Genomic DNA, 72,089 nt, shown 5'->3' with positions numbered 1-72,089 from the left:
TTAATATAAGATATTTATTCGCGAAGAGAGACTTTTTAAAGATTTCGACGGTAATAATATCTTAATATTCTTTAAGAATATTAAATTATAGATTAAGTTATTACTTAAATATCTAATTTATTAATAGTATTAGAGTCTAAAAAAATATTTATATTAGCGAGTTAAATAAAAGAATTAGATATATTTATCTTATTAAAGCTAAGCTTATTTATATTAATAGCTTCTTTATAGATATTTACTTAAAGATGTTATTATATTAAATTATAAAGTTAATAAGCCTTTAATATAATAGAGATTAATATTCCTCGCGAATTTAAGACGTAATTTAAGCCTCTAAATATTCGAGTATTATTAATATTTATATTATTACGATTAAGCTATAAGACTTACTTTATAATTTATTAAATTATATTAGATTACTAAAATCTCCCTTTTTTATTAAGCTTTATTTTTCTATTATATTAATTAATATAAAGAATAAATAATTAATAATACTCGAATATATATTCTAATATTAGATCTCTATCGTTAACTTTTATATTATTCTATATCTTTCTTTAATTTATAATTTTATTAATCTTAATATTATAAGAGTTAGTTAATCGAAGGATATAATCTTATTTAATTAAGAGCTTTATTAATATAATATCTTTTATTATTAGATACTTCTTCTCTTATAGCGAAAACGCGTTATTACTCTTATAAGTTTTAAGTATAATAACGTTACTTATTAGATTATTAATAGACTTCTTTTATAGAAAATAGCGATAAACTTATAATTAAGAGTTATTCTTATTCGAGCTAATGCTAATAAGTTAAGAATTTATCTTATTTTCTTTATAAATATTAAGTAAGATAGATAATAAGATCGAAGGTCGAGTAATAGTAGAATAGAGAGAAAGTGAAATTTTGATAGAATTAAGTTGAGATAGAGTATTATAAAGATTAAGAGAGATTAAAAATTTCGAGATTTACTTTAGCTTAATAGGAGGAAAAACTAGATACTTAAGTATTTTAGAGAATTATTAAAATTAGAAATATAAGCGTATTAATAAGTCTCGCGAAGTTTTAAAGATATTAGCTTTAATATCTAATATCTCGATTAAAGCTAGAATTAATATTAATACTTATTATTAATATAAAAAAGCGAGATTAATAAATCTTTAATTACGCGCTATAAGAATATTTGTTATTTAAATATATATACTCGCTTTTAATACTTATATATCTCTTATAAGTTATTATTATTATTTATAATTAAGCTTATATTATTTACTTTATAAATTAGATAAAATAGTATTATAGAATTTTTATTAATATCGTCTTAGAATTATTTTAATTAAAGATAAGTAATAAGAGTTTTAAAGTTAAGTTACTTCTAGAATTAAGAAATTATTATTAGATTATCTATTAACTTCTAAATAGAAATAAGTTTACACTCGTTTAAATTGTCGATAATAATAAGTTAAAGAGAGTTAATACTAGAGAGGTTTTCGATTAATAATTTATTAGATTAATAGAGATTTATTAATCTCTTAGTCGTTAAGAGCTTCTAGATCTTCATATATTTATCTTTCTACATTTTCGTTAATTTTCTCTTAAATAATTACTTCTCTTACTTTATAAACGCCTTATTAATTAATAAGATTAATTTATATAAGAATTTAAGAAGAAAGCTAAAGTCTTATATAGCTATATAATTAAGAATAAGTAGTAATTAAATAGTCTCGCTTACGATAATATTAATCTTTTTCTTATACGATTTTATAAGTTTTTTTTAAAGGTCTTTATATCTTAGTTAGCGCGAGAACTCCTCTTCTATCACTTTAAATATAGGCTCTAAAAATCGAAGTTCTTTACGAATATTATTTCAATTCACGACGACGCTTAACTTAGCGATATTAATTTTAAAATAAAAATCGATTTTAATAGACGCTACTATTATAAGTATATCATTTAAAGAAAGTATAGATATCGATATAATAATATATATAATGCGATAGTAAGAAAACGCGCGTTAGATTAAATAAGATATAAGGTGAAAGAAATTTAAATAAAACTATAGGATTCGAGTTAAATATTTAATATTATTTTTCGAAATATATATTATATCTTCGATTAACTTTAATTAATTATAAGTAGATTTTAACTAGCGTTAACTTTGCTAATAGCTATCTTAATAGTCTTAATTAAATATTAATATATTATATTTTTAATTAACTTTAATTAATTATTAATAAAAACTTCGATAGAAGCTTTAATTAGCGTTAAAATTAATAACGCGTATATCGATAATAGAAATACGAATTTCGCTACTATATCTACTAGAGATATAAATTTATTTAATAATAATATAAATTTTCTAAGATTTATTCTCTATTGATAATTTCGAGATTAATAATCTTCGATAGGGTTTAAGTAATAATAATTACTTCGATAATTAGTATTTCGAAAATTAATACTTATTTTAACTCTTCGATATAAGAGGTAATAATAAGGTATAGCGATTAATAAATGCTATATTTATATAATTTTTATTTACTTTTTAACTAATTAGTAGATAGTCGAGTTTCTTTTTTAGTAGATATATTAATCTTCTTTTTTCTTTATATTTATAAAAATCGATTAATTAGATTATCTTCTCTTTGAATATATATAACTCTTAATAATTCGTTTAACTTTAGTTATTTATATTTAAAAGACTTTTATTTTAATATAAAGATATATTAGCTAGCTAAATATAATAAAATAATTATATATTATAGATAACGATAAATAAACTTAGTATATTTCTTTTATAATATTTAAAACTATTTTTAGAGGTACTACTATCTAAATTAAACGGTTTAAATTAAAGTAAAATTAATTTCTTTTATATAAAATATATATTTTTAAATTATATGCTTTATAGGCGGCTTTATTATTTTGAAGTAAATATATAAACGTAGTTTTATATATATGAAAGCGCTTTAATTATATACGCATTAAATATAAAGAAACGTTTAAAAGTAATAAAAGTATTTCTTCTCTAAACAGCTCGTTATAAACTCTTTCTTTTTATAAATATCTATTAATATAAGATATTTTTTATATATAGATTTATAAATATCTTTTATATAACTATAAAGAATATAAAGTTGAAATTAAGCTTCGCGATAAGTAAGGTTAGAGTAGTAGTATACGTTCGCTAAAGCGTTAATATATTATTAGTTATTAAAGAATACGTATCTTGCGATTAATTAATAACAGATAAGAGAATATATATTAAGTATATCGCTTTTATAAAAAATAATGTAAAAATAATAGTGAACTTATTAGATATCTACGAGGTTATAGAAAGCGAAAACTAATCTTTTTATACGCGTTTTTCGATATTATAGATTGCGATATAGTTAATAATATTAATAATCTAATAGCTCTAATTATTATAAGAGAAGGAGATATATATCTACTTGAAGATAATATAACTACAAATTTAATATTATAGTAGTAATTAAATGAGTAAAAGATAGAGGAAGAGAAAATAAATATGGTGTAAATAATGAACCTGGATAATAAGATAATAGTACTCTCTATCTCTGCAATAGACTTAAGTTATAGTATTATAATTTCGTCTTTAATAGTTAACTCTATAGAATTATATTTAAGAGAGCGAGGCGCTAAGAGATCGATGAAATTATAATTTAAATCGAAGTCTCTTAATTAAATAAAATCGATATCTAATTATTAAACTAGATTAGATATCGAGTCGATATCTAATATAAATAATTTTTGAAATTTATTTAAATCCTAGAAAGATTATGCGCTGGCGCTATAGTTTTTTAAGTCGGGATTCTTCGATAGTAATATTAATAAGTTCTTTCGCGATATTTATTTATAGCGATTCTAAAATAGCTGTAACTTTAATAGCGCGAAATTATTAAGGTATAAGATATAGAATATATATAGTAGTAATATCGACGGCGGCTAAACTAGTTAGTCTTTTGAAATTTATAACTTTAAATCTAAATTAAGGTCGAAGATATATTATATTATTTATTTCGATATTATAAGTATTATTAAAGTATTTCTAGTATATAAACCTTTTAGTATAAGCTTATATTATCGATTTATATATTAAAGAAATACTAATAAAGCGAGAGTCTATAGCGAGATATATATCGCGAATTAATAGTAAGAAACGCAGAATAAGCTATCTAATAACTCTACCGTTATTCTTATTATTTTGATATCAAATAAAACTTATCTCTCTCGAATATATAGAGATTAATATGCTTAACTGATTTATATTACGATTAGAAATCTTTAATAAGATACGCGACGCGTATATAGTAGATCGAGTATGGCGATTTTAGAAATAATATCGATTATTGCGAAAAAAGAAGTTAAGGCCTAGATCTATTACTATATCTTAAATTTAATAATTAAAAGTAACTTCTTATACTCTCGCGATATATTATCTATTAACGAAGTATATTTAATAATTAAAGAATACTTTAAATATAATATTAATATATAATACGCGGACGATCTAATTTAAAGATATTATTTAATACTAGTTGCTATAATACTAAATTATGAGAAATAGATAATAATTACTTTAATCTTAAGTAGTAGATATTATTCTATATATATGATCTTACTTATAGAGAGAGAGCGATTATATCTCTTAATCTTATATTCTAAGTGAATACTTAAGTGTATAGTTAAGTAGCTGAGACTATAAAAGAGATATACTAAAAAGATATTAAAATACTTACGGGATATAGTACTCTATAACCGCCATTCTTTTATCGATAGCTACTTTGTTATCGATATATATCGACTATAATACTTCGATATTCTATATTTCTTAATAATTAAGGGACTTATAAGCTATCTATTTAAATAATAAATTAAATATATTAGGGTTACGAAGATAGAGAATGAGATGAATAAGTTTCTCGATACCCGCTTTTAGATAATTTCTAGTTATATTAATTTGAGATATATTAAGTCTCTAAGTAAGAAGATATAATAAATAAAAGAGAATAGTTAAACCCTATAGAGGACGATAATAATTATCTTTATATCGATTTTAATTAAGTTAAATTTAAATGCGCTATATATAGATCGCGCTATTCTTAATCTTATTATACTAGCGAGATATCGTTCTTATAATAATAATACTATTCGATATCTACTCGCGGCCTTAGCTCGAATTAATTTGTTAAAAGAGGTTTTTCGAGTATATAGACCTCTAGATAAAACGACGGGTAAAGATTATTTTAACTTCTTAAAGTTTTATAGTATTAGTTACTTACTCGAAATAATATAATTATTTAACTTACTTAATGGATTAATTATTTAAATAAGAAAAAAGGCGTATATTAAATTCTTTAAAAAGTATTACAAATTAATGAATAAGTATAATAACTATATTAAATAGATTATGCGTTATAATATCGTATATTAGAAGATAATTACGATATATAATCTCGTTAAGTATTAAGATATAGAAGTATTATTATCTATAATTAAGAGATTATAGAAGAAAGAGAAGAAGATTAAAATGAGAATTTCTTTAGATCTTTATATCTAGAGTTAATAGGCGAACGATAAAAAGCGTAATATTATAAGATAGATAAATTATTATAATAGTCGTTATTGGCGACTAATAGAAGTCGTTACTAAATAATTAAAGTTAAATACTTTTCTCGAAGCTTTAGTCGCCTTTATTCGAATAGATTAAATAAAATCGAGGGAATATTATCTATCTAAGAAAGATAATAATATCGATATATGTGAGACGAACTATAGATAAATACGTCGATATCCGATTCGTATTTATTTTAATATTCGATATTAAAAGGCTTTTAAAGAGAATTCTTTAAATATAGCTCGCTTATTTAAAGACGTCATTATCTATAGATCTATCGGTTAATTTATTCGAAAAAGGTGGCATAGAAACTACGCTTGAGTTCACGAATATGATTAATAGACCTTCGATGCTAATAGAGTTTTTTCGAGAAAATTAATAAGGAAAGTATTAGTCGTAATAGAAGTAATAAATCTAGTCTGTAGAGATTTTAGATAAAGACTAACTTATCTATAAAGTGTTTTTATAGAGATATTTAGATATCGATATAATGAATAAATTTAGAAATATTATAATATAATGGAAGTAGAAAGAGCGTAGCTATTAATAGCGCGAAATCTAAGAATTCTTAAAAAATAACGATTCTATAGTCTCGTAAGTATTGAGAGAAGTATATATATCGTGCTCGCGTCGATAAAAGATAAGGAATTTTATTATATTAATAGCTTTATCGACTTTAATTAATATAATAATATCTATAATTTGAATTTTCTAAATAAAAGCTATAGAGTAGTAAAGGAGATTAATATACGCTATACTATAAGATAATAGAGATATTAAAAATCTAGATTTTAGGATATTAGGAATAAAATTAAATATATAACGAGTAAAATCGATTCTAGTTATCCTTCTTAACTCGGATATCTTTCTTAACTTAAATATCTTTCTCGACTCGAATACTCTTCTTAACTCGAATATTCTTCTCAATTTAAATAACTTTCAAATTATCTTTAGAATTTGTCGAGTAAAGAGAAATTTTATAATTATAGAATATATGCGTAGATATCGTAATTAGAAAGAGAAGAGAGGGCGAGCTCTTCTCTAATTAGGAAGATGTTAATACGCTTTAGAAAGTATCTAATCAAGTATTCTAATATCGAAGACTGCTATTAGATTAATTTGTAACTTCTTATAATTTAAAGAATGCTATCGCCTATAATAAGGGCTATTATTTAAAGTTTTTTTAAGTTATTAATAGTCTATACGATAATATCAGAATCGAGGTATATTATTTTAAAAATACGATGAATTAGAAGAAAGCTTTAACGCAAGATATTATAGAGAGAGATTCATATATATTATTACTCGCTATATTCTTATATATATAATTATTTAAAAGCCGAAACTTTTAATTTAAGAAAGTCAGTTTCGATTTTATAAGAAAGATATCTAATATTTTAACGAGCACTAATACGTATAAATCTTAAAGGGATTTAGATATTAAGAGAAGAGGTTAGTAGAGTTAAGGTCGAGTAATAGAGATATAAATATATATTATTAGTCTTTATATATATTATATTAACTTTAACGCGATTATAGCGATAAGAGAGCGTGCTAGCGACGATTTTCCTTTTTAAATAATTAACGCTTATAAGATATATTATAAATAGTAATATTTTTATCTTTAATAGAAAAGATAGATTACTTAGTATAGTAATATAAACTTATATATATAAATCTAATATCTAGCGATAGTATTATTAAGTTAAGTCGAATCGGGCTTATAGTATAATTAAGTTAAGTTAAACTCGACTTATAGAGTTAAGTCGATATCGCGAATTATAGAAATAATAAAATATTAGTATAAGACGATTATTATTTCTAGAAAAATTATTTAAATAGTATATAGTAATTATTAAATTAATAAATGTTATTCGAATAGTATATAGTAATTATTAAATCGGCGGATATTATTTAAATAGTATATAGTAATTACTAAATCGGCGGATAGTATTCTAATAGTAAATAGTAATTATTAAATCGGCGAATAGTGTGTGAAAAGTAGACTATAGTTGCTGATTGGGCGGAATTTGGGCGGATTTTAATTAGATTTACTAATTCGGCGGATTTTGTAATTTCCGCAATTAACGCGCGATCAGCAATTTCAAATTTTGCAGGAACTTTTCAGATTTATAGATGTATAGACTTATTACTCGTCTTATATCTTTAAATATTTATAATTCTTCGAAAGAATTATCGCTCGCTGAAATTTATAAAAATAAAGACTTTTAATATATACTATGCTAGGTTAAATTAATACCTTTCTCCGACGGCGACAGCGATAGCGATATCGCGTTTCGGAGATTCCGCTAGCGCGTCGTTAATAGCACTTTATCATAGCGTTAAGAAGCTTTCAATTTAATAAAGATTTATAAAGAATTAAATAAATAATAATCGAAAAAGAATTTATTATATAATGATTATCTAATATAATAAAGAAGAAATCGATAAAATAATGCAATCTAATTAGTCGATATCTCTCGAACCGAATCGAGCCGTAGAAGTTAAAACTCTAAATTAATATCAGATAATTTCGATATAAGTTTCTTTATAGAACGCTATATAGTCGATATCGATTAAGACTATTAACGACGATAGTAAGATTTATAGATAACGTATTATAGTTTCGAAGAATCTTTAGATATATAATAATAAGGGGAGCTCGCTTAATGAGTTTAATATAAGACTATTATTAAGTAAGATAAGCTCGAGAAATCGATTTACGAATATAAAGAAAATGAGATCGTTTTAAAGATATCGAATGATTTCAATTCGTTTAAAAACGCGATATTCGAGAATTTATCGATATCTATATTAATTTCGACTATATTTGCGAGGCTACTACGTTCTTAACTATATTCGCCTACTACGTTCTTATAACCATATCGTTCGTAGATCTAATACGTTTATATAGTTTATATTTATTATTCGTAGGCCTAATACGTTCGTATAGTTATATCTATCGTCTATATTTCTCTAAATTAAGACGAGAAATAATAGTATATTTATCGCGTAATTTACTTATATCTTCGAGTCTTACTTTCTTATCTATTAGCCGTTTAATATATATTAGATTACGATATTCTAATATAATAAGATATTCCTTTAAGTCTAATAATATTCACTTTCTTTTATATATAGTATATTCGTCTAGAAGACGAAGATTTACTCTATTTCTTAAGTCGATTATAAGATCTAACTAAATAATATTAATCTAATATTCTTTATCGCTATACTTCTATATATACGCGATATATTTTATAAACTCTATATAATACTCGAAAAATAACTAATTATTACGTCTTCTAAAGGTTAAATAATTATAAACATTTCTTTATCGAATAATATCTACTAAAGTCTTATAAAGATCACTTAGTTAATTTAGAAGATCGTCGACTAAGAGATAAGAATTTTTTATAGTCTTTCGACGTCTAAATATCGTATACTTAATAGCGTTTTCTTTAAGGCGCGATATTACGTAGTTTATTTAAAAAGCGTCGATAGAGTAGTAATTCTTATTAAGGCTAAGTTTATTCATAATTCTTATTTTTTAATTCTTAAATTTAGATCTATTAATATTATTAAATATAGATAGATTCGATAATCTCGGGCTAAGTAACTATCTAACTAGCTATAGCGAGATTAATTAATTTACTCTTAATACTTCGAAATCTTATAATTTAAATAAAGGTGAGGATAAGAGTAGAAGAATAGAGATATTAGCCGAGTTTTAGATCTATATCTCTTCCTACTACTCTAATATCTCCTACGAAGAAGAAGAAGCTAAGATATTAAATGAATTTTAACTACGTCTCTTCTTCGAGTAACTTAATATCTCTTAATATCGCTAATAAAGGTTCTTAGTAAATAGAGATCGCTATATACGTAATATACGAAGTTATAGCGAATTTAAAGATAAATATCTCATATATAGATCTTCGTATATAAGATAGTATATAGAATAAGGCTAGCTATAATATATAGAAGATCGTAGTCTAAAGAAAGTATTCTTATATCGACGATATAATAGACGATATTTTGATATTAATATAGGTGAAATTAAGTAAGAATTTAAGAAACTTATAATATATTAAATATAGATAAAAACGAAGCGAAGAAGATAGACGTAAAAATAGCGATTTTAGCTAGGCTTCCCCGTCGAGGATTACTATAAATATCGATAGAATAAAGAGATCTCTAGAACTTCGATACTATAAAGGCGTATACGAGTCGAGAAAGATAGTAGATCTCTATATTAAGCGTTAATATTTAACTATAATATTCGAAATACTCGATTCTTAATTAATAAAGTTATTATAAAGACTATAAGTACTCTAAATAGTATTCTTTCGAATAATAGAAAGTTCGCCGAGGGTCTATTAGCCGATAATAGATTTTTTTGCGAGGAACGAAGCGGAGAAGAATTTCTTATATTCGATATAGAGAACTCGTTTTTTAATAAATTAAGCTATCGTTAATAATGTAGATTATCTAATATAGATTCTTTCGAATAATATAAATAGTTTATGATTTTTATATATAATGGGTCTTCTATATGATAGAAATACCCAGCGTTTTCTTTATTAGACTCGATCGCTTACTTCGAGTAAAAAGTAAAAAACTCGTTAATTTTCTTCGCCGAGGGGATATAAAGGAGTCTTATTATAATATTAGAACTAGTATAAATACGATATTAGTATAGATAAGATAGAATAAGAATAATAAGACTATCGAATTATATATGTGAGTAGAAGAGATAGTATAATAGAGGATATCTTCGTTAAGGCTCGCTAGCTATAGGATTAAGAGTTAAGTAGAATACGCTCGTAATAAAGAGCGTAGTAATTCTAAATTTATAATTAGCTATATATATAAATTTAAGATTTTTAACTTAGCTCTATCTTATTCTATTATATATATTAATATATCTCTTATATAAAATAACTAAGCGAGAATATATTTTAGATATTAATATATTTGCTATATAGTTTATAAAGATATAAATATCTATAATCGACGTCTTATAATTATCTAAAGTCGATCTTACTTTATTAAGAAGTTAGCTATCTTTTATAATATATATATTTCTTAATATTACTACGATCTCGTAATATCTAAATATAACTCTTTATAAGCGAAAAGAGAAGAATCTATATAACTTAAAGTCTTTTTAGAAGAAAAGAAAGAATAATAAGCGAAGTAAAAAAGATAAAGAGAGAGTATATATATCGTTAGCTAGTAATAAGAATAACTTACTATTAATAAATAATCTTAACGCTATAAAGCTATATAATAATTAATCTATATTAATTAACTCTTAATCTCAACTCTATATATTAAAGAAACGCTATTCTAAAAGATTATCTAATTATTATTTTATCTTAGAAAAACGTATAATAAAAGACGATAAGATCTTTCTTATAAATGTTATTTTAAAGTATTAAGCGAGATATAAAGTAAAATCGATACGTATATTTTAGATAAGAATATAAGAAAACTATATAAAGAATATAGAGTTTTCTTTTTATAGTATTAATCGTCGAATAAAGAAATATTTAGAACGAAGACGCTATTAGCTTAAATAGAACGCTAAATTAAGATATAGTTATTAAATATATAAAGATCTATAAACTCGAATAATAGATAATTAAAAACTAATAATATAGAAGTATAAAGTAAAAAAGAATATTAATAAATAAGCGAAGAAAAAGAAGCTATAAGACTTATAAAATTATAATTAAGATTATAAGTATCTAAATATAAGAATAAGTAATAAGAAGAGAAAGAATAATATATTTAGTAATAATAAGATTATAGATTAAAATAATAATAATAATAAGAAGAGTAATATTAACGAGATCTTAAATAACGACTTTTTTATATTATTTAATAATTATTCTATATTACGTAATCGCTTTATATCTAGATATTTATTATTTAACTCGTTAATATTAATACTAAAATAAAAAATTTCTATTCTTAAGAATAATCTTATCTCTAATAATAATTTTTTAAATTTATATATATATACTATAGTTAAGAATCTTAATAATATAAGCGAGCTATTTAATATACTATATAAATAAATTAAAAAGTAGAAAAAGAAGAAAATCTCTAATAAGCTTTATAGAAAAAAGAAGAATTATAGAATTATAGTTATCGAAGAAATTATTAAATTAAAAATAACTTTAATTATATATCTTAAACGTCTAATAAATTAATCTATAATATTTATATATTAATTATTAGTTTTATAATTACTAGCTTAACTTAATTAAACTTAAATATTATTTAATAAAATTTAAATAAATAAATAATTAGATATTATAATTAATAATATTAAAGATTATTAGAATAATATAAAGAATTATTTAATTTATATTAGATATATAGAGAATAAAATAAAATAATTTATTTTTATATTAGCTAATATAAAAAAAGAAGTAATATATTTAATAGAAAATTAAAAGCTTCTAGAGAAAACGTAGAATTTTATATTAAAAATTCTTACTTAAAAATAAGAAACTTAAGTAAGACTTAAAGCGTAAAGAATCTAAAGATTAATAGCTTAAAAAATAATATATAATCTTATATATTAGCTAATTTAAAAAACTTTAATAAAGAAGATATAAAGATTACATCTATATCTCGTTAGCCGAGTATTTTCATTAATAGTATTTATCGAAATTTATACTATACCTCTATTACGAATTACGTAAAGAATATAGAATTAAATAAATAATATTTTAACGTCTCGAATTTTTATAATATTAATAATCGAAATAAGTAAGATAGCTAGCGTTAATATCTTAAAGCGAAGTTTAAATAAAGCGCTATAATCTTCTCTATTAAACTTAAGAAAATTAATTATATATAAGATTATTATAAGTTTACTATATATAACGTTATTAAAACGAGAGTAAACGAAGATATCTTAAATCTATACTAAATCGTCTAGGAAATAATTAATAAATTAGATAATATATTCGAAACGTATAATAAGATTATTAAATCGAATATTAAGATATTCGATTCTAAACTTAATATAGAAGTAATAGATAAAAAGAAATCGTTTAAGAACTTCTACGTATGATTCTTTATCCGATAACCGCCTAACTATAATAAATCCAATTTTGTCTATCACAATATACTATGACACTTTATTACCCTATTATAATATATTAAAAAAGCGCTATATCTACTCTTTAAACTCTATTATAATTCTTCTACTATAAAATCGTTTTATATAATCTTCTTTATAATATAGAAAGATATTATATATAGTATAGCCACCGCTAATTCTAAGAGAACTTTCTCTATTTCTACTTATTTCTCTATTAAAATCTCTATTCTTGATATCTATACGATACTATATATATATTCTACTATCTTTTATATTTTATTAATTATAATTATCTCGTAATAGCTTAGAGAGAGTAATAATTACGAGCGGAGATGGAATTTTTCAATTAGATACTTTATTCTTTATTAAATCTACTATTATTTATTTTAGAAAACTCTAATACTTTTAATACTTCTTTTCTATAGATTTATAGAGTTTAAAAATATTAAAGAAATTCTTATTAAGATACTAAGTGAATAGAGATATTTAAATTTAATTATAAGCTCGCTAAGAAATATATATAATTATTAATATATTAAATCGATTAATCTCTTTTATATATAAGTTATAATAGAAGAATATTCTTAAAATATCGAAATTCTTTTATTAAATATTATTTCTATTTTTTTTAAAAGTAGATAAGATAATATAATTATTAATACTTATTCTATTAAGACACTTTCTCTTTTTAATAATAATATTATTAATCTCTCTAATATCGTAGGTAGTAATAAGGGCTAAAATAAGGTTATTATTCTATTAAGCTACTATAAGAATATCGTCTTAAATTACTATAATAAAAACTTTATATAGAATATTCTTAGTAAAAATCTATTTTATCTCTATAAGTAATTTTGAAAGATTTATTCGATTTAGCTTTATAGTTTTATATATAATAATTCTTAAGATCTTTAGCTTTTTAGTAAGCTTTAATTCGATAAAATTATTATTTATAAAGAGAATAGAGTTAGAGAGTAATATATTAATAGCTAATTTAAATATTATAGCTAATATTTCTTCGAGATATTTAACTTTTAATTTATTCTCGAGATTTTTTATAGGTGAATACTATATATAATTATAGAGGAAACTCTTATTACTAATTACGAAAAGTTTATATTTCTTTTTAATTAGCTTACTTAAAGCTATAATAGAATAATAAATATATTTTATCTTCTTAATTATATATTTATCGATTATATAATAAAAACTTAAGATATATAATTTCTTTTAATTACTTTATATCTTATTAGCGAATAAAAGAAGCTTTCTATATTATATAGACTTCTTATATCTATTCTTTTTAATAATAAAATTATTCTCTATATTGAAATTCGAGTAATAAATATATCTATAAAGAAGAATATAGCGATTTCGAGTTATTTATTTAGTAATAATCGAAGCTATTAAAGTAATATTATTATTTCTCTAATAATTATAAATAGTAAAAAAGTAATAGATTTTTATATAGATAGTAATAGCGATAAAGATTTTTAATTTTAAGATCTTAAAAGGTTTTTAAGTAGAATTAAGAGTACTCTATTAAGAGATATATAAATTAATATTATTATAAAGTATTTTTTATATAATAGTAGTCTATATAAGAGAAAATACTAAATATAAAATAATTTTTAGATCTTTCGAAAGGTGATTAACGATTTTACGATATAGAATTTCTATTAATTAATACTCTAATAATTTAGATATATCTTCAAGAAGCTTATTATATTTCTCGAGCTTTTTCTTCCTTATCTTACTCTAAGCTTCTCTTTTCTAATACTTTAAGGCTTAAGCTATTTTTATCTTATTAGAAGTAAGTAAGATAGCAATGTCAGCTATAGTAGACGTGATATGGTGGAGTTATTAAGAAGAATAGAAAAGAGACGCGTTATTGATATGCGGAGAATTCTCGACTAATTTATTACCTCGGCCTAGACGGTTATCGAATAGCTATCGCTTTCTTAGAATTTATTAATTATCGATAACTTAACACTCGCTTACGCTAGTACTTATTCGACCTAGTTATTAATATATAAAGGCCTTTTCTATATATTATATTCTTCTTCTTTAGATATTATATAGAAATATAAATATTAGTAATTAATCTTATAGTAAGTAACTATAGTATTAAGTACTTATTAATATTAATTAATATACTTTAATTATAGTATATAGATTAGCTAGATTATACTCTAAAGAAAGTTCATCTTAATATCGCCGCGATACTTTATACGATTTTATATTACTTAATCGATTTCGCTTATTATAACGATTCGATCGAATAGAACTATAATTTCTACTTTTATAATTTCTATAACTTCTATCTAGTAGAGAAAATACTTAGAAAACGCTAAATACTACTAAGCTTTACATTATATTAATATATAATATATATTTAAAATGAACTTTAAAGATAAGAAATTTAATTCTTTAGAGATATCGCTAGATATTATAACTAAGCGTAAGTTAGATAAATTATAAAAAGCTAAATTACTAGATATCTAAGAGAAGCTTAAAAAATTCGTTTATTAGAGGGTATAATAATATATAATATATAAATTTAGAATACTCTCTAATATCTTTATTAACGACTTTGCTTAATATATTAAAGAGGACTTCGAGATTCTTAGTAAGAACGTTATTATTAGTCTATAAGATTATCTACGAATTAATAAAGTCTATGTTAAGAAAGGAAGAGAACTCTTAATAATTAAAGAATTAGCGGACGTAATTAAGAAAGAGATTCTATGGCCACTAGACGACGAAGACCGTCCCCTATTAAAATCATCTCTTTACTATTCTTAGTAATAGTTAATATAGTCAATTCAGCCATAGCAGCCTTATCAGCCTTATCGATCGAAGAATACTATTTCTCTCCCCGGTAACCGTCTTATCAATTAGAGAATACTACTTCGATTCTCCCTCTCATCTCAAGTAACGGCCCTCTACGTCGGTTTTAATAATAGTTAATATAGCCAATTCAGCTATAGTAACCCTATCTCTATATTTCTTAATAATCGATTTAATTAATATAGAAATAATAGTCTTATCGACTAAAGAATACTACTTCTCTCTCCTCGTAATCGTCTTATTAACTAGAGAATTCTACTTCGATTCTTCTCTTAACCTTAAATTATAAATCGAATTATCGAGTTCTATACCTACTATCCTCGCTCTATTAAGTTATTTAGAACTTCGAGACTAAATAAAACTATAGTTATAGTAAGAAACTTACTATACTAACTAAATTATATACTAATAAGAAGAAGTACGATAAGACTCTTATTAAGAGTCTTAGCTATAAATTTACGATTTTCGTCTTTTAATATACTTATTTTCTTATCTCTTAACTCGTCTCTTCGCTTAACTATATTTATAATATTAAGAAATAAAAGACTATAGATTAAGAATAGATATATAGAGTATATAAACGATATATTCTTAATATAACTATCTAGGAATTTAATTATAAGAATATAATCTTTCTAATAAAAGATTATCGAGATCTTAGAAATTTAAGAAGATAAGAATTTAATCGATACGATATCGAAGGATAAGAGATATAATATATTATAAAAACTAGTAAATACGAATTAATTAAATCTAGATCTAGAAGGGTAAGTAAAAAGATAAGATATCGATTAATAAGAAATTATCTTTCTCTTATTACTATTAGAAATACGTCTAGTATAATTAAATCTACGTCTACTATAGTAAGAGAAGTAATTATAACTACGAAGAGCATTGCGAAGAAGAATTCGAAGAAGTAATATTTTAATATTATGCGAATAGTCTTATCTTTTTCGATTTTTATTAGTATTAATAACTTAATACTCGCTTACGCTAGTACTTATTCGACCTAGTTATTAATATATAAAGACCTTTTCTATATATAGTATTCTTCTTCTTTAGATATTATATAGAAATATAAATATTAGTAATTAATCTCATAGTAAGTAACTATAGTATCAAGTACTTATTAATATTAATATTTATAAGATATTTAATCTAAAACGACTAATCTTCATACGCCTAAGATATTAGATTTTAGAATAGTCTTTTAATACTTTTCGAGAATTAGTTATTTTTCTACGAGTACTAAATATAAATCTTCGAGCTATTAATAATATATTAGATTTAAAGAGTAAGAAAGAGACTAATAAAATTAATAAGAACTTTACTCCCTCGAATAATTAACGTAATACTTTCTTTATTAAAAGAAATAATAGTATTATTATCGAAAATTCTTATATATAAGAATATAAGTATCTTAAATTATTAATAAATAGAATTCGAAAAGAAGGTAGATATTTTAAGTATTTAAAGATTAGATATCGTTTTAGCGATAATAATATTCTATATAAGAATATAGACTTATTAATAAAAGAATAAGTTAATATAATTCTAAAAGTCGTCGATATTAAGAAGAATATTTCTATCGAATTTTTATAAAAATTAAAAAACTAAATATTTCTAGTTAAATCGCCGCTAGAGATCTAAAAGCCTTATATATAAAGATTAAAGAGTTAGAAATAGGAAAAATACTCGCTTTCATCTCTCTATTCGCGTATATTATTATTATTAAAGTCTTTTTATAGAATAAACGCTAATTAGACTTTCGTAGAAAAATTATTATATTAATAAAATAGATTAAGATTAATTATCTTTTAGATATCGAAGTCTTAATATTAAGCTTTATAGATATATCTTTTATTAAAGTAAATAAGTTACTTAAAGTAATATTAATATAATTTTATAAATTATAACTAGTCGATAATAAACTTATTTTTATTTTTAATATTATATATATAGTCTTAATAAAACTTATCTTAGAAGATTATATAAAAGAATTTTAATACTTAATTATCTTATTAAAACGATTTAATATTATTCTAGAAATATTATAACTAGAATAATATAACTCTTATATATTCTTTAGATCTAGAATTATTATATTTAATTTAGATTATTATATATTTAACTATTTATTATATAATAAATTCGTTATTATCTAGAGTAATAATAAGTTTTTAAAAAAGAATTTAAATTATATAGTAAAGATTATATTTAAAAAAAAATAATATAGTAGAGATCTTCGCCTATATCTTTATTAAGATAATTAAAAAATTAAAAAATTAAGTTATTATTATATAGCTCTAAGATTTTAAATAATTTTCTAATTTTATTAATAAGAAAGTAAAGTTTATTATTAACGTCGTCGCTATTATAATAGAAGATTATAAGAAATTCTTTTATAAGCTAAAAAAGAAATTATTAACTATAAAATAGCTACGAGAATAAATTTTTATAATATATTATAAATAATTAGATATTTAAAATTCTATTAAAGCTAATAAACTTTCCTCTTATCGCTTTATTAATTATAAAATAGATTTTAAAAAAGAAGTTATTTTACTATCGAAAAGAACTTATAAGCTTTTTAGAGATTAGATATTAATTATAAAGAAATATATTGATAAGATATTAGAAAAAGGTTATATTAGATTAAGTACTTCTTTTTATATAGTACTTATTCTAATTATAAAGAAACTTAATAGAGGATTTAAGTTATATATAAATTATAGAGCTTTTAACGCACTTATTATTTCTAACTAAAACGCTTCTTTATTAATTAAAGAGACTCTCGCTAAATTATATATAGCGAGAATATATAGTAAATTTAATATTATAGCCGCTTTTAACGAAATTAGAATAAAAAAGAGTTATAAAGAAAAAATCGTATTTCTTACTCGATATAGCTTATTCGAATATATAATAAGATCTTTCGAGTTATATAATACCTTTATTACTTTCTAAATATTTATTAACGATATCTTACGCGAATATTTAAATATATTCTATACTATTTATTTAGACGATATTCTTATTTATAATAATATTAAAAATAAGTATATTTAGTATATAAGAAAGATATTAGAGAAACTTCGATAAGCTAGTCTCTATCTTAATATTAATAAATATAACTTTTATATTATTAGAATTCAATATCTAAAATTAATTATTATTACGAAAGAAGTAGAAATAAATATAAAGAAAATTAAGGCTATTACTTAATGAAAGAAATTTAAATATATTAAAGATATATAAGTATTTCTAGAATTCGCTAATTTCTATCGAAAGTTTATTGCGAGATATTCTAAAATCGCTATATCTCTAATAAATTTTATTTATATTTAATAGAAAAAGACTTTATCTATCTATAGGCTTAAGAATATTCTAAATAACTCGCTTTCGAAATACTTAAGAAAGCTTTTACTACTATTTTTATACTTATTTATTTTAATTTAAATAAAAAGACTTAGCTAGAAATAGATATATCTAATTTTATAATTATTACTACTCTATTATAAAAAAATAAAAACGAAGTATTTAAATCTATAATATTTTTCTTTAAAAAGATATCTTCTATAGAGTATAATTATAATATCTATAATAAGAAACTTATAGTTATAATATAGATTTTTAAAAAATAATATTCTAAGCTAGCTAATACTTTTATCGAGGATTCTATTAAAGTTATTTTAAATTATAAGAACTTATAATACTTTATATTTTTTTAATAACTTAACTCTCGATAAATAAGATAGACGAAGTTTCTATTCGAATTTAATTTTTATATTATTTATCGCTTAAGAAAATAAAGTATTAAATTTAATAGTTTTATTTAATAAGTAAAAGATTTATCTAAAAATAAAGATAATAATTATACTCGTTATTAATATTATATAATTCTTAAAAATAATAATCTTAATAGAGATATTAAGAATATTATATATTTTATTACTATACTTCTAGATAATATAAGAGAAAATATTATCTCTCTAATTATAATATTATATAAATTTAATAAATAAGATAATATTAATAGTAAGGAGTCTAATAAAGAATTATTATTAAGAGTCTTAATAGAGACTTCTTAAGAGAAGTTCTTAGAAGAATTAAGAGAAGTCTTTACTATTAATACTTCTAAGTTATTATATTAAATAAAAAACGCTTATAATTATAATAATATTATTTAAGAAATTATTTAATTAAAGATATCTAAATAGAGAAAATTATTACTTAAAATAATTAAGAATAATCTTAAGCTAGAATTAAGTAATTATTATCTTTATAATAAATTATTATATACTAATAATAAATTATATATATTAGATATTCTCGAATTACGAATTAAAATTATTAAAGATATTTATAACTTTTTATTTAAAGATTATATTAATAGATTATTAATTTATAATAGAGTAAATAGACTTTACTATTAATTAGAAATAATAGATTTTATTATTCGCTATATTAAGAGTTATTATATTTATAAAAGATTTAAGACTTATAGAGAGAGTAAGTAAGATTTACTTAAATTTCTTCTTATTCTCGAACGATATTAATAAGATATTTTTATTAACTTTATTATATTATTATCTATTTATCTTAGATATAAATATCTTTATTAATATATTATAATAATTATAAATAAACTTAATAAGAAAAAAAAATTATTCTTTTAGATTTTCTAGAAGTAAAGATAGTAGTTTAAGCTTTTATCGAATTTATATAGCGAGAGAAAGAATATTTATTTATTATTATCTTCGATCGAGATATCTAATTTACGATATATTTCTAGAGAAAACTATATAAAAGAATTAGAATTAAATTTAAACTCTTTATTATATTTTATCTCGAAATTAATAAATAAGTAAAGAACGCTAACGCTACTTTAAAGTAATATCTTAAAATTTATATTAATTATAATTAAGATAATTAGATAAACTTATTATTAATAGTAAAGTTCGAAATTAATTTCGATAAGAACGCCTTATTAAGCGTATTATTATTTCTTTTTATTAAAGAATATATTCTCTACTTAAGAATAAAACTCTTAATTCTTTAAGATTAATTCGCTAATTAAAAAGCGAAGAGAAATATTAAATTAGCTAATAAATTTATTAAAGAAATAAATATTATAAGAAATTACTTAAGAAGTTAATTTAAATAATTATAAGCTCTATAGAAGAAATAAGCTAACTATTATTAACTTTCGATATTAAAATTTAGAGTTAAAGATATAATTATATTTAATAGAAAAAATATTAAAATTATATATCTTAGTAAATTACTAGATTATAAAAATTTCGAATTATTTAAAATTACTAAAGCTTTAAATAATTTCGCTTATAAGTTAGAGCTTTCGATTTTTATAAATAATATTTATTTTATCTTTTATTTATAGCTATTATATCTTAATAATAATAACTTATTATTAGAATAGATTAAGTCTTTATTATTATCTATCGATATTAATAAAAAAATAAAATCTATAATATTAAAGAAATAGTTTAATTTAAATTAAATAAATAAAAGAATAATCTTTTAACTAGTAAGAGAAGATATCTAATATATAAAATTAGATATATTAACTCTAAGATCGAGGAAAATTTATTTTAATAACTATTTACGAATATAGTAGAATATTTAAATCTAATAGCAAACTTTTATTATTACTATTTCGAGGTCGTTAGCCTCTATTTATTATTTAAAAGACCTTAAGAATAATTTTTTTTTATTAACGTTATTAATCTATAGTAGCTATATTAACTTATAAAAAGACTTCGATATCGTAATAAAATATTAAGTTAATATATCTAAGAATATTACTTCGTATATATCTAGATATACTTTTTATAAGATCGATATCTACTATATAGTAGTCGTCGCCGAAGCTTTAAATTAAAGAGAGAGGTAATATTACGATTTTAATAATCTTACTTACTTATATTATAACCCAATTAAGCTTAGCGTATTAAGATCTTTTAATCTTTCTATTTTACTATAAAGTCTATACTTATAATAATTCTATATAGATAGTATTCTCTTTATACTATAATATAGAGTTATTATATATATTATTAAGTCTCTAATATTAATTATACTCTTATTTATAGATATAAAAAAATCTCTTACTATAGATTTAATCTCTCTTAATCTTATTATAAAAAAGTTATATATTATTAATCTCTCTACTTCTAATTCGTCTTAAATTATATCTTTTAAACTTTCGTCTATATCTTTATATTTTAATATCTTATTATATCTCTTATTTATTCTATCTTAATTATTATATTAATAATATTATACTATTAAGTCTTAATCTTCTTTATTAATTATTTTTATCGCTTAATAAAAGTATTTTTATAATTACTTTTATAGGCTTTTTTCGCTTTTTCTTTATCTTTATAATAAGAATTTTAAAATAAGAGATTATTAATATACGCGTGATAAGATTATTCGCTATAGATATATTAGAAATAATCTTTAATTAAATTAATTGAATATTCTTCGATTATTATATATTCTTTAATTACTTAAATTCTTTTAACGCTTTTTTAAAGTCTAAATTTAAAAAATTATTATTTAGAGAAATCTTCTAAATATCTTTAATTAATAACTTATCTTACTTAATTAATATATTATCTTTATTATTATCTATTATAATATTCTTCTCTTTATTAATAAGCTTCGAATTTATATAATTAAATTATTTAGATTTATTTAAAAAGAGCGTTATAATATTAGAATTAATATTAAAGAGAGCTTTAAAGTAGTAATATTATATATAATACTTAAAAAGAATTAACTTAATAGTCTTAGTTCTAAGACTATTTATTAAATCGTTATATTTATTTAAATCTATACTCTAATCTATTAATTTCGCTTTATTTCTTTATCTTATATAGATAATATATATAATATATAGTTTATTAAATATCGTAGTTATAATTACTCTAGACTTTATAATTAATATAATAATTTTATAAAGAAAAGTATAAGTAATCTTAGTACGATATCTTTTCTAATATTTAATATTAAGAAATAATCTATTAATATCGCGAATCGATAATTAATTAATAAATATATCTATCTTATTTAAATATTATTTAATATAATTAATAATTTAAATAGTCTAAGAGATTTAAAAGATAATAATTTAAAGATTTTAAATAATTTAATTTATAGTTAATAGACGAGATAATAATAATAATATATAGAATAGCTAGAATATCTAAATATTTTTAAGAGATCTTTTAAATTATAGATTTTATTAGCGTAATTTAATATATATATATCTCTTAATATATCTAGATATTCTCGAAGACTTATATTAGTAATTTAATATAGATAGTAAATTAGCTATTTAACGACTTTAAAATATATAAAGTTTATCGCTAAATTAGAGTCTTAAGATAGCTAATTTAATATATATAGATATAGATTCTCTAGTCTAAAACTCTCTAATAACGACGCTATACTATTTAGTTATCGAAGATAAAATAAACTTATTAAATCTCTTATAATTCGAGTATCGTATTCGATAACCTCCCATATATAACAAATTTATTTTTTCTACTATTATCTCTACTACTACTTTACTCTTATTATATAATCTATTATAAATAACTTATATCTAGTCTAGAGACTATATAGCAACTATTCTATTACAAAATCGCTTTATATACTTTCCTTTATAATATAAGAAGACTTTATATATACTATACTCTCTCTTAATTCTTAGAGAAATATTACTATTATTACTAATCTCTCTATTAAAATCTCTCCTCTTAAGACTAGTTCGATAATTATATATTTTAAAAATAACCTCTACTTATTTTTAACTTAGCGTTATATATATATAGAGTATTATTTAATTATTATATTTTTAGAATATATTTTTAAAATATTTAAAAATAAGTTTTAAGTCTTATTTTTTAGTAAAATAAGGCTAAGTACGCTAAAATAATAAATATTTATAATTAATATATATATAGATATTAGAGTTACTCTAATTCTAATCTTATTAATAGAGATACTAGTAGATTATTTTTTTTTTTTTTTTTTTTTTTTTTTTTTTTAATTTATTTTATTAGTTTTTTTTTTTTTTTTTTTTTTTTTTTTTTTTTTTTTTTTTTTTTTTTTTTTTTTTTTTTTTTTTTTTTTTTATTTTTTTATTTTTTTTTTTTTTATTTAAATTTTTTTTTTTTTTTTTTTTTTTTTTTTTTTTTTTTAATTTTATTAAAAGGTTTTTTTTTTGGAAGTTTTTTTTTTTTTTTTTTTTTTTTTTTTTTATTTTTTTTTTTTTTTTTTTTTTTTTTTTTTTTTTTTTGAGGGGGGTTTTTTTTTTTGAATAAAAAGGGGGGGTTTTTTTTAAAATTTGTGGTTTCCGAACTGACCCTTAATGTCTATGCGACATTGAACACACGTACGACTACCCTTCAAGTCCTGCCAGTTATGATTACCTCGTAAATGCCTTAATAGTATAATAACAGGGGGTGGAGGTAGATTTGTTACATTAGATCCGGGAGGTTATCGGGTATCTTAAGATGAGCCCAGAGACCGAGAGAAGTATTCTCAAGTACGAGTACCGCGGATGCTAAAAATTGCACGACGATGTGGCGAAAGCAAGGTACCGGGCTAAGGTACATACTCGTATTCACTAGGATTTGCAATCTCTAAAACTTAATCCAAATTCAAAAAACTCCTAGAATTCTAATAATTATCTTTTACGCTCTTTTAATTTTTTTCTAGTCTTTGATTTCGATTTTAGAGATTGCAAATCCTAGTGAATACGAGTATTCTAAGTAACCTCACCGCCGCCCACCCCTATCTTCTCACCCGAGGGGCCTAGGCCGGGGCGAATCCAATATGTTGCTCTATTCGAAACCGCCCTCCCGCATTGTTAACAACATCGTTATTATTATTATATTATTGGGTACTACAATCGGCATCGATTGGTGAGTACCACATACTTCCGTGCCAAGAGCTACACAAGAATTTTCGACTGCACGAGTCTGCACAGAATGACGACGAGTTGGATGCCTCCAAGCGCACAGGAAACCAGAGAAGCAGAGAAGCAGAGAACGTTTTGTAATGACAGCAAGTGGAGTTTCCTTATACTTTGGAGAGAAGTGCTAGCCCGAACTTTTGGTCCACCCCTGTGCCGCCGTCACCGCAATGCTGTCATCCTCTCATTTCACAAATACGAAAAGGCGCGTGACTGTATGGTAAATTAGCAAATATGTGCCCTTACTGATTTGGTTGTGTTGGTATTCACTATGTAAAATGTATACCTTCTTGCATTTCTACCATTTCCTTCTCTATTCAATTACATTTGCAGCCAGTCGTTCTTTACAGTATTTTCAGCTTTTTGCGTCTGTCAGGGTGTGCATCACATTCATTTACCCTTATAGTCGTATAGTCGCGGAGCGTAACTACACGTTCTTTACCTTTTACGGTAAATCTTGACATCCTTTTTACCCTTCTACGGTATGTTTATTCAAAGGATTGTCGGCGTCCTCTCGGCGAGCGTCATCTTCTTCCACACTTCCTCTGCCCTCGTGGCACGAAAAGCATCGGCATCAGCCTCATCGTCGTCCCTTGCAATTGCGGCAACCGTCTACGCTGGAAACGCTACCGCGAAAGGCTTTCCAGGTGTTACCAGAGACAACGGAGGCGGCGGAAAGGTTAACGGGCACAATGTCATTGTCTTTGGCGATACTCAGACGCCAATTGACGGGCCGACGAATTCCAGTTGGTACGCACCTTTGTGGAGCAAATGCTTCCTATGACGGACCATCCTGCGACTTGCGAGATATATTCTGCGAACAAGAGGCTCTCAATACCACTTCGGGTTGTCCCATTGCTCGGCTTTTTGCCTTGAAGGAATGCTGACACTGAAGTCTTTCTAGGCAATCCAATACATACACTTACGTTCCCGATACCTCAAACCCTCTGGCAGTCCAAGACTTTGGAAGCAACGGCCACCCGGAACTGATGGTGCCGTGGGGCGAAGGCGAGGGCAATGCCACTGACCCGACGGATCATAGCAACTGGTTCATTTGGCCCGACAGTACGTTTGATAAACACGATGGTCTAAACTGTAAGCCAATGTACACTAATAATGTTACAAGATCCCCTTGCCACGCAATTTAACAATGGATCCGACTTAGAGGCGTACGCTGTCTATGGGGTTGGTTTACGTACACCCCGAACTTGGTATTACAACACGCTATGCAAAATCACGGCCAACGATACTGGCCTTACTGTCACGCGCCCTGTTCAGAAATACATCACTCCGGACTTCCAGTATAAGTGGGGTTGGGCCGTCGCTTCCCATACTGACGGAGAGATCCGACTCTTCGCCGTCCAAGACGAAAACCTGTATATTGCCAAGGTCCCTTGGGACGAGATGGAAGATACTTCAAAGGTAAGCGCATGAGGATGCGATCACGCGTTCTACTTGATAAGAGTTCCTGCGGCTCCTTTAACTCCTCCTCTGCACAATGCTGACATCTACACCCAAGTTAACTTACTGGGATGGCACAAGCTGGTCGAAGAAAGAGGCCTCGGCAGCTTCCATCGCCACCGGCAGCTTCGCTTCTGGCGACGTTTTCTGGTCACCACACCACCAAAACTGGGTCGCCATGTTCATGGGTGAAGCGACAACCGGCTCGACCTTCTATGTTAGCATCTCTACAAGCGGAAACGAGTGGGGGCCTTACACGGAAGCGCAGAAGATCTTTGATCCCCCATGGGACCAGGGGATCTTTAATTACGGGGGACACGCTTATTCGCAATTCTTCGACACCGACGCAAAGGATGTTTTGGTGAGTTGGACAGTCAGCGGTGCTTATACCCAAATGGCCAAGGTGACGTTCGATCCCTGATATCGAGTTGATTCTGTGGGTGGACCAATGAGGTTTGGCTGCTATCTTTTGAATGCTGAAAGAGGAAATCTATTCTGTTTCCGGCTGGCTTTGTCTAGATGAGATATTTGAGTTGATACTTTCTATATCTATATAAATACGCATTTTTCCACAACGCGCGGAGTGGTCGGTTCAATTACGGTCCCATCGCCTAAATCGACAGCTTTCCATGTACTTCAGGGCTTCCATCATCAGCATATGGCATTGAAAGGGGAAAGTAGTCAGGCACAGAGGTAGGTTTATCTTCGGGAGAGAGTTTCTCGCAGCGCCGCTCTTTAGCTAACTCATAATCCCGAACGCCAATGCGAATTTTTTGGAGATCTGTAACCCTCGCAAGTACGAGTCCATGTATTCTGGAAGCCCTTTGGTGGGTCGAAATCATACCCAGACCGGTTTATCTGATTTGCTATGTGACTTGAACGGTGTAGAGTTAGGGCTTATCTACTTCAGGACGCAGTTGGGATGACAAGGAGACTCCCTTGGGCCAAGGGTTTAGTGGAGCGCACATGCACCTTTCGATTGGTGTTGATGGATTTCGATGGCCGACGAATCAGCAAATGAATGCGGAGAGTCGTTCGTCAGGCTGCGTCATTGGATCTACAAGATCGGCGTCAGGCGGCTGCGGGTATGCATTCTTTCCACGGTCCGTCGGCCAACCGGCGACCGCTCGCTCATGCACGTGGGTCTCTCGCTGGCACCTTACCTTTTCGATAAGAGGAAGGTGTGTAAGTATACATACAACGGCCATATCATCGATTCGGAAGGCGCAAGCTAGAATCCCCTTCCTTTCAATAAGTACACAGCAGTAGAACAACATTCATCCTCATTCTCCAAAAGAATTGCCCCCATCTTGTTTAATAATATGCATTTCTTCACCCTATCTTTTGCGCTGCTTCCATTGACCACAAGAGCCACAAATGTCGTTCTCTCAAATGATGATGGCTGGGCCGAGATAAATATCCGGACGTTTTACAACACCCTAACAGCAGCCGGCGACTCCGTTGTCCTGAGTGCTCCTGCTGAAAACGAGTCAGGGACAGGTATGCACTTGCCCTCCGCATCTTCAGGAGAACCGTTGTTTTGATGGAGAATTTTCAGGTTCATCAGACGCGCCAGCAACGCCGCTCACAGAGCCCTGCGAGTATAATTCTTGTCCTACTGGATCTCCGGCCGAGGGCAACAATGCATCCAACACACGCCTCAATTACGTCAACTCTTACCCAGTCACATCGATGCGCTACGGCATCCAGACGTTGTCTCCCAAATTCTTCGGTGGTGCGCCAGATATTGCGGTGGCGGGTTTTAACGTGGGAGGTAAGGAGTCTTATTCTGTTGGGTTGGAGGGTTCATCTGACAACCTCCGTTTAAGCAAACCTTGGTAGCACTGTTCTCATATCTGGAACTGTTGGAGCAGCGACGGAGGCTTCAAAAGAAGGAATCCCCGCCATTGCCTTCAGCGGCACCACAGGGTCGCAGACCGGATACACTGCGCCAGTGCAGACATATATGACCGTATACGCAGACCTATCGACCAATGTCACTCAGAGCCTCGTGGCGTCTGGCAAGCCGTACCTTCCATCCGATATCTGGCTCAACGTTAATTTCCCCGCCGTGAACTGCAGTACTTGTTCATCGCCTGCCGACTTCAAGTTCGTCTTGTCCAGGATCAATAGCGCAACGAGCAGTACCGCAAAGGATGTCAACACATGTGGATCGACCAGGCTTCCGACTGAGACCACGGTTGTTGATACGGCGGGGTGTTATGCCAGTATCAGTGTGGGAAACGCTGTCGCTAAGACAGATGCGAATGCGACTGAGCAGGCAGTCGTGTTGGAGAAATTGCGGAGCATACTCTCCTGTCTGCCTTGAGGAGTATTGGTCGTATAGTATGGATATAAATGGATACGTCATCATACCACTTCATAAAATGGTCAACAGACTCCTATTAAATGCAATTCAGCGTGGACGTGGTGTCATTGAGCTACTCATTCAAGACTTTACAGTCAGCGACTGTAGCGCCTTCAGCCTTCGTCTTTTTATTGGAGCTCAGAAATATCGTCTTAAGTACATTTCGAAATGAAGATGTCGTCTTTGTTCCAACTGTGGCCTGCGAGGAGAAGACGAGTCCTTCCATCCGACTTCTCAAGGACGGTGTGTAAGAGAATCAGCAAGTGTCATGCATAGGGCGAAAATCTCATGGCAGAAAGCAGCTTTCGTAATTTGGAAGGATCGCGGTGCTTTGGCTACAACCCCGTGATATTTTACCAAACAGACTTCTGTGGGGTCAGGAGCCGTCTCAAACTTACTTCTTCAAGCCTATTATCTCTACCTACCGCACTACAGGCTTTGAAGCTCCGACACCTCGGTGGTGTCGACCCTAAAGTTCACACCTTTATATCGTCGTACTCCTTCAAAGGCGCGAGGGTACGAGGCCGAATTCCGGGGTTCTCAGCGTACCCCTTTGGAGCCGACAATCGATCACTTAATACAAAACGGTGGGCAAAATACTACCTGCTTGCATGACTTGTGATCCAGGCTTGTAGCCAGCAATCGAGATGTTATTGCTGTGTAAGTTGCTTCGAATCAACTCTACTACCTGCTCGATAGCAAATACCTGAAGCATATGGCTTTGATTCTGCAGACTAGCCTTGTGAGTTGTTGGGGATGGAGCCACACTTCTCCGCTGCAGGAGACTATCAGGCCTAACCCCTTCTCTTCTAGCTCTTTGTTGCCCATATGCCGCACTCTTTGAAGCTTTGCAGGAACACGGCTCATCTCGACTCACCATCCGTTCTCCACCCTCTTACACTTCCGCTGGTCTCAAAATTGAAGCAGCGGCGCAAGCACTACTCTACTCTCTTCCATGCTTAGATCTACAGAACGGGTTAACGGAAGGCCTCGCTCAGTATAGGATGAAGTATCCAAGTATCGTGCGGGTACTTATTTGGAAACGTTCGCCCTTATCTCAATCATTACCTGTCAGCTTCTATGCCAACATCGCCAGATATTGGAGATATTTCTCTTGTATTCAAGGCGATGCCAGCCATTACATCTGTTATTGCTTCACTCCATCATCTATCAGCAACGATACATCTCCACTATATTCTTTTCAGCATCTCCTTAATAAATTCTACCAGTCTCATTATTGCAATTGAGGGGCCTCTTCCCATTCTGTCTTTATAGAGTGAAGCTTAAACGTCAGGATGGGGAATCATCAAGCCATTGTTACCCCTAAGGCAGCGCCCACAACTCTAGGAGAACAACCACGAACCAGGCTGCCTCCTCAATATCTTGAAGCGCAAGGAAGACTATGAGTACGCTTGTACTGCGCTCACTGTCTCTTTGAATCTCACGTGCGGTATTTCCACTGTCAAATGCAATGGTTCCTACGTCGCCATCTGCAATCTCAAGGAGAAAGAGAAGAAAAAGAAGAAGACGGCGAAGAGAAATCCCAGCGTCGCTCTCAAGTTTTGGAGCACCCCCTGAGAGATCATGAAGAGAGGACCCACTCGTCGGATCCCTTCCTTCTACCACCGAGGGAAGATCTTGAAAATACGAACACAAACGTAAACACAGCGATGACCCTAGCATCTCTGACGACACGCTCCTCGTAGGACTAGCCCGAATAGGAGTCTCCAACGCAAACCGCTGAAGCGCGAGGATGCATATACTTGTCGTTATATGTCCACATCTTCGGTCAGTGCAGAATCATTCGTGGAGTTGGCGGCCATACGAGTGGCGGCAAGGAGAGAAGAGGTGAGTCATTGACCGACTGAATCTGAAAAGAGTTAGGATTTCATGAAGAATTGTGCTGGCTCTATCGTGCAGCCGAGATTGATGCTCCTACCCGAGAAGTGGCAAGTGACCAACTTGAAGAGATGCTATCAAACAAGAAGATGGCTCTGCTTGTGGGACACGTGAGGAGATGCTGAAGGCGACCTTTTTGAGGAGCAGCAACAGTCAAGCTGCGTACTTTATCGCTGGCTACGTTTGGTTTCATTCTGATTCTGAAGTCTCGTACCTCTCAGTCTCATCCTATTTTGTGGTTTCGCTATCCCAGACATACAATACACATATTCCGTGATGCGGTTATCTTACGATGCCAAGCTGGTCAATCGGTCTCACGTTGTGACGTACAGTACTCAATATGATCTCGTTAGATTAGAAAGGTGTGATTGAAAGGCGGAAACCACGCTCTTGGGAAACGTGAGCTTTGAGAAGAAAGTGTTCTTCTTTGGTATGACATAGGACCCAAGAGACAGAATCAAGGCGCCCCATTTATATGACGACTCCTAATGTGTAAAATCTCAGCCTTGTAGGAAGGCATAGCGACTACATGCGAGGGTTTTGATTCGTATCTCTCGGATATCCAATCGGAGAATTTGCTCGTATAGCAGCTCGCGTTCCATGACTCCCCTATTCCAGCTTCAATCCTTTCGTTGATGCCATCTCATTGACAGGCCAATAAAGCACATCCCCAGACCCCATCTTCCCCAAACTCGCATCTATAATCTGAAAGCTCACCGAGTTGAAATGACTCGTCTGACGTAGAAAGTCTCTTAACCCATACATCACAATACACAGCAAAGCCCAAGAGAACTGTTTGCCAATATAAGGAATGATTAGGATTTCCGTCTTAAATTGATGAGGCCGTTTCCCAGAAGTGGCGGTGAAAGAAAAAGGTGGGTTGGCGGGCATTGGAGAGTCGATGTCGGTGTGGTCTAAGATTACCTCTGTATAGGCTGACTCGATGGTGGTGAGCATGGTATCTTGCGGAATGGGAAGGCCGAGGGCGGTGATATTGAGGTCGAGGTTCGTTCTGGGGATGTGGAATGTGATGGGTAGGGCGACAGTACCGAGTGACGAGATGTTTGCGTGCGGTAATTGAAGAAGGGTTGTGGTGACCAAAGTGCGCTTCGCCACGGCTCTCGCTCCAGGCGCAAACTCCACCACACCATGCGCCACCTCAATTCCAGCCCTTAATTGTACGTAAAATTCAAGCTGCTGGTAGTGCGTATGCGGATGACCAGGCCCCCGCCCACGCATGTACCCCTCGAGGATCACCAGCACTTGGCTTAGCTGCAGCCACGACAGACCAAAGCCGTAGGCGTAAACGGAAATGCAGACGCTGTTTCCGGTCTCAGGGAATGAAATATTTGTTTTGAAAAAGCTGTCAGAGATTGGCTCATTGGCGTAGCGAGGAAGGTAAGCTTGGACACTGGCCCTGGCGACGGAGAGGGTATGGCGTAATTCGGCAGCTGGGATGGGATCTCCCGGGTTGCCGAAGAAGACGGATGTGTTGTTGCTGGGGTTAGTAAGGGAAATGCTGGCATGGTTGGCTATCGTCAATTTCGTCGTTTCCGTGAGTGTGATGGGTTCGCTTTGGGATGGTAGCGGTAGCGAAGCAGCTTGCGCCAGAGGGAAGACGTAAAATTGTAAGAACAACAGGAGTAGCCAGATGCCAAACATGGTGGAGTAGAAGGAGGATCAAATGGAAGGGGCTCGGCAGGAATGAAGGTCTTTTTGTGATTATGAGGGCATTTTGTCGAAACTGTCGCGTGCAGCGGCTTCTTCTTTCGCGACTTGCGCTGCAAGCAACCCAACCAGAGTCTTGAATCGGGTTATGTATCGGATGGCGAGATCCCGTTACCAAACCTAAGGTTCATAAATCTTTTGAACCACGCTTAGATTTGGCCGTGAGCTAGTGCTAGACGGAGCCCAGTTGCTCTTCGCACTCGTTGTCACCATTGTTGAGGTACTTTAGACATACATTCTAGAAGTACCCGAGTCCTTGCTCCCCCTACCTTTAGTAGATAACATAGCTATACTCAAACTCATTCCCATCCTTGCATCTATTCCAGGAGTTGTATAGAAGGACGATGCCCTCTTGCGTCAAGCTCGTAGAGGCATCTGACGGTGCAAGAGACTCTTTGGCGACTGTTGCCTTGCAAATGATCTTCTCAATGTACTATCTTCAACAGGGAAACAAAAATGAAGCAAGATGAAATTCTTCATAGAAATAATTCAAGGTCAGGCCAGAAGCAAATGCCCAGTACAACCCATCGCTAGCGTCATGGCAGCATTAAGCGAGACTCATTGATCCTTTCTTCTATCAACTGCAACGTCGAAAAAGCGAACAAACCGCCCCGGACATTTGACGCGACAGGCCTCTCTGTCATCAGCGTACACGTATCCCATCGTGCTCATCCCCTCGCACTGCAGCCCAAGCACACGGTAATCACCTCCCATCCCTTTCCTCACCGCGATCACAGCACTGACAATAAGCAAATTTTCTCCCTTTTCCCCCTTGTCCAGACCAATACTGTTGTTTAGACCCTGTTCATCCAGCTGCTGGACAGATCTTAAGCCGTTCCACAAGACCTTATCGAGCCTGATCCGATCTGTATGACACAACGGTAAGCCAACGGATGTCGGCCATGGCCAGCCGCAAAATGTGAGGTTAAAGCGGCCACGATCACAGTGTAATTGCAGCCCTTTTTTTGCATCGTAGAAGAACCCCTGGATGCGCAGTCCAATGAGTATACTCGGGTGAAGACCTTTACCGTCGTAGAGGCTCTGATGCGTTAGCGTGCGATGGTAGAAGCTAGCGGTGTGATCTTCCTCTTCTTCGTCGTCGGACTCGCTGTAGCCTGAGTCGGAACCATCCCAGTCGTAATCTCTGAGCCGTTTGACCAAGTCCTCTTGATCGCCATGGACGGAAAGTGCACGCTCGTGCAGGTGGTAGACAAGTTGGGCAATACTGATGCTCTCGTAATAGGAGGTATGGTTCTGTCGTGGATAGCATAAGCTTGGGCCCTGTCCTGGATCCGGGTCTGACGATGGCTTCACGACGGCAGGGTGCTGCCAAAGAGCCCTTAGAGCTGCCAATCTCTCATTGTTATTGTCGTCCTGGAACAGACGCATGGTCAAGTCGGCTTTCTTGCCTGTAGTTGGAAGGACGCGTAGGGCAAGAAGACCTCGGAGGATGTCGACTTTGAGCTTGTCGTATTTGGTTCGGATCGGCTTGGTGACTGGCTGATGGCGGAACGGCATCTTGTGAAGTTGATTTCAATGATGGGAATTGTGGGTATGGTGGAGAGAGTGGAGTGTTGGGAGGAAGAGATGGATGACAGAATTGGGTAGAGATCGTTGAACACTTTGTTTACAGTTGCTCAATGTCCTTCGTCAAAACTGAACAGGAAGGAGCCAGGATGACACAAGCGCTGCTTGACCCAGAATCCGGCACCCAACACAGTTAGTAACCTGCCGCACTGAGTGTCACTCAAAGGAACATGCACCGTGGCCTACACTAGGCGTATCGTGGTCACTGGGCGCTGATTCATGCGTTCCAACCTCAAGAAAGACTCCACCCTTCAATACCTGTTCTAGTAAGTGCAAAGAACACATCATTCATCACTCGATAGGCTGAAAGTGAAGCGATGATCATGCGAACGCTCTAAGCAACACTCATGAGATACTTAGATCTTGCCCAGAGTCATTAGTACTGTGCATCTCCAATTGAGGCATCAAGCAATCTGCGGAGGTTTTGATCTCCTGCCGTCTTTCTTGCCATCTTCCTTGCCCTCCTTCAAGCCGCTGCAAAGTTCCTTGACAAGTAGTGCTGGTATACAATATCCATGTACCGCTAAAGAAGAGCGACTTGATTGAATCAGGTCAGACTTGAGCAGTGTCTGAACAGTGAACCACCTACATTCTGCGGCGTCTGGAAAGTAAAGTAGGGACGAAGAAGCTACTCAATTCTCCGGCCTGCTCCGACTTTTCAATTACTAATCTAACCACGGCATCCCTTGACCAATCAGCGTCAGGCTTGGCAATCAACCACCTTTTTTTCTTCTCTCATCCCCCCATTCTTTAGCAAGCCTCTTCTTCCGGTAGGCGAAGCAATACAGTATTGTCCACGGAAGCTATATTAAAAGTCGCCTACTAGCTTTACGGTCCCGACTGATATGCTTGGATCGCTACCTTGATGCGACTGGAGTGAGATCAAGATCTGGTACTACAGGTAGTAGCTTGAGTAGAAATCAACGTATTACTTACTGGGCTTTGGGCTTTCATTCCGTCATCTGGCCAGGCCGAGACAAACCAATCATTGCGACTGTAACCAAGAGCCAGACTGAGAAGGTTCAAAAATCTACATGAACGTTTTGTGCTCACATTCTCTTCCCATGAATGACTACTGGCATTCGACTTGACTGCCGCACACCTAAAGAAAAGAAAGTGTGGTGGACTCCACAATTGAACTTACATTTAGTTGAGCAAGTCGTCTGTCAGGGTTTTATGATCCTATACTACCTATGGAGCTGTCAATAGCAAATCATCTTGTAATGCTGTCTCGAAAGGCCAAGCTGTCGAATTCTACTACAAATTCAATGCACCCTCCAACCAAGGCCGCATTGCCAGTCCAGCCAGTGAGTGTTCGTGACCGCGCGACTGGAGCTGCATCACGCTCACTTGGCCATCCGAGAGCGTAGTCCTCCTCGGGTTTGACGAGGTCTATGCATCTGACCATACTCTTGTTAAGCATTAAATTCCTATATATTGGAAAGCTGCCGATCCTTGTCATCCTATCGGCGGATTCAATGGCGCCGTCCACTGCCTCAAGACTTAGGTCCTTCATATCTCCCCTCTTTCCTTCTGTCCTATACCGACGAGAAGAAGTACTCTTCCATCTAAGACACATAGTTCTTCTCTACCACACTAGACAGTGTTACCCATCATCTCTCCAGTCAAGACCCCAACTCAATAAAGCTACTGATAACGTTCCTCTAACCTCACCGTACACGATGGGGGACAGTTCGGCAAATCATTGCAGCCACGATCACGACTTTCATCTCTTGCATGTCACTTCCTACCCTGACGCACCCCCATCTGCCATCTGGGACAGTTCAGGTATCACAACCCCCCTCAGACCGCCTCTTCTCCTCCAACACCTGAACGGTTACCGAGTCTGCAAACTTTTCAGTCAACATTCCCTATATCCAGACCCCCATAATCCGCAAGTGGAAATGCTGCTGCTGTACCGCGCCCTACAAGACCACTCTAAACCCCAGATGCTCCTGTGGGCACAATCGCTGCTCCTCGTATGCGGTTGCTGAGTAGGTTCGACAATGTCAGGAAGGCCCTGATAACGACAGCGTGGTAGTGGGTATTCCTGGTCTCAGCATCACAGAGCATGTACCAGATCACGAGGTAGCCTTGCCTATAACTGTCCCAAACACCACCTCTAGTGTACGAGATCCACCTGTACGTGGTGCCGGCTACGAACCCTCTGACAAAGATTCCTATGCCTTCGGGAGTCTGCTCTGCACCTGTTTAGCAGCTACTACGCGTTGATTGGGTCCCAACTCGTCAGCTACAGTGGGCGTAAACTTACGGTTTGGCACGTCAGAGGAGCCAAGAGATCTCAAGGGAGCGTACATTTACATATGGGTGTACGATCGGATTCTTCGATTACGATAACGGTCAACTACGTACGAGCGAAAATCGGACAACGAGACGCGTTAGATCGAGGGTTAACGCGTCCCCCTCGAAGAATTCGGTATTATCGACATGACGGCGAGCCCCACCCCTCTCGGTCGGATGATATCTCCCTCCCTCGCTGATCGGTAACTCTTTTCTAAATATTATAAGTACCCAACTCCGGCCACAGACGAGTTATGCTCGTTTACGAGAATTATATAGAGGTTTTCTATAGGAAAGAGATTAGACAAGAGAGCTGAATCTAATGTGCTTAAAAAATACCCCCTTGATAGCGGAGTCAGTGAGCAATAAGTGATGGCCGTACACCTCCCAGCCAGCTATCGACGTGTGAATAGGCCTAATTAGGTCTCGTATCTCTACGGGAATCGAAGGAGAGCTCAATTTGGGTATTCCCGGCTTCGATTTGACAAATGTTACTATTCTCTCTCTTACGTGACGATATATAATGGAGTACTAGGTGTCTGAGGGTATATAGAACAGATAGATTAGAGCTCGGCCTGGAGAAATGAGGAAAAAGCTTTGGGGTACATTGTAGAGTGTAATGGTGTCTGGTTGTAATGGAGGCTTTGGAATTCTTAATATAATGTATATAGCCGTGGTTCTACGGGACCACGATTATCTGCCGTATCTCAAATGGGGTACGGATGCCGGATATGGTCGTAAGGTCGAGTGGGTAAAAACGGTTGCACTCTGGGCTACGCCTTTCAATGGGAAGGGGTACGAACAGAGGCACGGCCCTCCGATGTAGGAATTACACACACACACACACACACCTCTAGTGAGTCTCTCTCCTTCATAGCAAGGCCAGGCTCGTGTGAGACGGAAATGGGCAATCCATCATCTCCCACGTCCGCCCTCTACTTCAACTCAATTCGACTCAATTCAACCCCCAGCTTGTCTCCCTTCTCTCATCGCAGGCACTTCTCCTCTTACCTCTCAAGAGCCTGCAACCCACCCCAACGGCAACAGCAAACGCTGGGTCTGCCGCACCTGCTCTGCTCGCAGGCCAACGTACGACGATGAGACCGTTCCCGCATGCCAGAATTACCAGCATTTCCCTGGCGGGGCGTGCAGCGTGTTTGGGGAGGACCCTGGGTGGGTTGCGTTGAGATATGTAGGACAGAGTGACTGAGATGGGGAACATTTCATTGCTTGTATCGTACGTAGGCTGCGGAAGTTGATAGGATGATGGTGGCAATGTCGATGCGGTCACTTCGTGCTGTGATGCCATGCCACGTATGTACCCAAGAACGTGGACCCAATGTGCCATTACTAGCAGTGTCGCTCCGAAAGGAGCGAGGGTTTGCGCATTGCGATGATCCGTTGTTCGTTGAAGCGGTACAGTAATCAGCCTGGTGTGTACTGGAAGAGGGTCCACGAAGTGTGCAGTGTGCTTCCTCTGCAGCTTCTCTGCGACCATCCAGGGTTACTGTGTCAGTTCCTTCTATGGAGTCACCATACAAGCTCAAAGAAACAATTTGCCACCTCTTAGGATACCTAAAAGTGCTCATGAGCATGAGTCTTGCGCTGCCAGAGAACGCGGCGATCACCTTGGACACTGTACTCTTCCAGTACAGATTCCCATATTCCCCCAAGCTCAGCCGAAGACTCTTGTCATCCAAAGTCCTATAACAACTCCGCAGGAGGATACGTGTCTAGCAGACATCGATCATCCCATCTGATTATTCTCTGTCACTATCTTCACAACAATCAGCACATCTCTCCCATCACAGCTGCCATATATATCTTGGAGACCAAAATACCTCGCAGCATTGAGTCCCAGACACGGCAACTGTTCGTGGTCTGAAAGTCGCCACGGGGAGGACAGCCCGCAGGGATGCAAGAGGGCGATGATACAGCATCCATTTCATCCAGCACAGGTTCATTCGTTTGCATACACGAAGTCCATATTCGCTCTCAAGCAGAGCGTTCGATTCGAGAAGACAGCCATCGAGCACGGTTCATCATGGCTGGGGTGATGCTTACAGCTAGCTGGTCCGCGCACTTCGAACTCTGCTGTTTCTCTTGACAGACTGCTCCCATGCGTTGCAGCTGTAAGTAATGTCTGAGGTCCAGGCGTGGGGTGTACCAGAGGCGGCGGGATAGTCCCAGGTCCAATATCTAATCAAGCATGCGTGGTTTCACGATGTCTGATTGTTCAGGTCAACAAGTGATGCATTGATTCTCACTATGGACTGCGACAGACTGCTATATTTCCAATCCATAGTGATATGCGCAAAGGCCGTGAACTTCTCGCATCACAAGTATTCACACCCAAAGGCTCCACTCTCCGTCACCAGCTCGCACCCCTTCCGTTCATCATCAAACGCCTTAAAGGGCCTCCTGTTCATTCTTCATCTTTGCAAGTCTTTTGTGCACATAGCTGCTGTCCCTGTTCCCCATACCCGGTGCCGCAGGCTTCGAATGGGCATAACTAGGCTGCCTGCTTCCCATCCTGCTGTTCGCTGCACTGTGTCCCCTCGACCCAGGCTGGGATCCGTAACCAGGACCAGGGATCACCGAGACCCTCCTGCCACCATTCTCTTCTCTCCCTTGTTGAAGCTGCTGCGCGAATGGCGAGCGTGATCTCAGGGTGGGACCGTACCAGTAGATAGCGTAGACGGCGAGGACGAGCACGAAGGAGATGGCGAAGAGGATTGTAGAGGCGATTTGTAGATGTTGCTTTCCACCGATGTTCGTAAAGAAGGGCGTCGCGGGGATCGTGAGTACACCAGCAAGGAAATCACGAGACCAGCCATTTCCACCAGTAGCGGATGCGGAGTAAGGACCGTAAGCGCAAATCATGTAATCAATGGTTGCCATGTAAATGCTGTAGTTTGCGATACCCACGACGGCGGCGAAGATGCTAGATGCAATCCATGGTATAGGTGGACCTCCGGAGCACCATGCGAATCCGATGAGGCCGATTGGGAGGCAGGGTGCTGTGAAGAGGAGCCACCAAAGTCGGGACTCGTACTGAGATTTTTCATCATCAGGGTGTTGTTCGCGGTCTTTCTTGTTTCGCCGGATGGCTGGGATGAACATAAGGTAAGCGAGCAGGTAGCCGACTAAGATTGGGATGAAGGAGAGACCCTGGGCGATGGTACCCCAATTATATTGGGTGTAGACGAGGGAGAAGGATTGGATGAACATGAAGATGAGGGCATCGCTGAATCCGGAGAGGAGGGAGAGGGTGAGGACGATGGGTTCGGTGAGAAACATTTTGAAGGGACGGATCCAGGTGATGATGACCTCTTTGAAAGAGAATCGCTCCTTGAAGGGCGTAATTTCATTGGGCCCGTAGAGGTTGGGGTTTGTGCCGTCCTTGCGTCGCTTCTTGGCGATCCTGTCCATCATGATGGTAACTCTGGTCTCGGGGACGAAGATCAGGTGAGCGAGTTGAACGGCGCCGCCGAAGATCAGCTACATCCAGGTTAGTAAGGCTCAGTGACAAGGCGGAGGAAGATGGATTAGCATACTTGGATCCAAATACTCCAGCGCCAGTCGAGGAATTTCTCGGAGAATCCACCCACGACGGGGCCGAGGACTGAACCACCAACAGATGAGAAGACGACAAAGGCGACAGCATACTGCTGGTTGTCCGATTCCCACATATCTGCAATCATTCCTAAGGTGACGGAACCTCCGGCGGAAGAAAGACCGCCAAGAGCTCGACCGACCATGACGGAGGTAAAGTTGGGTGCCAGAGCGACAGGTAGCTGCCAAATATTGACCAAGAGCAAACTGAGTTGTAAAATCGGCTTGCGTCCGAACTCTTCGGACCACGGTGCCCAGAGCTCACAACCGAAAGCGTATAGAACGAGGAAAATCATGGCACCGCATCGAGCGCCCTGTACGCTGACGTCGAACTCTTTCGAGATACCCTTGATGGCATTGGAGTATAGACTGGTGTTGAAGTTCATAGATACTTGGACGGCAAAAATGATGGATAGGATGGTCCACTTCTTCCATGATGGAAAGCTGAAGCCGAGCTCGTCGTAACAATCCTCCTCGGTGATTTCGATTCTGCCATCGTCCAGTACTCGACCCTGCGTTGAAGGGATTGGCGCTTGCTTTTCGTTGATGTTGCTCCGCGCGACATGTTCATCGCCATAGGCTTCAGCCTTGGCGTTGGATGAGTCTGAGGAAGTATCGCCGGCACGGTCAGTGGCCGTGTGGGCCAGCTGGCTGTCATTGGTGGGGAAGTGAGCGACTTGAGGCATGGTGAAATGCGCCGGCTACTGCCGTGTTGAGGTATGTGATAAGATTGCCAGGGTATAAGGATGCGTTTGATGGCGTAGATGCTGGCAAACGGTTGGAAGGGTTGTGGGATTGTCTGCAGCTTTCAAAAGGCGGGGGTCACCGAGCTCAATAAATGACCGACCGTAAGATCACTAGAGCAAGGACGACTACTCACCCACACCGCAGTGACCGCAGTGATGGCTAAGTACCTTGATCTTTGAAGAGCAAAGGAGGGAGACAAAGATAAAGAAATGGAAAGGCGGGGAAGGGTGTGATTTATTATAACTGACACGCCTGCGTGTTGGTGTCAGCCTGAGCGGGAAGGATTGGAGAGAATTGCGAGGATTGTCGAAGGTAAATGGCCATTTCCCTAATTGTCTTGGCACTACTAATTGTGTGTGGCACGTGCTTTTTATTGGTCACAATGTCACTACGTCACCCAAGGCGACTTTCTGGCAGCCTCTGATTGTGCCTCAGAACGGTATTCGGCAAGCGTTTTCATAGGCGGATGATGATACTAGGTATTATTGCACTCCTGTATCGATTCACCCACTCAAACTGCGGGCTGAATTACCGCATTAGCCATTGGGGGCCTAATCATACCCCAACAAGGCCAACATGACGGTAAGTTTACGGCCAGCTCTTCAAGCAAGTTTCGTATTCTATCCCCAATACTGACCATGATACTCACCATGTGCGGCACGGACTTTGTAGGGGCGAACTTGGGCGGTTTTCACAGATCCTGCAGCTTTATGTGTGAAACTGAAAGCTCTACCTTAGCCTCGACTTGCAACACGAAATGACGTCTCCAACAAGCCTTTCGAGCTGCCTTTCCTCTGCTACACTTGTTGGTCAAGGGGGTTGGCACGGTTGGCTGGGACACGGATAGGTAGCTGAAACAGCTGGGGCTCTCATGGGATTAATTTTGAAATAATGCGGAGGCGGACCAGGCTGATCCATACCATTGGTTTGACTATACAATTTATACTCCTCGAAATCTGGGGTTATGTACATTACTGTAGACGATCGGCGTCGCTGATAAGATTACTTTAAATATACTTTACTCAGAGTCCGAGGGTCCCAGACCCTGCTGGCGGGCATTGCGAAAAGACGTTGGTGGTTGGTGGTCGAATCCCGAGTTGATGGAGACGACAAATTGGTTGGAAAGTTGGGGCCAGCTTTGCTTGACAAATCGTGCGGTACACCGATAATTCGAGGCTCGACTCGCTCATGAAGTCCCAACACGACATCAACTAACAGTGCCGCTCTCTAAAAAGCCTCTTCAGGCACTTTACAAGTCTCCGAAGTCGCCAGGTCTTGTCGCTCGAACACCCAATCATCTGGGAGAGTCGTATTATTATTGCCTCGTGAGTACAACAGATCGAACGCGTTGTCATTTGTGGGGGTTTCTAAGCGAAGCTTTCCTTATAACAGCTCGTGTTGCGAGACTTTAGTCGAGGGGACTCAGTTGATCAGCGCCAGCTCTTCCCGCGACGCAAAGGGGTCTAGCTCTACTCCATTGATCAAAAGCCTCCCAAAGGCCATGCTCTCCAATGTCCCAAGCATCAACAGGCCTCGGCATAGGCGTGATACCAATGCGGTATCGTCAGTGTATTGCATAGCATCGCGTCGCATCGCCTCACCATGTTGGCGCTGTCAATGAACGAAGATTGAGACTTGTTACAAAGGGGGGTATGAAAGGGGAGATGGAGTTACAAGCAAATTTGTGTCAAAGAGCAGTCAGCGTTTTCGTCTTTGTCAAAGATTTATCGTCATCTCAAGATGCGGAAGCGGTCATCTATTGCCGCAGCAACTTTCTAGTGTAATTGCTGGCTTCATCCTTACTGGAGGGTCTTTCACAACGCAATTTGCGTATTGAGGTTCCTGATACTGTTCAGTATCAGTGGCCGACAATACACAAGTATTGCTACATTATCAAGTACAAGTTTCCCACCTTTCCAACCAACACCTCTCCACTCACTGCCTCACAAAATGATCCGCGCTCCACCCAAAAGCCCGCACAAAACGCCGTACCGCCTTGCCATCCAAAAAGGGGTAATGCTGCAAGGACGTGGTTCTTGAAAGACGATACTACGCCTAAATCCGTCGTCTCTGGGAGCAAGCACCCATGCTAAGCCATGCAATTTCTCGACTGAAAGGCACACGGAGAACATTGCATGGAGGAAGTCCAGCCACGGACTCTCCGCGGCTACTCTATCCTCTCTGGTTGAGCGAGAGAGGGTGGCAAAGACCTTGTACGCCAGCTTGCTCACTAGGATTTCTGGCGTCTTATCGAGGTCGGAATTGTTGACACGGCGCGCGATAATTAGCTTCCGGCTTTGCAGGACACATTGATAGCCATTCAAATTCAGCTTCACTAGGTGCAAGACTACGAGGTGATGGTGGATCGGGAGTACCTGGATCGTCTATAGTAAATCGTGAAGAGTAAGACTAGTAAGGTGATCGAGAATCGAAGCAGCTTCTCCTGGACCTCCCACACTAAAAGACCTTCGCCTGGAGCGATGCCAATGGCACGGTTCAGCTCGGGGGCTTCCTTCTGTCTAATTTCATCGAGAGACAGCACTTCGCCATACGTTTTGAGAGTCTTTTGTCCAATTCAAAAACTCGATGTAACGGGGCATCAGACCGTCTTGAAATGATCCGCTTGAAACCCCAGAACGCATGGATTCGAAATCAACGTCGGCGGACCCTCCCGGCAAATGGTGCCTACGAGAATGGAGAATGAGGAGCAACGCTTGGGCGGTGCCCACATCTTCGACGTTGAGATAAGGAAAAAAAGACACATTGTATGCGGATCTGTCAGAGTGGGTTAATGGCGCTCTTAGGGTGCGGACACTACTTTTCTCTGTTTAAGGTCTATCCAAACTGCCTCGTATCGGGAATACCACGGAATCATCCCGCGAAGACTTGGCGGGATTTCTAAGTGATTCTCATTTACTGCGAAGCGGGGGAAGTAAAGTTTCGGTGCGACACGTATCTTACTCATGACATCCCAAGCCATGATCCCTTCGGGGCCTCTTCCTGCACTAAAAGATTTGTGGACCTGATATCCGACAATTACAAACCTCCATGCCTCCCCTAACCCAAGACCTTTTTTTGTGTAGCAGGCAATTTTTTTTGGATAGAGGCCGAGCCGAGAGATAAAATTTGACAAAGGGCTGTCGGTGGTGCAGGCTCCATAGTGATAGCCAAGCATTAGCCAAGCTGGCCTATAAATCCTGCAGACAATATCGTCTGGCAAGTGCAGAGGCAAAATGCTAGGCGCTTTTCAGACTCCCTGGCGCGTCAGAAGTGAATTATTCATTCGGCAACACTCTATACTATTTGCTGATGTAAAGACAATGGCTTGTAGGTCGATGTCATTGTGAATTGCTGCTAGCAGTAGAGAATTGGCGACGCACAGTATAGCTCACAATTCAGAAATAGCAAATTTCAGACCGAGGCTTTATTGTGGACTGACTAGGGAGCCGCAGTCGGAGGCCATTAACTATACTTCCCCATTGTAAAGCTGCCTAGTGGTCATCTCGCTCAAGCCAAGCTTTTGAAGCATCGTAAAGCGTCAAGAAGGCTGGTTCTATGGTTTTCAGCCGCTGAAACACTTCATCGTCACCGAGCATTGTAGAAAAGTGCAATGCACCAACAACAATCATGTCTGCATATGACACTGTCATGGTGGTCAGCACTCATGGTCCAAGCTCTCTGGAAGGTAAGAAGGCTTCCGATGTGCATACCTGTCTTGCCCATGAAGAAAGGCCCTCCCTCAGCCTTCAACAAAGTTCCCAGCTCCTTCCACTTCGGCTCCGCGATCTTCCATGCGCTCTCGCCGCCCTTCTCATTCTCCAATTGTGATAGAGGCATGCCAAACCTTGCCGCCCGCGTACGATCAAAGTACTCCGCGGACGGAGGGTTGAGCACGTATCGTGGAGCTCTAGGAATGTAGACTGGTACAAGTGCCGTGATGCACTGTGGTGCAAGCTCTTCCACTTTCTTCAGTATGGGCGAATCTAGATGTAGCGAGGGGGAGGGATATTCCTTCTCCAGCACGTCGGCAATCTTCCGAGAGTCCATAACATACTTGTCTGAGATACGTATGGTGGGGCTAGTATAGGCTGTACAAGGTGGCTCGCTGGGAGGAATTCCGAATGACTTGAGAGTCGGCGCAATGTCAGGATACTCGAGCCATTCGGTCTTGTAGGGTATGCCTTTGAAATTGAGAATGAGCCGGGCTGTCACACTGGTCAGTATTCTTCAGATTTTTTATAGCGATGAGAGTCATGGCATGTAACGAACTTTTCCAAGGATTCAATGACCAGCAATGGCGGGGATCTTTGCTCGGAATGTCATAGAGAATAACTTCTGACATGGCGGTTTCAGGATATATGGGTCAAGTTGGTGATGAAGGATAGATTGGCTTGATGACAGCCTTGAGACTGATCGAATAATTTTATAGAGCCGAGGAGAAAGAGCGGTCAAGTCATGTATGGAAGGCGGTTGGGATCCTCGGGGACGGATTTTGCTGTTTCAACCCGAGTCCGAGAGACAACGAGACAATGTGCTCGCTCTGCATCACACTTTGGCAAATGATGCATGGTGAAGTCATAATCCGTCAGGCTATTAAAACGATAGGTATTGGCTATTCACCGAAGAGGAGTGGTACTTATGCACCCAAGGTCAACCGGTGACGGCAGATATTGGTATTGGCTGTAGCCTGTCGGGTATGTAGCTTACCTGATTAGTCATCATGGAAGTAATTCGTAGGAGACTGCCACTGGAATCAGATAAAAGTAAGGATGGGCGAGGATGAAAAGGGTGATGAGAACAAACGTGCCGAGACTGACAGTTATATATCAAGGTGCCACGGTGCCTATATCTATCAATACGAACGAATCAAAATCATTTGGTGCAGGGCTGGCAAAGTAGGGTTAGGGTTAATTCTTAGTCTCAACATTGCTTTTTGAGCTTACATCGTTACCGTCACTGTTGCTCACAGGTATAGCTGATGCTTGCATCTCAATTAATGGCATCGTCTTTTGCAATGGAGCCTATGTTGACTTTAAAAGCTCAACAATAGGCCTACATTGGCCCCTGCTTCATCAGAACCCGTCCATGAGACACACCTCTCCAGAGAAGACTATATCAAGGCTTCGTCCTACCCGAGACTTCTTGCATCTTTAATCCTGCGTCAAGTCCGCTACTTGCATGAATCTTGCCATCAGTCTCCTTGCTCACGACCACAATCCCATCTATGAACGTGTCGGAGCCTAACCATCAGTCGCATTGCCTTGCCCTGGCAGGCTTCCAGACTACACTGATTGACATATCAGGGAACCTCGAGCAAAGCCCAGATTCGATGCATGCCCATGCTTAAGGTAAGGCGCCTTTAATTTGACCTTCATCTTCACTCCAATGGTGCCGCACATGCACTGACATCACGCAACTTGCAGTCTTCCCATGGACGCCCATCATCTACCTCTAGCCTCAACGCACGGCATACGACTAGAAGACTGTAACAAAGAGTGGCACACATGGCCACTTCATTATGTGGATTTTAATAGGTGTCATACAAGATTGCGAAATTTACCTGGACAGAAGAGTTGGGCGTTCTCTCTTAGGAATGTAACCCATTCCGTCAATCCTCTTTCTGCCTACGTCGTCCAAAAACATAGAACATCAATATCCTAGGTGGACGTTCCAAGATAGCCACTGTTTGAGGCTTCAAGAGTCTCTAGCTTTCCCCATAGCTAGCACTAACGTCAAGCGTGATTTAAACATTTGATATCACCACCAGTTGAAAACAGTGCATGTTTCCGGGATTCTCTTGAGAACGACTATGGGAGATCGGTGTCCTTGCGTCGCGCGGCATGTAATGGATCAGGCTGAGACTGTTTCTCGGCTGAGCTGTCGAGCGGCTGATCCACCTGAGAATGTTTACTTCATCTGTTGGCTCAGTCATATCTCAAGAATTTCGGAACCTGTTTGGGCTTCCTCTCAACCCAATATCTCCATTTTCCCTCACCTTCCACGTCCACAGCAGCATAGTTGTGCGCCCTTCAACTTCAGCCAAATCAGAATGCACGTACATATCAAGTATACGTCCTATAAAATTGTTTTCAAATCCTATGCGAGGCATCGTTATCTTTCACCAGTCCGTCGAACCGATATGGGAATGCACACCCTCAATTTTATTCACGGTTGCGAACGACCTTCTCTCAGTGACCTTATTTCTCAAGATGCCCTTCAGCATTGACATTGATCGCTTGTGAATGGTTCTTCGCAAGTAATGATCTCAGCATCCGAGGGTACTCTTGCCTTAAAGAAGCTATTGCGGACCCCACGTTTTCCGCCTCTGCTTATGCTTCTGCTTCTGCTACCTTTCACGGACCCGTCCAATCGTCTACTCTCTTGTTCCTCCATAAATGTAATCAGGCATCTGCGAAATCGTCGTTCAAGTGCTTCCTTACAAATATGTCTCTTAGAGTGCTGCTCCTCGAGATCGGCCCGGGATTTTCCTCCGCTGTGCAGCAGTGGTAAACATTTGACGTAATTCAGCAAGGATGTTGTTTGTATAGATGCAACCGATGATGACGAATTCGCTGAAATCTTCAGCAACAGAGACGACCATGGTTACGAAGTCTAGAAGCAAGTCAGCAATGAGGGTATGTGAATCTCAATCAGCATCGTGCGTTGCATTAACCGCGGCAGATCGAACGGCTCTAGGAAATACATGCCAATCTAAATACCAAAAAGGTGAAGAGCTCAGCGTCTGTTACGATTGGGAGAGGCAGGAGACCCGATCACGGGTCTGGAAAGCACGCACTGTTGTTGCAAGGCACCGAGTTGCAGCGATCAGCTCTATGGAAAGAGTCGTCATCTGCTGGGATCGCCCGTGACGAACCAGAACGTTGGATTCCATTGGCATTCGGCTGGGTTCATTGGACCTGATAGTCCTTATGCAGGGGGTCTTAGAATCCGTATGCTATCACCTCGGCGCCAATGATACGCAAAGGACCTTCTACGGCCACACTTTCCTCCTACCAAAACATCATCCTACATCAAGTAGGCTGCCTTAGACCTCTTATACATCATTCCACCGGGCTTTCACCCCTCTAACACACGGATCTGTCGTTTCATCACTTACAACATCCACCGTACCTCCTCATCGTTCCTTCGAGTACATGTATAAGGGACTGTTGCTGGCGACGATAGTCCTACAGCTGGTGAATGTACCTTCCAGATTGCTCGGTCCTACCGCTCCAGCGCTCAGCATGTGCACTGGATTCGTTATCATCGAGGCCTCTCTAAACCAAAACCGTACCAGCTTCCCTTCACAAATCTTCGTCCTCCCCCTTTCTTCGATAATCTCTATCTTTGGTGATGAGCTGCTTGAAACGACGAGAAAAGGTTCTCTTCTACTCTCACCTCTTGGACAAAGCGCGCTACAATAGCAGGATAGCAGAATAGTTGAAGGTTTTGGGGTGGCACTTTCGCGTCCTGGAGCCCTTTGAATCCACTCTGGAGGCTCTGGCGAATGAAGACTCACTCAAGCTAAAGAATTTATATTCTCCTATCACTTTGAACGAGACCTCGAAAGAGCTTGAAATGATTTCTCTTGTTCGGGAAAGTATTGAATTGATTCAGCGATGCGTCAAGATGCACGCGGATCTCGAGGGCTCCTTCAAAGCTTCTGCGATGTGATTTGCGGTTCGATCCACCGCTACCACACGGTCATCAACAAGACTCTCGCTTATCTCATCACGGCGCGGATCTTGGGGGAATTTGACGAGTCTCAAGCCAACGAGGCTGCCTCGGGGGTCAGATACTACAGCGATCATGAGACTTACGGACTCCTAGTAGTGAAACCAGCAGAGAAGCTTCCAGGCTTTGAAATCGGACCCCCACGAACTTTCAACGTGGACATAAGTGGGATTACCGGAAGCTGAGATCGGAGACATTTTCACATGCTGCTGGTCTATGAGGGTTGTTTCAATGTAGGATCTTGGGGCAACTGCGCTGACATCAAAGCTGAGCAACCTTTCCCTGAATCTAGACGAAGAGGGCACGCAGGAATGATGGCTTAGCTTAGCTTAACAGGACGGAGAAGAAGGTCAAATGAAAAGCCCACCTACCTAGTACATGGGCATGCATCGTATCTGGGCTTTTGCTCGCCAGCATGACAAGACTGGTAGGAAACTCCCCGCAGAGCCCATTTCCTCTCACAGAGTATTCTCTCAAAAGACCCCGAACCGACCCTAAAATCACAGGATCAAACCCCGTGCTTCTCAGCTCGATCACGATCTCTAGAATCCCACAATCAACAACTCCAAATACCGGACTGCTTTCAGCCCAGGCACCAAAGCCGGCGCCACAGCGAATAAACGTCAGTCGGATTGAACCGTAGCCCCAGCTCACCGCATGGTGCTCCGCACGCAAACCGGGATACGTGCCACCGTCCGTGCGCAGCCCCATTCTGCAAAACGATCGGTCAACTCCACACTCTTACCTCGGGGCTGAACGAGCCTTGCAGTCCTCGACCGGCCAAGCGCAACACACCTCTCTTCCAGCCCGCGGTGAGCCAGCTCCGGATCTCAACGGGACGGCATCCGGGGACACGATCTCGGTTGTGCGTCCTGCTCGTCGAAAGGTGGTCTTTCAGACACGGTCTGTCCATTGCTCGTTCAAAGAGACGATCGCGATCCCACTGCTGTAGGTAGGTAAGTAACTAAGTAAATAAATAAATAACTAACTAACAAAGTAAGAAAAATCCTCATTCCCCCCCCCCCATCCCCCACAACCAACACCACCCAACACCTAACACCAACACCCCCACCCCACCCTCCCCCCCCAACCCCCAACAACCACACTCCCACTCCCTCCCCCCCTCCCTCCCTCCCCCTCCCTCCCTCCCTCCCCCTCCCTCCCCCCTCCCTCCCCCCCCCCCCCCTCCCTCCCTCCCCCCTCCCTCCCTCCCCCCCCCCCCACCGACCCAAACCACATCCCGCCCCAAATCCCACTCCCCGCCCCTAAACCCGGCCCCAACACCATCCCGCAACCGTCGTTCGAGGGTGTAACCCCGGAGAGAACCAAAAAAAATCGCACCTGCCCTCGACTCGTCCGTTCGGTTCGCGTACTACACAAACTCGCCCGTGGGAAAGAAAGAAAAGAACAGAACAGAACAGACGTCCGGTTCCGGCGCGGATGTGGTTCGGGCGGGACACGGGTGGGCGGGAATAAGGCTGGGTGGGTGGGTGGGTGGGTGCTAGGGAGAGGGTTGTTGGTCGTTTGGGGTGATGGGTTGGGTGGGATTGGGAGGGAGGGGGAGGGGGAGGGGAGGGGGGGGAGGGCTGAGCGGCGGTGTAGCGATGGGGATGGGGATGGGGATGGGGTCGGGTCTGGGGTCGGGGTCGTGGCTTCGGTCGTCGGTGTCTCCACCTTATGGAGGCTGTGGGTCGAGACGGGACAGGTGCGAGATGATGATGATGATGGGGCGAGGAGTGGGTTCTGGTGCGAGGGGGGCGCTGGTCTGGATTAATGACGGATTGGCGGGGATGGGTGGAAGGCGGGCGGGCAGGCAGGCATGTTCGAGATGTGCGCTTTTTGTTTACACTTCCGACGGGGCCATTCGTTTTTGTTTCGGATGGATGGTGTCGATGATGGACGTAGGATAGTGGAAGTGTATATATAGGAGTCGCGGCTGAAGACGCGTCCGTGACGCGGATTCGGTAGAGGAAGCATGGGTTGGAGTGAAATGATTGATACGAGAAGACGGCGGTTCAAAGACCTCTCGACACGTGAAGAACCTTACCTTCCGGAGTGATATTAATCCAGACGCTCTATCTGCGACAAGTATCGCACATGTCGTCCAAATCCTCAAAGACCTTCCTGATGGCTCCTAGCGTTCTGATCCCCCCTTCAACATCGGCATCCCCACCCGTTCCCGGCACAGCCCCCCGCAAACCGCCTCGACCTCCCCGTCCGACGTCCCACTGCGCCCCTGCCCGCCCTTCCGCGTCAAACCCCTCTCCTGGGCGTTCCAGATGATACTGTCACTCACGCCCAAGAAGCCCCGATCATCCAGCGACATGCACCAGTGATCCTTCTCCACAACCCCAGCGTCCCTCTCCCCGAGCGCACGCGCTCGGGGCCAGGAGGTACAGAGCATGTTGCCCTCGCAATCGCCGTCGACGGCGAGGTCGCAGTGCACGTGTTTGGAGTTGACGCACGTCCTCGTCTCCGCGTGGTTGGCTTGACAGCGGCGGTGCATGACGAAGGTGGCGTTTTGGTGGTAGTTGTAGTATTCCCATTGGAAGAAGGAGCCCTCGTCGAAGGCGGGCGCCTGCAGATGGTGCGGTTGGGAGCAGTAGCAGTATGTCGTTGTCAACCAGTCGCTGGTCGGTGGTGTGGGCATGTATCCGACGTAGCCATCTATCTTGTTGTCTTGGGGTATTGCCACCGGTGTGACTGCTAGGCCAAGGTGGGCAAACAGTGTCAAGATCGCGAACGCGGTGTGCTGGTAAGGCATCATGACCGTTGTGGAGTACGCTTTGGATAACGTATGCGAGTGGAGAATGATTGTCCAAGGGGAAAGTATCAGGTAGAAAGTAATTGCAAGGACCCATGCATAGCCATGAAAGATGAACAAAGGCATTATTTCGTATAGAGTCATGTCATCGAGCAATGTTCAAACCGCTGCGCAAGTTTGAGTTCTAATGCGGATAACTGAGGAAAAACCATCTGTGCAAGAGGGTTTCTCAGAAGCTTCAAATAAGTACTTGCTTTCTACGCTCACCTTGTCGCTTTCTGTATCCAGAAAGCCTGCGGCCTGAATGTCGAGTTGTCGATCGGAGTCATGTTGTGAGCGTTTTCTACGTCGTAAGCAGCACAGGAAGTTAGCTCAGCTTCGCCGTTTCCACGCTCTCCCTCTCTGCTCTTCCCTTCCGTTGTTCGCCCGTATGATTGCGCTGCGGACTATAAATTATAACGACATCCATTCATTCCGACCTCTGGTGTATGGTTTTGGCTCAAGGAACCATAAGCAGCTGTGGTGTAATCTGCGATAGAACCGGACCGAGAAGCCGAAGTGGCTTGCGGACAAAGCGGATGATTCTCCACGCAGACAGAGTTCGGGATTGCACGTTGTGATTGCCATATCTAATAAAGCGCCGTTACTGTCAGTGATTTTGTTGTGCTTGATCTAGGCCCGATAAAGACCAAGCCACAAAAGTCTGAGAAAGTGTAGCAATAGACGGATGACAAGCTTGAAGGGATCTGTCTTGTGATGATGCTTGAGCTCTACAAAGTCTCGAAAGTGTTAATTTGTAGAATGGAGGAAATATAGAAGTGGAAGCGATACATAGAATCTAGACTCCTTCCTCATCCTAGTCGAAGGAGGCCGCTTTCTAAGATTCCAGTATCCCCTTCCGCCACAGCCGGATGTAGATAGGAGCGACGAACAATCAAGCTTTCACAATCGCATGGGAAGAGTTGTGCAGATCATCTGACACTTTCGGATGATCTTCCTTGCACTTGATCCACCGTGCAGCCACATGCAGCGTTGAGCCGCACTACTATCAGCGGCCAGGACCGCATTCCCCACTGGACGTCCTCGGCCTCGCGAGATCTTCCTCCTCCTCCTCCATCTGCAGCCCCGAAATTGAAATCTTGTACCACGCCCAGCCAGCTGCACGTGGGATGTTGAACGGGGAATACGCCATCCGCGTGAAATGCCATCATGACAACACTCTTGCAGGAATAGGCGTTCGCATTGCGTCCTGCAAGCCGCAACGTCGTCGACGGTTCCTATCGGCCAGTGGAGAAGAGCTAAGGTACTACGGTAGATGTTCCAAGTCTTCCCACGGGGGCATCTCCGATCTTGCTCTCTCTCGAGCGAGAAGATGGCAGATCATTACCAGAAGAACGACGGAACGAAGCCGAAGGGCCGACACCGGGAAGGACCCAGTGCGGTTATGAGGGAGAGCTGGCTAAGTTATTTTAAGTGGCGCATACGTAAAGTATAGTAAAGTAAAGTAAAAATGTGTTCATCGGATGATCAATACTTCACGCAGGCACCACACCCGTGGGCAACAGGCCCACACATGGGCAAGATGATCCACAAAACAATCCCGAGGGCGCGGATCGGTCTTCCCAAGAGAGCCTAGCCGCATGGCGCCCATGGCACAGGCTCACAGCCCGCATGACCACTGCCTTATTTATCAAAAAAGTACTTTTCTACTCGGTACGTTCAAACCTTTCTCTTAAATTTCCGTTAAACTTTCCATGATGCATTACTTTTATGCATTACGACAGAGATGGAATTATGGATCTTTTTTCAATCATGACATTGCATTTGCCTCGCATACCTTCGTACACCGCATTACATGATTTCCTTCCTACCTTCCTTCCTTCCTTCCTTCCTTCCTTCCTTCTTAGTCAAGGAAAGGCGGGTTAGACTGCGCGTTTAATTTCCGATTAAAAATGACTTATATATTTAAGTCGCTGGAAAAAAAAAAACAAAACAAATGGCAAAACACTTCTTACCCTTCTCAATCAATAAAATTAAATAAGTTATTGGGATCTTCAGATCAAGGTAGCCTGTAGGACTGATCGTCAGAATCTCAAACCCAAACCATTAAGTCGGTAGATAAAAGACAGTAAGAGATAGATCCAAGGCCAAATAAGAGACTGGAGGAAATGTCATGCCACGCAGAGGCACCACGTTTTCCAGCAGGCGAAACCAACCTCAACCGGTTGAAGGCCCCAAAAGATAAAGATCACGAAGCTGAAAACCGGTTTTCGGCCTCAGCATGCAATCGGCTCGGTGAGGCCTAGAGGGAAGATGTTTCGGAGCTTCACTGGTGATGCTAATGACTTGTTCTAGGTACCTACCGTAGGGACCTCAATAATCGGTGACCTAAAGTACTTACTTACTCTAAAATGCCAAGAAGCTTTAATGCATCTAGTAGAGGCTCCTTCGTCAAAAATTAGACGAGGGTCCAGCCCAGTCATGCCCCCCCACGTGAACCCGGCTCATGCATGTCATCCCGCTACCATCCGCACTAGGCAATGACCTGTACCTAAGCTAAGGTAAGATACTTTAGCTTCGCTAAAAGGCGACCTTTGGCTTTTAGACCCTTCCATTTGTTGAGCTGGGAAACCCCGGCTGCAGAATAAGCGGCGGGAGAGGGTCAATCATGGCATTATTTAGCTATCGGGAATTACAATTATCACAATTATCAGCTGGCTCTCGTAACGAGCAGTGCAGCGTTCATGTCATCCCGCATCCCACATCCCTCATCTCGCCGAAGTCGACCCTCCCATCCATCCCGTGCTGCACGCTACGTCAGTGTGACCTGCAGCTGCTTGCTCACCGCAGGGACTCCACCCGCCAGCGCAAACACCATCCAGTGCCCCGGCACCGCCACCCCCGGATCCTTGGGCACCGTAAACGTGTACGTGGTCCCGGCCGTCGTCCCCGCCGTCAAGGCAATCCTCCTCTGGTCCGTGTTGACCGTATGCGTCGTACTGGTCATGCGGATCATACTGAACGCGGAGCATGCCACGTTGGTCGTGATGGAGAAAGTCTTGCCGACGGCGACGCTGGCCGCCGAAATGCTGTTGATCACGGGACGGGTGGCGAGGCCGCCGGAGCTGGTGTAGAGGTATGGCGGATTCCAAATCTGCATGTCGAAGTGATTCGTGGCGCAGGTGCCGCAGAGACCGCCCCCCCCGTTGCCCACGGTCCCGTCGAAGAGAAGAATCGCAACGGAGTGGTAGTTGCGGGGGATGGAGGCAGGCGCCATTTGGGTGAAGGTGTTGCTGGCCGGATTGAAGAGTTCGGGGATATACTGGGACGTGGCGTCCGAGAAGGGAACAGCCGAGACTTGGCCACCGGTGACAAAGACGGTGCCGTCGGGGAGGATGACAGAATTGGCAAAGGCACGCGCGTAGGCCATGGAGCCGATGGTTTGAACGGTGGGAGTCGCGGGCGGGGTGCCGAGCGTGATGACGTGGGCGTTGCCGGTGGAGTTGGAATCTTGGTAGTCCGGTGATCCACCAACGGTGAGGATTTTCCCGGCAACCGCATCATACATGACGGCGTTGCCACACATGGAGTCGGTATCCGATGCTCGGGTCCCAACTCCAGTTTGGGACCCCGTTCCGGTGGTGAGAAACCAGTTCATGGCCTGTGAGGGACCAGCTTGGAAGACATAGGCGGAACTCCAGGCGAAAAGCCAGGCATGGTTATCAGCGCGATAGACGCCTAGAAATCAAGCGTCAGCATGCTTACATCGTCGTCGGCCATCGCTAGGACCAGACGAAGGAAAGTTATGCATACCTTGCGCGTCGGCTGTGAGGATAGGCGCAACCGGGCAACCAGAAAGTTCGGTCCAGGTGTTGGCACTAGTGCTGTAGAGCTCGCCGTTCTTGCCACCCTGGCCTCCACTCCATGATGCTCCTATCGTGAACAGTGTGCCGGTGGAGGTAGTCACTTGGGCTTGATAGCCGCGGGGAATGTTCAGGGCCTGGAGACATTAGAACTTAGCGAGGGTTTCCCATTTGTAACGTCTGTAACCCTATAGGCCTTAGCCGGGGAGCAAAAACTTACTGCTTGAGCAGTCCAATCACTGGCCGTAGGGTCATAAGAACTCGTGGCCGCATCAGTGTTTCCCCCCAGTAGCAATAATCCGTCCAGTGAAGTCCAACGACAGTCCTTCGCAAAACATGTCATGATCCACGTTGGTGATTACGGCTTGTGTAACAAGATCTGTAGCAGGATTGAAGGTTGCAGTGTAGGTGGTTGTGCCTGGGGAGCCCCCGAAGGAGCTGGGAGTATATGACGACCAAGCGAGCAGCGAACCAGTGGACCATTCATGAGCTATGGAGACAGGCACGAGGGGGAAATCAACCGTCATGACCCACTTGCCCTTCCCAACAGGCGACGGAGGCGCGGAACCGGCGGCAGTGTAAACGTTGATTTCTGCGGCGGAGGACCAGGGCCCTCTATTTCCGGCCTCCGAAAGGGCGATGATACGTAGATACCGAGCGGTGAAGGGGGTGAAGGTCGTCGTCTTGAGGGTGGCGTCATCGATCCATGTCCCGAAGGCTACTGTTGTATAGGTGACGCCGTCGGGACTGCATACGCGCGAGCGACATAAGCGTTGATCTACGAAATAATTCAAGGGTTCCGGCTTACCTGAGCTCAATAATGTGTTCACCAATCCTGCCGTTGCTTTGACCATCTTGTCTTGGGAGGTAAGTGATGCTGCCGACGAGGCTGGCAGTCTTCATATCAATGGTGGCATTGTGGGGCAATTGTACAAGTACTGGTGAGTACTCGGAGTGCCAGAACGTGGAGGTGTTGCCGTCGATGGCGTTAGTCCCTAAGTAACCATTGGCACTTTGCTGACTGTCGACAACGATAGTCCAGCCGGCTTGGGAGATAGCGGCGGCAATGACATCTGAGACCGCAGGGGCCGCCTCAATCCCAGCGAGCGCGACGCCATCGTAGGTTGTAGAGCCCTCGGTTGAGAGTTTTCCTTGGCTGGCCGCTGAGTTGGACGCAGCTCCAGCGTTGGCAGCCTCAGCGGTAATGGGTTTGGAATGAGAAAGGGAGGAGAGAGAGGAGAGGGAGAGGATCAGGGCAAGGCGTCGAAGCATCTTGAAAAGCGGGGTGTAATGGCGAGTCGACAATTAGAATAGTATTAAGAAGGTATTCGAAGTGCACATGTGCGCTGTCAATTACAAGAAAACAACGCGAAAGAAAGCCTAAAAGTGAAGGCACTCGAGAGGCATATGAGAGAAGAGGTAAACAAGTCACGCCAAGCAAGAGAGTCGCGGTAGAGACGGCATGGTGGTCATAGGACGAGAAGGATGAAGAAGACAAGGACCAGGCTGACAGCTCGTATCTGCAAGACTATCGAAACCTTAGAACGAATAATGACCGCCTTGTTTACAGGAATCGTGCGGTGAGCTGGGTGACAACCTAGCCGGAGATGTAGGCGAATTCAAGATGGGCCGTCTGCGGTCGAGCATCTCCTTACGTACGGGTAAAGTGTGTACGTGCGGCTTTTTTTTTCTCTTCTTTCTTTCTCTCCAATGCTGACAGGGTCGTAGTATGCATGATGACCTAGTCCTTGGCGGGAAGGATAGAGATTCCGAGTCCGAGAATAGAACAGATGCATTGTGGGGTCGGGCGACTTTGCCCATTCGGTTTAGATAAGGCGAGTTGTAAGCGCACCATGAATTATGTCTTCCAGCGAATCGTACAATGAGCATCTTGGAAGTAGCGAGAAGAGCTATGGTGATGGTGCTGAATGGTGGCTTTGTTGGCGCTGGGAAATCAATGTCATGCAGCCTGCAGCAAGCGCGGGGTGCAAGACTCGAGAGTGGGTTGCACCGCATCAACTCTGGACGCAATTTGTCGCTTGAGGAAAAGCCACTTCCTAAAGTAGCTCCCTGCCCAGTTAAAAAAGGTTGCGATATGCAGCATAATATGCAAGTCTTCTGTAAAGATCAGTCGGTCCCGAATTCAGAGGGATCAACAGTGCATGTGAGAGGAAAGACTGTCGGTAAAAGGTGTGAACGGGTAGCGAATCGTTCGGCGAATGAGTGGGCCGAGGCATATCATCATTGGCCGCCTTGAGGCGCTGTAAGTAAGCTGGAGACAAGACAGCGTTGATTGACATGACTGCAGCAATCAATCAATCCATCGTTCCATCAATTCAACAATTCACCATCAATCCATCCGACCTATTCTTGTAGAGGAAGGAACTCAGGAATTGGAAAAAGATGCATGTTCTTTGACTGGGCTGGACGCGCTGCCGGTACCCTGTAGATCTTTTATTGCCCCTAATGCACCTCGTGGACCCACCCTATACGTTCAAAAAAGCCAAGCAGCTGGTGCGAGGCATGCATCATCCGCTCATGGGATTGACATCGTGAGCTTGCCAAATGTTCTTAGCTATGTTTATAATGCGGTCAGCACGCCGTGGTAAGATCGCACGTGCATTCTCTTGCTTGGAGATCGGCGGTAGTGTTTTGCCAGCCAAACCATATTGTAAGATCTTTGGCCGGCATGTTATTCCTCCTTCTATGTCGGACGAACGAATCGAGTAAACGCGACGAAAAAGAAAGTACCTAGATTGGAAGAGCCATCGGAGAAATAGTGCAAGTCATAAATCCCGCTATCGATAACGGTAGGAGAGGGTCTCACTGCCCACCCGCGCTTGTCCTCGGTAGGAATAAGGAAAACACAAAGATACTGTAGCATCGGAGATCGGGCCACTGCCACACAGGCTTCCATTGGTTGTCGTGTAGCGAGGTGCTGGCAAGTCCAATGTAGCGCATGATCGCTCGCGTCGGAGGAATCCGTCTTTACTCCCCTAGATTTCGCTGCATGGTAAGCAAGCAGAGGAGCTAGAAATGCAACTAAGGAGCAGCCTGTAGCCAAAGAGCCATCCTATCATTGTTTCGAGGCCTGACCTCGATGGATTCACCAGGATTCTGGCGGTGTGTCGATGAAATGGCCAAGTGGACAAGATGTCGTAGCATTTACCTATTGATGAGACTTTTCACCACGAAGCTCCCTCGGAAGATCTTCCGCTTCTCAACGGGCGCCAGAGTCTGACTACCACGCCACGCTTTCCGAGGACGCCTATGGGCGGGGATGGCAGGTGGCGCAAATTACAGTGTGACCAAGCCGTGGTCTCTGATGGTCTTCAAAGACGATTTGTGATGGTGACTTTGTGCGCCTCTGTGCTTTGCCTCACAATTTGTGGGAGCCTTCTCTCGACATCCCACAGGCTTCCTTATTGGTTGAGAAGCAATGTCACCACACCGTCAAGGTGGTGTCGCTGTCTAGCCGCAGTACGTAGACTCTGCCCCGCTTCGGCAACGACTCCGGCGGACTCGTATCATGAGATCGTACAGGATCCCCCATCCAGCACCCTGCATCCTCCACGGATGTCTTCTGGCGATGTGAGATACCAGATGCCCGCTCGATTCATTGCCATCAGCACGTGCCCGCATCCACAACCGATCCGTCTGACCCAGGGAAGAGCGCAACCTGTTGGTAAGAGCCGTGTCTGATTCTGCGGCTGCCGGCTTGATCCCACACTGGGTTATGTTGTTGGGACGTTACCATCTTCGTTCGGGTACCCTCCTCGTTCTGCCAATGGCAACCATTATCTTTCCTGTTTGGTGCCCCGTGCATAGCCTGCTGGATATTGGGACGGAGTTCGAAGACGGAGGATGCAAGAAAGCAATTTGTAGCTAGCACATTCGAGGCAGGCAGTCTGCAGTCATTGAAGGCGACGTTGCATTTGTTGTGACATTATTGGACCAAACGAGGCCATGTATCGAGGAAGCAGAGGGTCAACTTGTACGATTGACGTTGCTGGGAGAAGTAAGCACGGCAGGCTTTGCGTAAGGACATGCTCGGACGAGCTGTCAGCGCTGGTGGCGCAGCTAGCACAATTTTTGTATACGTTTTTAGCAGGTCGAACGGCTTGTGGCATACCTAGGTCGTGGTTCCCAGACGCTGAGACATGCATTGGGTCTGCCGCCTGTTCCTAATCCCTTACCAACGTACAGTGGGCTTGAGGGCATAGAGAATGCCAAGCCGTTAGCGCCTCGCGTCGCGTATGGGATTGTGTTAGCAGACTTCTGTTTGACCGTGTACTGAAGCATAGTCCCATCAGCACCTGCAATTGTAAAGCCTGGGGCATTGCACCAATTGAGGTGTTTCGGCAGCCTGCCATCCTCAATGCGAAATGGGACTGGAGGATGGCGCCATGTTCGACCAGCATCTAGGTATGGCATCACCCTCGAAACCCCGGCTGGTACGAAGTGCCAATTTTTTGTGTTTAACCTGATGAGCTGTTAACGTTATTGACCGATTGGCCCAACTCAAATACTGACCGCGGTCTACAGAGATCCGCTCACAAGTATACCGCTATCTCTTCAATCCCACCGCTTCTTGAAATCACACTCCTCATACAACTGTAGGGAGAAAAGCTGTAAGCGAGGGTTACAGAGACAACGACGAAAGAGAGCTGGAAAAGAAGGCCGAGGGGCGTGAGCACGAGTGGGAATGGAATACCCAGGGGCAGGGACGCGTGTATCCTACGATCCTACGGACAAGTCGCGCCATAGATTTCGAGGCCGCGCCCGTTCTTATATACAAAAACGATCAGTGGCATGGAAACTTGCCATGTCGTCTGCTTCTCGGACACGTCTAGTGTACATGGTATCATACATGGGGGATCGAATGTATGGCGACGCAATTTCTACGCGGAATGGGCTCTCGTGATGCAAGAGGTGTACAGGTCTATGCCTCCGACGGATGATTGGCCATATGGAGTCCCACGTCTTTGCCAGATTTCAGAAGCTCTCGTTCGAAGCATGGTTCGACGATGAAGAAGCTCTCCTCTGAGGATTGACGGCAATTGTCATTTCGCCGTTGAAGACGAAGTTCAATTTGGTGCAACCATGCGTCAATCGAACGTGATTCGGAACCTCGTCAGCCTCCTATCGAATTCGCCAATCATCAGTTGTTTAGAAGTGGAACTATATTTCACTCTGACTCCAGGATTTGAGACAGGGCTGGAAGCTTTAACGGACGATGCTAAACTCCTAAAGTATACATATAAAAATGGCAGGAGAAATCCTTTAAAAGTGACCAGGTAGAAAGATCTCTCAATCACGTAAGACTCTGTTTACGCGTTCTGGGCATTGGCTGTGACTCATCAATAGTAGCAATATTTGTGTCTTGATCTTTTCAGCACCTAACTGTAAGACAAGACACAAATCACCGATCAACAACACCGGAGCAACAACAGGCCTCACTTCCAGCTAAAACTCTTCTTTTCATTTGATTGAAATTCGGCATACAATTACATCCACGAGGTTCCTCACAATTACGGATATGGCAACAAACATTCCATCCGTCACCCTTTACTCCAAGTTCCTCGCTCTTTTTCTCGAGCTACGCCTACAGGTGTACGAAGAATATTTTCCCAAGTGCGTCATGTCCAGACGTCAAGCGGATACACGAGGATATCCTCCCTAGCGAGTATAGCAACTTCACACTTCCCCTCCTACTAGTCAGTAAACAAACATCTGAAGAGGTCTTGGACCTCTTGAGACGGCGGAAGCACTATGTCTACAGAATCACGTGGCAAGAGGCCGGCTTTGACGGCTTAGCCAAATCATCCGTTCGAGCTCGCCAGATCCAGCGCAACGACTACGCCAACATCCCACATCTGAGGTTTGAGATCTAGCCCCCACATCCGGACCGCCCCACTGATATGATGAACACCCTCAGAAATATCCAAGACCTTTGCAAGGCTCTGCGAGCTATCACGCGGCTCCAGCATGTCTCTATCGTCTTCATCGAAAATGAGATTGCGACTTGGTCCACTGGTGGGAAGCCTCGGATGTCAATGGGTCCCTGGCACGAGCACGCTGACGGTCTTGACATCCAGTTCGTGCTTTACCTCTTCGCAACTTTGTCAAACCTTACCAGAGCCACCATTCAACTCCCTGGCTCGATCCCAGACAATTTGTTTCTACAAAAAGAAAGCAAATCCACCCTCCAAGACATGAAAGCAAGGCACGAGCAGTCTATGATGAACCACAAACTACTAGACGAAGAATATGTCAAGTGGTTCGTAGTAGTCCTCGAGGAAGACTTGGATGAGGAGGAAATGTGTATGCGACAGGCCACAGGGAGCATTTCATTGGCGAAATTTAGTGCGCAAGGCTACGGAGACGAGTACACGATTGAAAGAGGGCATTTCAATCATTCCAAAAAGATTTGGCTTCACATTGACAGCTTGAGCAGCGTCGAATACGAAGGTGATAGGAAGTACTTATGCTTCTGCCCTGGTCAAATTTTCCATAGTCCAGAATGCAGAGTTGACGATTAAAGCTGGAGGTACCCTTTTACTTTACTCAAGAAAGCAGCATCAGAACAACAGGTAGCTATCTGAGCCGCTCCCGAAAATAAACACCTGCTGACAAACTCACCAGCCGTGTCTCGATGACCCTAGCAAACGTTTCATTGGACTATCTGAAACCGGGTGAACGCAGAGGAGAGGTTATGAAGGTTGTGGCGCCATTTGGACTTGAAGGATCAACTGAAGGCTCACCGGTGGAACGCGTCTCTTCCAGCGGAGTAAGATGTTTGAAGTGTCTCAAGGGCGGCGAGGAGAATAGTCACGACCGCTATGGTATCGTAGGCGCGATCGCCTGAACAGGAGGAAGGCTGTCATCTGGTGGCGTTGAGGTATAGTATTTGCGGGCCAAAGATGGGAGCGTTAAGAAAGAAACCCTGATGGCCTGGAAGGATTAGAAAGTGTGGCAACAGACGCACTTTTGGACAGACACTTGGAGGCTTATTCTGAAAGTTTTGGTTCAATTTTGCAACATGTGAGGAAGAGTGCGCTCTGTACAGTTGTAGCTCGATTGCGATTACACAATAGACAACGCATCTGTTGCACCTCAACGGTGCAGTATTATAATCCTTGAACAAGACATATACACCAATGAATAAAAGATTTATCTGTGAAGAGTACACATTACTTATAGTGCTGTATCATTCACCTCATGGTCAAGCTTCCATCAATGGCGAAAAGAATTAGAACAATACATCTGACTGTTCAAGCATCCCATTAATAATTATGTAAACTAAACGAGACTGGGGCGTAAATAATTAAAAAGACCGCGAGACCAAGCGATGGTGACGTGGTTTTGTAGAACAAAGAGCTATCAGCGAGAGCAATGATTTGATAGATGATAGTACGGCAGTACCAGTAGCAAGGGGGACAAGAAAGGTAGTAGATAGCAGTGGTAATTGATCTTCTGTTCTCCTGAGCAGGACGATCTATTCAAGGGCAGAATCTATAATCTACGAGAAGGTATATGCTACTGATGGAGATTTGTCTTTGAGATGGGTGATACGGTATTACGTTCTCTATCCATAACCGTATCCTCCACCGTGACCGTACTACCACCCATGGATAGAGGATAGCCACCAGTAAAGTGCAACACATGCTTATTGTTGCGACTCTCGTTCCGCTAGGTCTCAGCCCGCGAAGAACTCCTACTTGTTCCCAACCCTCGGGTGATCTCAGTCGAAGGGGCTCAGTGAAATGATAAATGCGCCCATCATGCTGCCGGTCTTGAACGCTAGGTTTTGTCACATCAGTACCGGGCCGATGTCGGCACTGTTACCGCCATCGAAGCCATTCATTCTGGGGTAATGCATGAAGACAAAGTCTTTGATTGAGACAGTGGTCGGATCGTAGCATTCAAAGCTTCTTCGCGTGCAAAGGCGCATCAGAAAAAGGACTTAACGACCCAAACAGATGGTCTGATCTATGCCCATGGTCTATGGAGGTAATATGAAAAGTCCCATTTTGTCATGCCATCACCTACAGCTTGCTCTGCGCCTCCCACTCCTTGCTGAAAGGATAGTCGACATATCCATCGGGGCTTCCGGTCTTATAGAACGTGTCACGGTCATACTTCGTCAGCTCTATGCCCTTCTCAATCCTAAATGGCAAGTCCGGGTTCGAGATGAAGTGTCTGCCAAACACAATCATGACGTCCTGTCCGGTATACTCTTTCTCAACCGCGCGCTTTGCACTGTCCGGCTGGAACCCACCAGCCAGAAGCACCGGACTCGTCTTGCCCCAAATCTTCAGCAAAGGCTCAACTCTTTCTGTGGTCTCAACATCTGCGTTGCCTGAAATGCGCGACTCCACCAAGTGTAGATAGCCCAGCTTCAGCTCCTTGAGTCCCTCAACCAGATGGCTGAACTGCGGTACCGGATGTGCCATCTTCATCCCCTGGTATGTGCTGAAGGGGCTCAACCGGATCCCCACCTTCTCACTCCCGACAGCCTCAACGACCGCCTTGGCAACCTCAAGGGCAAATCTAGATCTCTTTTCCACACTTCCACCCCACGCATCCGTCCTCTTGTTGACCACATCCTGTATAAATTGATCGATTAAATATCCATTGGCGCCATGGATCTCCACGCCATCGAACCCAGCCTCAATCGCATTCTTCGCAGCTTGCACGTAGTCTCCTACTAAGCCCCGGATGTCTTCCTCGTCTAGGGCTCTCGGTTCCTCGGTCCCAGCCTCCATAGGGACGCTGCTGCTGCTGGCGAACCATTTCTCGCCGGCTTCCTTCCTCACAATCTCCGGCTTCGCCGTCCGTCCCAATGCCCACAGCTGACAGAATATATAGCTGCCCTCCTTGTGAACCGCATCCGTGACATTCTTCCACGCCGCAATCTGATCCTTGTTGTATATACCAGGCACGTTCGCGTAGCCAGAGGCGCGGGGAGAGATGAAGGTGGCTTCAGTGATGAGGAGGGTTCCAGAGACGGAGGCCCGCTGACCATAGTATTCTGTAGCGAGAGAGGTGTGCACGTGGGCATCGTTGGCGCGGTAGCGGGTTAGAGGTGCCATGGCGACGCGGTGGGAGAGGGGGATGGAGCCGATGTGGATGGGGTCGAAAAGGCTGGGCGACATGATGGGCGATTGTGATGTTGGCTGGTTCTGGCTATAGAGGGAGGAGGAAGATGATGACGATGGGAAGAGTAGAGAGAGTCAAGGGAAAGAAGGAGGAATATATACTTTGTCGCCATTGTGCTGACTATTACAGACTGTTGTTAGAAGCTGCAGGATGCTTTTTAATCAACAATTTGTCGTAACGGCAGATGGATTTGTCAGAAGCCGATTGCGGCAACCCATTTGGAGGGCAACCACCGAAAATCCATTTCGGGTTACAGCTCAGGGTGAAAAAAAGTTCGGGAGGGGTGAAGCTTTAGTCATATGCTTACCCACCTTATAGTTTACCTCGAATGAACTTATAGCATATATTAAATATATTAATTTTATTTTAAATAAATATAAATTAAGTTAATAAAATTATAGTTACTTTAAATTAAAAAAAAAATAAATTTTTTTTTTATATTTTTTTTTTTTTTTTTTTTTTTTTTTTTTTATTTTTTTTTTTATTTTTTTTTTTTTTTTTTTTTTTTTTTTTTTTTTTTTTTTTTTTTTTTTTTAATTAAATTTTTATTTTTATTTTTTTTTTTTTTTTTTTTTTTTTTTTTTTTTTTTTTTTTTTTTTTTTTTTTTATTATTTTTTTTTTTTTTTTAATTTTTAAAAAAATTTTTTTTTTTTTTTTTAATTTTTTTTTTTTTTTTTTAAATTTTAAAAAAAATTTTTTTTTTTTTTTTTTTTTTATATTTAAAAAATTATAAATTTTTTTTTTTTTTTTTTTAAAAAAATTTTTATATATAATAAGTATATCTCTTTTATTTTAAATAAGATATATATATTTAATATCTATTTATCTCTATTAAACTTATTTTTATCTCTATCTACTAGTCGAAAAGATATAATATATTTTACGAGATATTTTATATTAAGTAATATTATATTATACTCGAGTATAATATAAATAAAATTAAATATTATATCTTTTTTTAATATAAATTCGAGATCTTAATAATATATATTACGAGATAATATATTTATAATATTATATTATAAAATAACGAGTAAAGATCTATAGATTAAATTTATATATTTTTTTTAATTAGAGCTATCGAGTAAATTTAATTAGCGATCTTTAATAAGTAATATTTAAATTTCTTACGCTTTAATAATTATAAAACTAAATTTAGAAAATTTATTTTTATTTAAAAGCTTACATTTTATTCTATAATTTAAAAAAAAATTAAAAATTTAATAGTAAATAAAAAGGTTATTTTATATATTAATAATATAAATCTATTATTTTTTAATTAGAGCTATTTAACTGTTAAGTAAACTTTAATAAGCGATATTTAAATTTCTTACGCTTTAATAATTATAAGACTAAATTTAAAAATTCTTTTTTTATTTAAAAGCCTAGATTTCGTTTTATAATTTAAAAAAATAATCTTAAAAACTTAATAGAAAATAAAAAAGTTATTTTATATATTAATAATATATATCTATTATTTTTTAATAGTTATTAATATTAATTAATTAATTTATAATAACTTAGTTAATTTAATTAAAAAGCGTAGATCTAATTAAATTTATAATTAATTATATATATAATTTTAAGATTTTAAAGCTTAGCTCTATCTTATTCTATTATATATACTAATATATTTTCTATATTTAAAAGTATAAATAACTATTCTAATTATTATTTTAATTAACGACTTAATAAATTCGATATAATAGCTATAATAATAATAGTAATAGTTATAATAATAATAGTTATAAGTAAAGATCTATAAATTAAATTTATAATCGTTTTTTTTAATTAGAGCTATCGAGTAAATTTAATAAGCGATCTTTAATAAGCGATCTTTAATAAGCGATATTTGAATTTCTTACTTTTAAAGAACTATAAGATCAAATTTTAAAATTCTTTTTTTTATTTAAAAGTCTATATTACGTTCTATAATTTTAAAAGAGAAATCTTAAAATTTTAATAGAAAATAAGAAAGTTATTCTAAAATTAAATAATATATATCTATTTTTTAATTAGAGCTATCGAGCGAGCTTTTAATAGACGATATTTAAATTTCTTATCTTTAAATATCTATAAGACTAAATTTAGTAATTTTTTTTATCTAAAAGCTTATATTACGTTTTATAATTTAAAAGAAAACTCTTAAAATTTTAATAGAAAATAAAAAAGTTATTCTAAATTCGAATAATATATATTTATTTATTAATTAAAACTATCGCGTAAACTTTAATAAGCGATTTTTTTTTAATAGTTACGAATATTAATTTATTTATTCGCGATAATTTAGTCGATCTAATTAAAGAGCGTAGTAACTTTAAATTTATAATTAGCTATATATATAAATTTAAGATTTTTAAGCTTAGTCTTATCTTATTCTATTATATATATTAATAATAATAATAATTATAATAGTAATAACTATAGTAATAGTAATTACGAGTAAAGATTTATAAATTAAATTTATAACTATTTTTTTCTAATTAGAGCTATAAAGTAAATTTAATAAGCGATCTTTAATAAGCGATCTTTAATAAGCGATCTTTAATAAGCGATCTTTAATAAGTAATAGTTAAATTTCTTATCTTTAAATATCTATAAGATTAAATTTAGTAATTCGCTCTTATTTAAAAGCTTATATTATATTCTATAATTTAAAAGAAAAATCTCGAAATTTTAAAGAAAATAAAAAAGTTATTTTAAAATTAAATAATATATATCTATTTTTAATTAGAGCTATCGAGCGAACTTTAATAAATACTATTTAAATCTCTTACGCTTTAATTATTATAAGACTAAATTTAGAAATTCTTTTTTTATCTAAAAGTCTAAGTTATATTCTATAATTTAAAATAATAATCTTAAAATTTTAATAGAAAATAAAAAGATTATTCTATATGTAAATAATATATATCTACTTTTTTAATAAAAGATTTTAAGAGAGCTAGCGAGCTAACTTAGTCGATTTAATTAAAGAATATAATAAATCTAAATTTATAATTAACTATATATATAGATTTAAGACTTTTTAAATTAATTTTATCTTATTCTTTTATATATATTAATAATAGTAATAATAATAGCTATAATAATAATAGTTATAATAGTAATAGCTATAATAGTAATAGCTATTATATTAAATTTATTAAGTTATTAACTAGAATAATAACTAGAATAGCTACTTATACTTTTAAATATAGAAATTCTAATCGAGATATCTTATATATTAGTATATATAAAAGAATAAAATAAAGTTAAATTAGAAAATCTTAAATTTATATATATAACTAATTATAAATTTAAGATTATTACGTCTTTTAATTAGACTAGCTAATTTATCGCGAATAAATAAACTAGCGTTCGCAATTATTAAAATCTCGCTCTCTTATATCTCTCTTATTAAAAAAATAGATATATATTATTAATATATAGAATAACTTTTTTATTTTCTATTAAAATTTTCAAATTTTCTTTCTAAATTTTAAAGCTCTATTTATGCTTTTCGAATTTTTAAGAATTTCGAAATTTAGTTTTATAATTATTAAAGCGTAAGAATTTCAAATATCGCTTACTAGAGTTCGCTCGATAGCGAGACAGCCCTAATTAAAAAAATAGATATATATTATTTAATTTTGAGATAACTTTTTTGTTTTCTATTATAATTTTTTTTTTTTTAAGATATAGAATAAAATGTAGGCTTTCAGATAAAAAAAGTATTTTTAAATTTGATCTTACAATTATTAAAAGATAAGATATTTAAATATCGCTTATTAAAGATCGCTTATTAAATTTACTCGATAGCTCTAATTTAAAAAATTATTATAAATTTAATTTATAGTTCTTTACTCGTATATTATCTTATAATATAGTATTATAAATATATTATCTTATAGTATATATCGTTAAGATTTTATATCGTATTAGATATAAGATTATATAAATTTTAATATCTTATATCTTATTAGAGTATAATATAATAGATTAATATATTATATTATATTATATCTTTTTAATTAATATCTCTATCGAGCTATAAGTTTAATTCATTTTTTATTTTTTAATTTTTTTATAAAAAATAAATTTTAATTAAAAGAAAGATTACTTTTTATTTTCTAAAATTCGCTTATTCTATAATATTAATATATATAAAAGAATAAGATAGAGCTAAGCTTAAAAATCTTAAATTTATATATATAGTTAATTAGTAATTTAAATTCGCTACGCTTTTTAATTAAATCGACTAACTTATCGTAAATAAATAAATTAGCGTTTATAACTATTAAAATCTCGTTCTTCTATATCTCTCTTATTAAAAAAATAGATATATATTATTAATATATAGAATTACTTTTTTATTTTCTATTAAAATTTTAAATTTTTTTTTTAAATTATAGAATAAAATGTAGGCTTTTAGATAAAAAAGAATTTCTAAATTTTATCTTAAAATTATTAAAGCGTAAGGAATTTAAATATTACTTATTAAAGTTCGCTTATTAAAGTACGCTCGATAGTCTTAATTAAAAAATAAGTGTATATTATTTAATATAAGAATAACTTTTTTATTTCTATTATAATTTTTTTTATAGAATAAAATATAGGCTTTTAAATAAAAAAGGTATTTTAAATTTAATCTTATAATTATTAAAAGATAAGATATTCAAATATCGCTTATTAAAGATCGCTTATTAAATTTACTCGATAGCTCTAATTAAAAAAAAAATATAAATTTAATTTATAGATCTTTACTCGTTACTTTATATTAAGATAATTAATTTAGATTTTAAAGAGTATAAATTATAGCGTATATTCTATAATATAATTTAGAATTCGAAATTATATAAATTAATTTAATATTAGCGAAGTAATATTTAATTAAAGATTTTAAAACTATTTATCTTAACTATAGCTTACTTCTTAATTAATAATAATAACTCTATAATAATTATAAAAGCTTTATACTTATAAGTCTTAATATTAATATTTATTAATATTTATTATTTAAGTTTAAAGTTAAATAGTCTTAAATTAGAGATAAGAAAACTCGCTTAACTATTAATATATAAATACTTTATTTAATATTTATATCTACTCTATAGTAATTAAATCTACTTATTATAATAAATATAATTTATAAATAAAGATATATATATATATATAGATTATAGAATATATATTAATATAAATAGATATATTAAAAGACTAAGTTCTTATTTATAATTTATATAATAAAGTAATCTTCGAAATAATAACTAGTCTATATAGTCTAATAATTAAAAATATTATTTATAAAAAACTCGACTATTAATATATATATATATTAGAATAATTATAGAAAAATAACTATATAAATTAAGATATATTATATAATTAATATAGTTCTTTATAATAGAGTCTTTTTTTATAGAGATTTTTTAACTATAGTTGAATTTAAACTATAAACCTCTAAGAGTAGTAATTTAATATCGAGTTATAGATATTAGAGTATCGCTATAGTAACGTAAGTATTATAAGTAAGTACTATAAGTAAGTAAGTACTAAAAGTAAGTAAGTATTATAAGTAAGTACTATAAGCACTGTAAGTAAGTACTGTAAGTATTGCAAGTAAGCACTGTAAGTAAGCATTGTAAAAGTAAGCAAGCACCAGGGGGTGCGATAAGTGAGTAAGGCAACTAGGCCGGATTTGGACTGCAACCGAGGCCTCTAGGAGTGGGAGGGTATTTTTCTGAAGGAAATCTAGGCTAGAGTAGATGAGATGCCTAAGCGATATGCTTGGCTAGTAAATAATGGTGATAAGGGCATTAAGCCGGCGATATGGTAATCAAGTAGCATGGGATAGACGGAAATGTAGCCATTTAATACTGGAGAAGCTATGTCCAAATCCGGCCTAGTTACCTTACTCACTTATCGCACCCCCTGGTGCAAGCACTGTAAGCAAGTAAGTAAGTAAGCACTGTAAGCAAGTAAGCACTGTAAGTAAGCACTGTAAGCACTGTAAGCAAGCACTGTAAGCACTGTAAGTAAGTATTGTAAGTAAGCACTGCAAGCAAGTAAGCACTGTAAGCAAGTAAGCACTGTAAGTAAGTAAGTATTGTAAGTAAGTAAGTACTATCCCCTTCCTTAAGTCCGGGTAGACCACGCTAGTAGGGAGGGGATCAAAGTAGTTCCGGCCGTCTTAACATCATTTCTCGCCACATTGCGCGGAGAAGATTTACGCCCTCAAATTAGAAGAGTAACCATCAGATGTGGATAGAAGTCTGAACACCGAGGTTTACCCGGCTACTATAGGCTTCCCACTATCACCATATTAAAAGAATTATATATTCTTCTTAATGATTTATATTATATAATAAATATATCTTATATATCTTTATAATTCTACTCTAGTTAATTATAAAGCTATTATATATTATAAGACTAAATTCTTTAAGATTATAAACTTTTAAGCTTTAAATTAATTAGTTAAAGATATTTATTATAATAAAAATATTAAGCTTAATATAGACTATATATAACTATAATAATAAAAAATACGAGAATTCTCTAATATTAGATATTTTAAAAAGTATCGCTTTAGATATACTTCGAAGATTATAATTAAAATTCTTAAGAAAATAATTACTTTAATTGAGAATTCTATATATCGAGAGCTATTTTTTATTTAATTAGAATATTTTAAAGTCGATATAAGCGAATAAATACTTTAATAATTATTATAAGCTCGAATTAATAACGCTTAGTTATATAAATATACTTAGATTAAGATAATTAGCGAGTTAAATCTAAAAGAGCGTTAAGAATATAATATATAATATTTTAAGTAGATAGTAGATAATCTTTAATAATACGTAATATTTACGAATAAGACTTATTATTTTTATAATATAATTTCTTAAAATTATATATTACGTAAATAAGATACTCGCTATAATATTAAGAATCTTTAAAAACTATCGAATCTCGAATTATACTTCGTTTACGTCTCGAAGAGTATCTTCTAATATTATAAAGAGATAGATAAAGACCTATGAATTAAATTTATAAAGTTAAATTTTTCTAAGTGAAATGAAATTTTAGCCCTAGCTCTAAGTCAAATCGAACTCTAATCGCTTACTATACGTTTTTAATCTACTTTTATTACTATAAAATTAATTTAATCTATATAATATATAGATATATATATACGAAGAGAGGCGCGCTAAGATTTAATTAAAAAGGTATATTAAGTATAAAGAATTAATTCGTAATAATTACTTATAAAAAATAGAGAAAGACTATATTCTTATAGTAAGAAGTAAGATTATCGAAATATTAGAAAGAAATAAAGATAATATATTAATTAATAATATAAATTCTATAATATCTTCTATCGTAATAAAAATTTTTAAATAATAAAATAGCTATAGATATTAAACGATTTTAATTTATTTAAATATATATCGTTTAATATTTCTTCTATAGAGACTTAATTAACTATAATCGTCGTAGTAAATTCTTCTCTTATAACGTTTTTATAATAATATATTATATTAATAGATTAAAGATAATAAACTAAGTTATAATAATATTCTTCGCTTACTAAGTAATAATTTAATATAAAATCGTAAAGAGTATATAATATAGAATCTTAAAGAGCTAAGTCGTATTCTTAATAATAATAATTTTATTATCGCTTAATTTCTCCGTAATATTCTTCGTAATATTCTTCGTAGTATTCTCCGTAGTATTCTCCGCATTTATTTATTATAGTTTCTTCTCTTACTTCTTAATATAGTAGAGATAATAGATTAAGTTATAGTAATATTCTTCGTTTATTAAGTAATAATTTAATATAAAATCGTAAAGAGTATATAACGTGGGATCTTAGAGAGCTAAGCCGTATTCTTAACGATAGTAGTCTTATTATCGCTTAATTTCTTCGTAGTATTCTTCGTAATATTCTTTATAATATTCTCCGTAGTATTCTTCGTAATATTCTTCGTATTTACTTATTATAATTTCTTCTCTTACTTCTTAATATAGTAAGAATAATAAACTAAGTTATAATAATATTCTTCGCTTATTAAGTAATAATTTAATATAGAATTATAAAGAGTATATAACGTGAGATCTTAAAGAGCTAAGTCGTATTCTTAACGATAATAATCTTATTATCGCTTAATTTCTTTATAATATTCTCCGTAATATTCTTCTCAGTATTCTTTATAGTATTCTTTATAATATTCTTCGTATTTATCTATTATA

The 72,089-nt window shown here is 36.9% G+C and overlaps 10 protein-coding genes across 10 annotated transcripts; 3 read left to right on the top strand and 7 right to left on the bottom strand.

Moving 5' to 3' along the window:
* Window positions 1-25,102: 25,102 nt before the first annotated feature.
* On the top strand, window positions 25,103-26,500 carry HO173_005520 (uncharacterized protein; the record flags this gene model as incomplete). Its single annotated transcript, XM_037307436.1, has 4 exons — window positions 25,103-25,368; window positions 25,523-25,683; window positions 25,745-26,040; window positions 26,138-26,500. The coding sequence occupies 4 exons, from the start codon at window positions 25,103-25,105 to the stop codon at window positions 26,498-26,500; spliced, it is 1,086 nt and encodes a 361-aa protein (XP_037165774.1).
* A 901-nt stretch (window positions 26,501-27,401) lies between these two features.
* HO173_005519 (uncharacterized protein) lies at window positions 27,402-28,408 on the top strand (the record flags this gene model as incomplete). Its single annotated transcript, XM_037307435.1, has 3 exons — window positions 27,402-27,579; window positions 27,638-27,853; window positions 27,909-28,408. 3 exons carry the CDS (start codon window positions 27,402-27,404, stop codon window positions 28,406-28,408), a joined length of 894 nt encoding a protein of 297 aa, XP_037165773.1.
* A 2,547-nt stretch (window positions 28,409-30,955) lies between these two features.
* On the bottom strand, window positions 30,956-32,008 carry HO173_005518 (uncharacterized protein; the record flags this gene model as incomplete). The annotated part of the gene is made up of 1 exon (XM_037307434.1): window positions 30,956-32,008. The coding sequence occupies one exon, from the start codon at window positions 32,006-32,008 to the stop codon at window positions 30,956-30,958; it is 1,053 nt and encodes a 350-aa protein (XP_037165772.1).
* Window positions 32,009-32,632: 624 nt separating this feature from the next.
* On the bottom strand, window positions 32,633-33,592 carry HO173_005517 (uncharacterized protein; the record flags this gene model as incomplete). The annotated part of the gene is made up of 1 exon (XM_037307433.1): window positions 32,633-33,592. One exon carries the CDS (start codon window positions 33,590-33,592, stop codon window positions 32,633-32,635), a length of 960 nt encoding a protein of 319 aa, XP_037165771.1.
* Window positions 33,593-38,371: 4,779 nt separating this feature from the next.
* HO173_005516 (uncharacterized protein) lies at window positions 38,372-40,263 on the bottom strand (the record flags this gene model as incomplete). Its single annotated transcript, XM_037307432.1, has 2 exons — window positions 38,372-39,463; window positions 39,520-40,263. The coding sequence occupies 2 exons, from the start codon at window positions 40,261-40,263 to the stop codon at window positions 38,372-38,374; spliced, it is 1,836 nt and encodes a 611-aa protein (XP_037165770.1).
* Window positions 40,264-43,815: 3,552 nt separating this feature from the next.
* On the bottom strand, window positions 43,816-44,666 carry HO173_005515 (uncharacterized protein; the record flags this gene model as incomplete). The annotated part of the gene is made up of 3 exons (XM_037307431.1): window positions 43,816-43,967; window positions 44,035-44,529; window positions 44,594-44,666. 3 exons carry the CDS (start codon window positions 44,664-44,666, stop codon window positions 43,816-43,818), a joined length of 720 nt encoding a protein of 239 aa, XP_037165769.1.
* A 5,526-nt stretch (window positions 44,667-50,192) lies between these two features.
* Window positions 50,193-50,948, bottom strand: HO173_005514 (uncharacterized protein; the record flags this gene model as incomplete). Its single annotated transcript, XM_037307430.1, has 1 exon — window positions 50,193-50,948. The coding sequence occupies one exon, from the start codon at window positions 50,946-50,948 to the stop codon at window positions 50,193-50,195; it is 756 nt and encodes a 251-aa protein (XP_037165768.1).
* A 2,686-nt stretch (window positions 50,949-53,634) lies between these two features.
* HO173_005513 (uncharacterized protein) lies at window positions 53,635-55,957 on the bottom strand (the record flags this gene model as incomplete). The annotated part of the gene is made up of 5 exons (XM_037307429.1): window positions 53,635-54,560; window positions 54,636-54,822; window positions 54,906-54,945; window positions 55,004-55,432; window positions 55,494-55,957. The coding sequence occupies 5 exons, from the start codon at window positions 55,955-55,957 to the stop codon at window positions 53,635-53,637; spliced, it is 2,046 nt and encodes a 681-aa protein (XP_037165767.1).
* Window positions 55,958-60,606: 4,649 nt separating this feature from the next.
* On the top strand, window positions 60,607-61,227 carry HO173_005512 (uncharacterized protein; the record flags this gene model as incomplete). Its single annotated transcript, XM_037307428.1, has 1 exon — window positions 60,607-61,227. The coding sequence occupies one exon, from the start codon at window positions 60,607-60,609 to the stop codon at window positions 61,225-61,227; it is 621 nt and encodes a 206-aa protein (XP_037165766.1).
* A 1,271-nt stretch (window positions 61,228-62,498) lies between these two features.
* On the bottom strand, window positions 62,499-63,843 carry HO173_005511 (uncharacterized protein; the record flags this gene model as incomplete). The annotated part of the gene is made up of 2 exons (XM_037307427.1): window positions 62,499-62,619; window positions 62,738-63,843. 2 exons carry the CDS (start codon window positions 63,841-63,843, stop codon window positions 62,499-62,501), a joined length of 1,227 nt encoding a protein of 408 aa, XP_037165765.1.
* Between the last annotated feature and the right edge of the window lie 8,246 nt (window positions 63,844-72,089).

Source organism: Letharia columbiana (genome assembly GCF_014066305.1).
Source record: "Letharia columbiana isolate WasteWater2 chromosome Unknown Sc0000015_s0, whole genome shotgun sequence".
NCBI classification, from domain to species: domain Eukaryota; kingdom Fungi; phylum Ascomycota; class Lecanoromycetes; order Lecanorales; family Parmeliaceae; genus Letharia; species Letharia columbiana.
Note: the sequence above shows the minus strand (reverse complement) of the source record. Positions and strands in the feature narration are given on the sequence as shown.